This window comes from Glycine soja, chromosome 3, assembly GCF_004193775.1.
Source record: "Glycine soja cultivar W05 chromosome 3, ASM419377v2, whole genome shotgun sequence".
Taxonomy (NCBI): domain Eukaryota; kingdom Viridiplantae; phylum Streptophyta; class Magnoliopsida; order Fabales; family Fabaceae; genus Glycine; species Glycine soja.
This window is the reverse complement of record NC_041004.1, coordinates 31,698,015-31,760,810: the sequence shown is the minus strand read 5'-3', so window position 1 is coordinate 31,760,810 and position 62,796 is coordinate 31,698,015. Positions and strand designations below refer to the sequence as shown.

At 31.0% G+C, this 62,796-nt stretch overlaps 3 protein-coding genes and 1 pseudogene across 3 annotated transcripts; all 4 read left to right on the top strand.

The window, feature by feature from the left end:
- The first annotated feature begins 4,965 nt into the window (after window positions 1-4,965).
- Window positions 4,966-11,536, top strand: LOC114405136 (annotated as a pseudogene).
- Window positions 11,537-16,884: 5,348 nt separating this feature from the next.
- On the top strand, window positions 16,885-20,072 carry LOC114406454. Its single transcript, XM_028369160.1, has 2 exons — window positions 16,885-17,204; window positions 19,424-20,072. Exons 1-2 carry the CDS (start codon window positions 17,108-17,110, stop codon window positions 20,005-20,007), a joined length of 681 nt encoding a protein of 226 aa, XP_028224961.1. The 5' UTR covers window positions 16,885-17,107; the 3' UTR covers window positions 20,008-20,072.
- A 10,801-nt stretch (window positions 20,073-30,873) lies between these two features.
- On the top strand, window positions 30,874-43,188 carry LOC114406453 (vacuolar sorting protein 3-like). Its single transcript, XM_028369159.1, has 14 exons — window positions 30,874-32,222; window positions 34,235-34,510; window positions 36,105-36,301; window positions 36,624-36,765; window positions 37,468-37,740; window positions 37,842-37,914; window positions 38,178-38,226; window positions 38,720-39,005; window positions 39,188-39,243; window positions 40,076-40,144; window positions 40,245-40,356; window positions 41,374-41,463; window positions 41,927-42,097; window positions 42,616-43,188. Exons 1-14 carry the CDS (start codon window positions 31,107-31,109, stop codon window positions 42,706-42,708), a joined length of 3,003 nt encoding a protein of 1,000 aa, XP_028224960.1. The 5' UTR covers window positions 30,874-31,106; the 3' UTR covers window positions 42,709-43,188.
- Window positions 43,189-54,878: 11,690 nt separating this feature from the next.
- Window positions 54,879-56,451, top strand: LOC114406451 (E3 ubiquitin-protein ligase ATL4-like). The gene has a single exon (XM_028369158.1). The coding sequence runs from the start codon at window positions 55,105-55,107 to the stop codon at window positions 56,182-56,184; it is 1,080 nt and encodes a 359-aa protein (XP_028224959.1). The 5' UTR covers window positions 54,879-55,104; the 3' UTR covers window positions 56,185-56,451.
- The last annotated feature ends 6,345 nt before the right edge of the window (window positions 56,452-62,796 follow it).

Sequence of the window (62,796 nt, the reverse complement as noted above, 5' to 3'; positions counted from 1 at the left end):
AACTCATTTCATCATTAATAACTTCTTTCCAAAAAGGTGCATCAATAGACCTCATGGTCTCACCATAAGTTTTAGGATCATCTTCAAGTAGAAAAGAGAAAAATTCAAAACCAAAATCCTTAACCTTTTTTAGATCTTTTATTCCTCCTAGGTTAAAAAACAATGTCTTTATTAACATTACTACAAGATGATAAATTAGAACAAGGAGTATCACAAACAGATTTAGACAATTTATTTTTTAAAGGAAAAACATTTTCAAAGAAAGTGGCATCTCTAGATTCCATAATAGTATCATTAGAAATTTCGAACACTTCTGAATTAACAACCGAGAATTTATAAGTGGTACTATGCAAAGAATATCCAACAAAAACACAATCAACAGTTTTTGGTCCAATTTTCCTTTTCTTATTAATAGGGATGTTAACCTTTGCTTGACACTCCCACACTTTAAGATATTTCAGATTTGGTTCTCTTTTTCTCCATAGCTCATAAGGGGGGTTTTCAAAAATTTTATAAGGTACTCTATTAAGAATATGACATGCAAAATATAAAGTTTCACCCCACATATATTTTGGCAAATCAGAACTTACAACCATAACATTCACCATATCAAGCAAGGTACGATTCTTTCTTCCCGCAATACCATTAGATTAAGGAGCATACGGAGGTGTCACTTCATGAATAATACCAAGAATTTTACAAAAATTACTCATGTCTAAAGATGTGTATTCTCCACCTTTATCCGAACATAGAATTATAATTTTTCTTTCTAATTGATTTTCTACTTCTATTTTATATACTTTGAACTTATCAAACAACTCACTTTTGTGATTAACTAAATACACATAACAATATTTGGAGAAATCATCAATGAAAGTAATAAAGTATCTCTTACCACCACGTGTTAACACATCATTACTATCACATACATCACTATGAACCAATTCAAGCAAGTTAGTTTCTCTTTCAATACATGTAGTAAAACCCTTTATAGGTTGCTTTGCTTGAATACATGTTTCACATTTTTGTTTTAAATCAATGGAAGCTTTAGGAATAAGATTAAGAGACATCATTCTTTTGATAGAATTCAAATTCACATGTCCAAGCCTAGCATGTCACATATTAGAACATTCAACATTTGCAACAAAAGAATAAATGTTAGATATTTTATTAATAGAAAGAGGCATAAGACTTAACTTAAACAAATCATCACAAATGTAGTCTTTACCAATAAAAACATCATCTCTTAATAACAACTCTATTGAACTAAAAAACAACCTTGTACCCTTGTTGGACTAACAAAGAAGTACTTATTAATTTTTTTCCTAATATCAGAAATGTGATAGACTCCATCTAAAACAAGAAAATTCACCAAAGATAGCTCTAGCTTCACTTGACCTTCTCCTAGCACATGTGCCATACTCCTAAAACATATTTTAAATGATAGTAGAATTTTGTAAAAGAGATAGGTAAAATATCTATTGTTTGAGTTATCCTCATTTTATTGCTTTGTGGTTGTATTTTCACATGTTTATTTTTTTTAGCAAAGAGTTACATATATAGAGACAACTAGTTACTAACGTGTAGCATCAAACTACTTGTCACAATAACATTAAGAAACAGAAAATAAAAACCAAACAACAAACTTCCTAACGCTAAAGATTGTAACGTTCACAAAGGAAATTGACCAAGTAAAAGATATAGGAATGGAAGTAGTGAAATGCTTTTAGTTTTTCACGGAAACTAATTCTAAAAGCCTTTTATCTTTAAAAAAACATAATTGATAAAGAAAATGTATTTTAATTTTAAATTTTAAATTATAAGAAAATATTTTCTAACAACCTTCCACTAATTTAAAATTTAAAGAAATGAAATAATATAATAAAAATATTTTTAATGGAGTATAATACATTACATTTTCAACCGTAAATTTTGCAGGCTTACTAGAAAGGGACTTAATCATATCCATGATGGACATTTTGATAAAAACAAAATGCTATTAAATAAAGAAAATATTATGCAAGAGGAAAGTAGAATTTTCTCTCTAAGATGATTAGAAATTAAAATAAAATAAAAGAAATGAATGAGAAGAAGATGCAAAGCCTTAAACTAAATAACAAAACAGCAGTAGCAAAGTAACATCAGAATATGACAAAACATGAATCAGCAATGCAATATAACATACAATAAGCACAAAGGAAAATAATTCAAGGGGAAAATTTTTAATTAGCCTAGTTTGAAGCGCGCAAAAGCTATCCTTAGAGAGAAAACGCCCCTACTGCATTGGTAGAAAATTTTGATTGTGCTCCTCTACCAAGATATGACAACCCGTTGATTCTGATCTGTGCAACGAAAGGATCTATGAACCTTCTGAACATTAATACTCTTGCTCTCAAAAAGATAATAATTTTTTTATAAGAAAAGGAAGAGAAGAAATTTAGAAGAAAAAAAAACAAATTATTTTTTCTGCTTGTGTATTTTTTGGCAAAGGAAGAGAGAGATATATAAGCATAGACCCCCTTATGCAATAGCAAAAAAAACTCAAAGTAAAACTACATAAATGTTGGAAACCAACGTCATGCAGAACAAAAGTACACATAACAAACTACATTGACCCATTAAAAAATAAATCTTAAAAGATAAGAATTCTAGTTTTACTTAATAGATTCTAAAACAAATATTTTATTTTATAAAAATAGAATTAATATAAGTGATATATTTTTTAAAATTTTAAATTATAAAACAAATATTTTGTAACAATGTAATCACACGTAGCTAATTGTTAGTCTTGTTTGAATTATGTAGTTTATAACAAATGATAGATTCAAGAGTGTTGAACACATAGTGCTTGCAAATTATGTTGGTCCAAGAATATCTGCTGCATGCTTTTTCTACCCAAGGCATCCTTAAAGCTTCGTGGACCTATAAAAGAACTATTATTAGAAGACAATCCTCCCAAATACAAGGAAACTACATTTGCTGACTATGAAGATCCTCCCAAATACAAGGAAACTACATTTGCTGACTATGAAGCACATTTCATAGCAAAATGACAGGATGGTACTAGTGCTCTTACACATTTCAAGATTTGAACTAAGAAATGTTAAAAAAAGAAAACACACACAAAATAAAAAAGATTAGCATAAATAAATGTAATTGACTTACTATGATGGAAATGATGCATGAGTTTATGACAAGGCAGGGCATGAGGGTAAGTTGTGTTCACAAGTCCAGAACGTAGCCTATCATTGCAATGCAATGTAGTCCTTTTAAACTTAAAAAATTATGCAAGTTGTGTGTGCAAACGCAAATGGAAAAACTTAAATTTCTAAGACAGTTTTGATCATTTTCAATAGCTTTTATAGGAAGTTACTTGTTCCTTATACACAACTTTTATTTTCCTCTTATGTTATGAAATGATCCTCCTAATTATAGATCTCAATGAACTAATAATATACTTTCACGACCAAAATGAAAACAACTAGGTAACAAAAAATAAGAATTCAAAGAGTGGCTGATATTTTTATTTAAATTAGGAAAAATATTAAATAACCCAGAATATTAGGATGTATTTGGTTTTCATTTTCATTTTCAGTTTTCATTTTCAAAAGATTAGAATTCTGAAAACATGTTTGGTTTGACTTATTGTTTTCTGCTTTCAAGAAATAAAAACACTGAAAATGTGTTTTCAAAAGGAAATGTATTTTTAGATTTGCTTAAAATTACATTCCTTGTCTTTATGTCGTCTTGTATAGAAAAGAGATGCAATCATGCAAACCAACACAACAACTGTAGTGGTTGGGTGAAAATTGGAGGGCTTACATCTCAAATATATGTCTTAAATATGATTTTATATATGATGGTAATTATATTATTAGTATAAAATATTTACTAATTTTATTAATAATTAATTTTTGTTGTGGAATCTTATTGGATATTTTTAGTAAGATTCTCCTTCTAATTATATATATTTATTTATAATACTCAACTTTAAAATCTTACTTAAAAGAAATAAATTTAATTTATTCAGACAAACAACTTTTTGGTATTTTAAAATCTGATTATGAACTCAATTTGCAAATGGTGTGAATGTGTGAATGTGTGTAAAAGGCAACTACAACAAATCCGGGTTAATACCCATAAACTTCTATATTATTAATTAATCTGAAATAGTTATAGATATATTAAATAATGTATAGTGTAAAAGAGGTGGGAGAAGATTGAGAGTTTAGGACCATTATTGCTTCATCATCCTCCATCATTCACAAGCACATGTTTAAGTCTTAACTGCTACTTCATTCTTCTTCGGCTTTTTCACTCACTCTTCTAGCTCCAAGATTAGAACCAAAAGGAACATGGGAACAACACAAAGCATTTGATGAAACAAAAGCTGGTGTGAAAATATTTCCAACACAAAGCATTAATCACCAAATTAAAAACTTATCAATTAAGGATATGAAAATATTTCCAACTCAAAATAAGGTCATTCAAAACTCTAGATAATTAACCTATCAGAGTATTGTGTCTTGGCGTCCTCTAGCACGAGTTTCTTTAAAGTCATCGACCTAACTATTTTCTCCCAAGAACACAAGATTCAAGATCATCGTAGGATCCAAACATAAACAATACACAGGAGTGAGTTTATCACATCCCTAAATAGGTAGGTAGAGATAACGGAAAGCGCACACACACATATAATATAAGTATAACAAGTTCAACTTAGCACAATTCACGTAATTTTATCACTCATTGTGTAACATCACTTGTCTCAAGGATTTAATCACAAAATCACATTTCACACCTTCATACTAATCACATGTTCAGAACAATAAATCTCAAGTACAACACAACATCTCACACTCACACAATTCATTACCCACCATCACGTAACAAGTCACAGTGATCATTACACAGACGTTACACAACAGATACACTAAGATTCAATCCTATATGAAATGTGGTATCATGTCAATGAAAAACCTCATCAGCCGCCTCAGAGTACATGACAAGACATACTACACATTGGTAAGTTAGGTCACCCTTACTAGGTAAAATCATAGGGAGACTATTAGTCGTCATTTATGACTAACTTTTGTATAGAAAAGTTTTATAAAATGTTTGTCTTTTCCCCAATTTATGGTTATTTTTGTAGGATTGTACATATTTTTAGGTTTAGCTTAATTTTGTTCAATAGAAATGCCCAACATTATGAATTTAATGTGTTTCAACTTCAATTTCAGGTAAAAAGGATGAAATTTGTGAAGGCTAGCAACTGGTGTCTTGCTAAGCGAGGCTTGTGCGCTTAGCGAGAGTCATGCACTAAGTGAGGCACTCAGCTCGCTTAGCGAGTTGGGAGAATCTGAGAAGCATCTGCGTGCTCAACGCGTCATCAGCTCACTCAGTGAGGATTTTGTCTCTTCATGCGCTAAGCGCGCCCAACTCACTTCGCAGATAATCACTAACTTGTGCTAAGCGCGAAAATGGCGCTAAGTGCGCCTTCGAGGACAGAAAGCCCTTTTTAAGGCTGAAGTTGGAAAAATAAGAGAAAGAGCGTGAAAAGAAGAAGAAAGAGCGTAACAGAGGCGCAAAACATAGCAAGGAAGCCAAAAATCTCAGCTTTCAAGAGGATTGTAGGTTTAGGAGTAATTTCTAGATTCCTAGAGGTGGAGGAGACATCCCCACTACTGTGTAATCTGTTATTTTCTTCTTAAACCCTCATCTTGTAGCTTAAAGGTGCTGCCTTGTGATGGAAGACTAAGTATCTCTGTTGGGAAATTCTGTTGGAACTTGATGTAAATTCTTAACTATCTATTTAAATTTGTTTTATGTGTTCATTGCTTTTATCTGCACTTAATTATTTCATGGTTTTGGTCTGATCACCCATTGGTGTGTAAAGTTAGGATTTTTAGCATTAGAAAATGTATTAATCCTTAGAACTGGATAGAGCAGGGCTAGATAACTGCATTGCTAGACATAGAGTGCAGGGTTTTAGTTTTTGTTATGTTGTGATCATAATGTTGTTCAATTAGGCTAAGTTCGGCGAGACATTCGAGAACGAGGTTTAATTAGAATTAGTCCATTCACGCGAGAAATCGGTGATTGGTATTTTAGTCTTCAGTATAGAACACAGAAATAACATTAAATAGAGAAAAATATTTTAGTTACATCAAGCGCTCAGTAAAAGGACCCAACATTTTAATTATCTGTTTTCTCTCTCGTTTTGATAAGCGTATTTGTAGTTCTTTTAGATTTACAGCACATACATCTTTGATTTAATTTTGTTTACATGGCTTTATATCAATGTCTGCTAATTGAATGAGAGTTCACCAAATGAAACAAGTTCCCTGAGATCGATACTCGGTTCTTACCATTTTATTATTACTTGCACGACTCGGTACACTTGTCGGTTAGATTTACGCACCCATAATAACAAGCAACACCGAGGCATGAACAAAGTTTTGGTGTCGTTGCTGGGGAACTTCTTCCCATTTGGAGAACTATAGTTTAGTTTGTAGGCATCAATTCTTTATTCGTTGATTATTTGTTTGTATGAATATTTAGTTAGTTTAGAAATTTGTTTTTTTTCTCTTGAATTGGTTAACCACTCTTTTTGCTAGTGCTTTGTATGCGCCGTAGATCTTTTGCAGGTGATTTGGTTGATTTGGACTTGGAGATTGAAGCTACTTGCTGAAGAAACAACGCAAAAAGGCGGAGAAATTTTTTTGCAAGAAAGGGCAGTACCATTTCTAGAGGAACCTCGATCTTCTGAGTCGTCTTCTAGTTTTCCAGAAACAAGGGAATCCAAAACTGCAGTGTCTGAAGCCGACATAATGGCTGAAGAGAAACCAAGAAGAGTAACCCTTGAAGACTACTCAAGTTCTATTGTGTCGTAGTTTTTCATTAGCATTGCGCGGCCAGAGGTTCAGGCGTAAAACATTACCTATCCACATTCTTTTATTCAGCTGATACAGGACAATTTGTTTCATGGATTGTCAAATGAAGATCCTTACGCGCATCTAGCAACATACATTGAAATATGCAACACAGTGAGAATTGTTGGTGTGCTAGAAGATGCTATTAGGCTCCACTTATTTTCATTTTCACTATCTGGAGAAGCCAAGAGGTGGTTGCATTCATTCAAAGGCAATAGCTTAAGGACTTGGGATGAAGTTGTGGAAAAATTTCTGAAAAAGTATTTTCCTAAGTCAAAAATTGCAGAGGGAAAGGCTGTTATTTCATCATTTCATTAGTTTCCCGATGAGTCATTGAGTGAAGCCTTGGAACGATTTCGTAGCTTGCTACGGAAAACTCCAACTCACGGATTCTCCGAGCCTATCCAGCTTAATATCTTCATTGATGGGTTGAGGCCACAATCAAGTTACATCAAGCACTCAATAGAAGGACCCAACGTTAAAATTATCTGTTTTCGCTCTCGTTTTGATAAGCGTATTTGTAGTTCTTTTAGATTTACAACACATACATCTTTGATTTAATTCTATTTACATGACTTTATATCAATGTCTGCTAATTGAATGAGAGTTCACCAAATGAAACAAGTTCCTTGAGATTGATACTCGGTTCTTACCGTTTTATTATTACTTGCACGACTCGATACACTTGCTGGTTAGATTTACGCACCCATAATAACAAGCAACACCGGGGCGTGAACAGAGACCAGTCAGGGTCACCCTTTTTTGTAAGAATGTTCCAACCATGTGGGATCGATACAGTCTTAAAGGAGCACTCAGACCGGGTCTATTTACCCCTAAAGCCTAGACTCTGAAGAGTCCGTTAAGGCTTCTCCTTCTTGAATCAAGACCAACCTAGAAAACATTTTAACACGCAGACTCTATCTATGAACTATACAAAACACATGACTCCTCAATTAATCTCAAAATAATTTTAACTCATTGCGCCTCAAAGTGATTAAACTCGTTAGGTTCTCACAGTGGATCCTATCACAATACTCGTCGCCCTTAAAGGGTCTTACAATCGTGTGATTTTACGGTTCATAGTTCACAACTCAATGCATGCAATACTTCACTACACATGTATCTTACAATTCAACACATACTCAATTTATCATATAAAATCAACCTTAACCACAATGTTATAATCCCAAACAATACGTTATCACACCTCATGAATCATATACATATCACACAATATTAATATATACATGGCACAAACACAAACTTTACCTATGAACTATGCAATAAACACAACTACTCATTTGTTTTCAAAATCATTTTAACTTATCGTGTCTCAAAGTGATTTACCTCGTCGTGTTCCCACAATAGATCCAATCACAATAATAGTCACGCAAAAACTCGTTGCCCTTAGAGGGTCTTACAGTTGTGTGATTGTGCAGTTCATAACTCACAACTCAATGTCATCACTTTACACTTCACAATAACATGTATAATCATATTGAGGAACGTATTAATCCCACACTTGCTCACAACACATGTCCCATCACACTTCTCACTTACACATTATCACTTCTCATACATCATATATATATATATATATATATATATATATATATATATATATATATATATATATATATATATATATATATATATATATAATATCATACAATAACAATCTTTCAACATTTAAGGCAGATAATCATTCACTTATTAATTCGGTTAATAGCATAAAAAATGTGATCACATAATGGGGAACAAAACCCCTCAATCAATTTCAAGAAAACATGCAAGAATCAAGAATTCTCAAATTTCTATGTTTCTAACATTCAAAGTCAAACACTCAATTAAACCATCCAATTCCTATCAGGGCATCAATTAACCCGGCAAACATGAGAAATTTGTAGTTATCATTGTACAGGTAAAATTGAAGCGCATAAAAATACTCCAAAATTAACCTCAATTGCGATAAACTCATCCCTTACTTCTAAGCAGACTCACATGTGTAGTCTGGCAGCGATGGCGGTGTCTCTAGCGATTTCCTAACATTCCTCAAGCTTTTCCTTTGGTTGCTTTACTAGGGTTTCCCAACGTTAGAGAGAAAGAGAAGGGATTGAAGTCTTAATTTTACTGTCTCAGTGTGAAGGTCATTTCTCTCTCTACAAATATTATTTTGAAAATCTGAACGGTGGAAATGAAAGAAAGTCATTTCCAAAGGTTTTGTCCAAATTTCAGGATGATCCAACAGTTAACAAGTCCGATATCTTAATTTTATTGGGATAGATTTGAGTGTATGCGAAAAAAGAAAGGATTTTGAAAGAGTAAGAAAAGATAACGAATTTGGGAGGAAGAGTGTAGAGACTTATGGTAATTGTAAAAACTGACCTACTCTATCTATATTTAGGGTACTCTGAGGCTATTATTTACTCTATTTTTTCTTTATTTTATTATTTTATAAAAAAAATTCTATTTTACTTTTTCATTAAATAAATAACTAATTAAAACATCCATTTATTTTCTAAAACATCATCTTATTCTATTTATTTTCTAATACTATAAAATCCTTATTTTAATTAACAAAAAATATTTGCTCTAATTTTTTAATTTCTAAAAATTTTATTAATTTTTAAATAAAACTCATTTTATTTATTTTACAAAAAAAAAAAAACTAGATGTTACCGTTGATGCAGGTGTTAAGGATGTTCCTAGCTTCATCACCAACCTGAGAAGTTTGAGAAGGCTTCAAATATAGGCAACACAAGCCATATTATTCCAATCATAGACCTTGCAATTATTAACAAAGATCCAAGTAACCGCCTAGGGCTTGTTGATATTGTGAAGAAAACATCTGAAACATGGGGTTTCTTTCCGGTGGTCAATCATGACATCCCTTTGAGTGTTCTAGTGGAGATGAAAAATGGTGTCAAATGGTTTCATGAGATGGATACTGAAGCCAAGAAACAATTCTATTCAAGAGATAGATCCAAATCCTTTCTGTATAAAAGCAATTTTGATCTATATGGCTCACAGCCATCAATCAATTGGAGGGATTCTTTTTGGTATTTGTATTATCCTGATGCCCCCAAACCAGAAGAAATTCCTGTAGTTTGCAGGTATGTATGTGTATCAATTATGTGTTCCTTCAAATAGGTTTCTTTCAATATGTTGTAGCTTGATTAATTGATAACTATGCCCCTTATGGTAAGAGGTTTGATCTTCAAGTTTGTATGTATAGTAAGTATCTGCTAGATTGAGAAATTAGTACTATTCAATAGATCTTGGTACCTTGGGAAATTAGTATAAAATATGAGGAAAAAATTATGCACAGATAGTGTATGATAGTTTTACATTTTCATCCAATCATAATTCATCATGTATGGTAAATTTGTTGACTTTTAGAGTAGCCTTAAAAAGTAATACAATAATACCAATAGTGGTTTGTGATTGGATGACAATATAAAACAACTTCACACTATCAATGCATGGTCATTAAACTCCTAATAGTTCATCCTAAAAAAAGATAGGTTTCATTCAGGTTAAAGTACACAAATTTGGAGGCTTAAATTTATAAATTTGTTAATCAAAGGTTGTGTTAATCTGCGACTTGTGTTCATTTTAACATAATATAACATGTTAAAAGATGAAGTTTGAAAATTTTAACTACTATAGAAGCTAACTGACACAAATTGAAAAGGTCTAAAATTGAATTTCAACCCTTCTGATTGATTGCATACTCTTGCAGAGATATACTGCTGAAATACAGGAAGCACATAATGAAACTTGGGATTTTACTGCTTGAGTTGTTTTCAGAAGCTTTGGGTCTGAGTCCAAACTATCTGAAAGATATAGGATGTGCTGAGGGGCTATTTGCTCTTTGCCATTATTATCCTTCATGTCCTGAACCAGATTTGACTACGGGAACCACCATGCATTCAGACAATGATTTCTTCACAGTGCTTCTCCAGGATCATATTGATGGCCTCCAAGTAAGATATGAAGACAAGTGGATTGATATACCCCCTTGTACCTGGCACTTTCGTAATTAATATCGGTGATCTTTTGCAGGCAAGTTTTCAGTTATTTGGTTATTTCCTGCAACTTTTATTAATGTATGATGGATACTAGTTACATCTATGGCTTCATTTTCTAAGGGAAGTTGGGAAAAGATAAAAGTTAACTTAAACAATTGATCATGGCACGACACTTACGATGAAGTAATAAGAATTTGTCCTGTATAATGTATTATAAGCTAATGCTACTAAAATAGGACAATCACAAGAGTGCGACAGAACAAATGGGACTTACATGAATTTCAACCAATAATACAAAATATGCTGGGAGGAGTATATTAGATAGAGTGTGTTGGAAAGAATGTATTAGAGAGAATGTTGTTAGCATTTCTTGTAAGGACAAACCATGCCATTTGAAATTATATTGTGTATCCAATCTTCCATTTTGCTTCATTGCTAGAGATGCTATATTACTATGTATTTCTGTGCCTTATAAGTTTCCTTACTGTATGAGTAAATTGAGTACTTCTACATAACCTACATCCCTCAAACCCTCAATGATCTCACCCCTAAACAAACAATAGTATATGCATATATCCCCATTTTGTGGAGGGAATGTCAGCTACAAAATAGCTTTCATTTTGCCATTTTCTTGTTATAATTGAATGATAGAGTCAGAACCACTCATTTGATCCATGTTTTGTTCCCACCTAGTGAGACATGACTTATTGTTTTTATCTATTGTTATTTGAATGAGCGTTATTACTTATTAGATGTAACCATGTAGCCAATTTGTTTGTCTGTTCGAATTACAGTTTATAACAAACGATAGATTGAAGAGTGCTGAACACAGAGTGATTGTAAATCATGTTGGTCCCAGAATATCTGTCGCATGCTTTTTCAGTCCAAGTGCCAAGGCATCCTTAAAGTTTTGTGGACCTGTAAAGGAACTATTATCAGAAGAAAATCCTCCCAAATTCAGGAACACTGGTGACTATGAAGCCTACTATTTTGCAAAAGGACTGGATGGTACTAGTGCCCTTACACATTACAGGATTTGATCTAGGAAATGTACAAAAGGAAAAGCTCTGATGGACATGGTACATGACTTCTTCTTCTTTTTTTATCGGTGGAAATTGAACACCATACCAGGAGGATTTACAAGACTCACACACCCGTGTTTAACCAACTGAGTTAAACTCCCTTGTTAAATGTACATGAATTTATGAAAAGGCAGGATAATTAATTTGTGTATATATGTATGACATCATTGCAATATAGTCCTTTAAACTCCAAAAATTATGTACGTTTACCTGAAATAAATGAGAAATTTTCAAAATTAAATAGACCTCTCCCTCTTCTCTTGGGTTACTGTCAATTTTTGCTTGCTAGTTATATTTGTCCCAATTATTTCGAGACGAGTCAGTTATATCTCGGGGGACTTTGCATTACACTGGGTAAGTCCTTGATGGGGCAATGTGAATTCGCACATCTCAGACTAATTTTATTTGTGATTAATTGAGTTTTACGAGACAGAAAGCATCCTGTACATGTTTGTGATCATTTAAGTTCATGGGCTCAAGAGGGTCGTGGTTCTTGTACTATCTATACCAACAAATATTTATCTAAGAGTGATTTTATGGAAGCAAGAATTGGTTATCAATCAGCATGCTTTGCTTGGAAGAGATTGTTTGTTAAGAAAACTATCCCAAAGGAAACATGATAAAGCATTAGATAAGAAGTCAATTAGAATCTAGAAATCTTATTGTTTGCCACTCCAACTAGGATCTAGGGTGGGAGCTTATGTAGTCTCCCAATATGCAATCTGGTTTGTGTGCATCTAAAGAGAGACAAATAAATCATTTTATGAAATTTGGAATATTTCTATGCAATTCTGTTAGTGTTACTCATTTTTTAGCTCAATCATTTTTATTCTCAAACAATATTAGAAGGTTTTGTTGTTGTTAGACCACTCATCAATCAGATAGAATATGATGCCAAATAACCCCCTCACGTAATTAATAATAAACTAAAGTAATATATAAGGGTGGATAGGTTAACAAATCCCTATATTATATATAGAATGTAGGGGTGTAATTTAAATAATTATATTATTTTATAAATTAATATAGAATGTGATTTTTATTGATCAAACAATTGATTTATATCTATATATTATCAAGATTGTATTTGTCAAATTTTTAAAAAATTAAACTGTAATAAGAACATAATTAAATGATCCAATATAATTTAAAAAGTTTATATTATGTTAGTTTTAATATCTATGAATGAGATAACAATTTTTTAGACTAATATTAAATTTTGTATATATAATTTATGTATAAAAAAATTAATCAAACAATTTAAGAAAATATTATTCAATTAAAAGTTATTAAATAATATAATAATTTATCAAAGTTATACCAATTTAATTTGATCTCTCTTTTCTTTATATATATATAGGAGTGAGTAATATATAGGTGATTCTTTGATATGATGTGATAGAAATAGAAAAAAAATGAGAGTTTTCAAATATCATTATTCTTGTATATAATCAAATTAGCTTATCCAATTTTCTGCAATGTTTTTTTTATCAATAAGGGCAATCCCGAAATTTTTCTTATATATAATATAGATTATACTTTCTTAAGAAATACTTTCCGTTGTAACCAACAACGAACAACAAGATGAGTTGACGATTTTGTCAGCTCATGTGACATTATATATGCAAACCAATTATAAGATGACTCAACTATTTTGTCTAATTATGAACGTTTCACAATCCAAGAGAGATGGGGTGACCATTGGGACCGTTTCTGTTGCAGCTTGCTCTAACCATTCTCCATCACACATTAACTATTAGAGCAGTAGAATATCCAAAAGGATATCATAGACCAATCTAAACACTTGTCTTTTTCTCTATCTTCCTTGGATCTTCTACTCATACTTCTAGTTCCAAGACAACTACTAATAGAAGAAAAATGGAAGTGACAACTAAGCCAGAATATGAATTTATATTGAGTGAACGCAAAGCATTATATTTGATGAAACAAAAGCTGGTGTGAAAGGGCTTGTTGATGTAGGTGCTAAGAAGGTCCCTATCTTATTCCATCACCAACCTGACAAATTTGAGAAAAAAAGCCTCAAATTTAGGCAACACTTGCAATGTTAATTATTCCAGTTATAGACCTGGCAGATATATATGTATATATATATATATATATAGACAAACGCCACGGGCTTTCTGACATAGTCAAGGAAGCATCTGAAACATGGGGTTTCTTTCAGGTGGTCAATCATGAGATCCCTTTGAGTGTTCTTGAGAAGATGAAAAATGGGGTCAAAAGATTTCATGAGATGGCATGGATAATGATACCAAAAAGGAATTCTACACAAGAGATAAGTTAAAATTGTTTCAGTATATATAATAGCAATTTTGATCTGTACAGTTCACGGCCAGCACTGAAATGGAGGGATACTTTTAGGTGTTCATTGTATCCTAATACCCCCAAAGCAGAAGAAATTCATGTACTGTGCATGTATGTATGTGCATCAAGTATGTTACTTCAGATAGGTTATATTCATGTCAATGTACACAAATTAATTTGGAGCTACGCTTATATATTTGTTAATGAATGATTATGTTAACTCGTGACTTGTGGTCATTTCTGCATAAAATCTACAAAGGATATATGGCAAATGAGTAAATTGAATTTGTGCCTCCAATATTTATTTTTAGGGTTAACTACTCCTTTAGTCTAAGAGTTACAAAAGTTATCTCTTTCAATACTCATACTTAAAAACATTTCTTTTTAATCTTCACGTGTATCATTTTTAATTCCTTGTAATCCTCATTATAGAAATTTAAAGGAATTAAAATACGAAAAAAATATGTACTTATAATTTAAAAAGTTTTACATAATCATACAATCACAATTTATCATATAAGATATGTTTGCTGACTTTTAAAATAATTATCTTAAAATAATTCAAATAATAAGTTGTAGTTGAATAATAATATAAGTGTGTATATATTAAACTTTTAAAATAATATGTCTGAAGACTAAAAAAGATGAAAAATTATGCGTAGACTAAAAAGAGGTATTTTTAAGTTGAGGAACTTAAAGGACAAAAATTTGTAACTATAAATGAGTTACTAAATCTTTTTTTTTTATTTACTTTTATATTAAAAATAAAATAAAATTTATAAATTTTTTATTATCTTTACATGTGTTAAAATCAAAGTATGAAACATTAAACTATTAAAGTTAAAATAACTTTGTATGAATTGATTCATAATTTATCTCTTTGTACCAATTAAAATGAGAAACGTTAAATTCCCAATACACTTTTGATAAGTTTCAATAGCTTTTATAGGAAGTTCCTTATTCCTTTTACTCAATTCCTGTATCCATTGTTATATACAAACAAGCTATGAAATGGTCTTCCTAGTTATAGATCATATATTGACAGGATTTGGGTACATTGTAAAGTATTATCACCACCAAATCTGTAACCAAAAATGAGAATCCAACGATCATAATTGACTGTATTATTAAAAAGTAGTAAACATTATTTATATTTTTCTTAACAAGTATATTTAATATTTTAAGAATACATAAATAGTGATGTTATTCTTAGTCCATTTAAAATAAAAATTCACATTTTTATGTATTTTTATTAACATATAATAATTATATGTTATGATAAGTATGACGTAAAAGTAAAATTAAGAAATAATCAACTTATATAAATATAATTTATGCTTTTAAACAAGAATTTTTTTTATCATGCTTTCATTTTTCTAATGATCTGTGGTTTTATATTTATTTAATCTCATTTTATTTTATTTTAAAATTTCCAAATTATTTGAATCGATTTTTTATCTAAATTTTAATAACTTATATTATAGAAATATTTTTTTAATTATCCTTTTTAAACTATAAATTATTTACGATGTTTTATTTAAACTAAAAAAATTGTTTAATGTACAGAATAATTGTCTATTTTTTATTATAACTCACATTTTGTTCGATTAAATAAGTTAAACTCTCTTAATATGACAATATTTGTCAAAAAAATTCTCTATCAAACAACTCAATCTATGTTTATTTTATCTTCATGCATGATTTTTTTTAATTGTCTATCAGCCAACAATTGATCCACATTTAAATTTTTTTGTACAGATGAAGAAGAATCATTATTTCAAGATAATAATATTTATTAAAAGTTAATTTTATTAAAATATTTTTGTTAAAAAAATAATCTTCAACAGTCCATCTTTTACCTACATTGAATACGGTGTTAGTTAGTTTATAAATTATAACACTAACATATATTATTCAAACCAATTGAATCAATTGAGGTAGATGCTTTTGATATTTTTTAATCTACATGAATCTTAACCATTAATGCATAACTTACATAAAATATTAATTGAAAAATAAAACAGTCAAATAGAGAAGAATGTATGGTGACAGATTAAACTGCACCTCCTGCAGTTATTGCCCAGCTGCAGAGGATCCGTATGTCAATAAGAAAAATGGATGGATGGATTATTTTTTTTATAGTATTGATATAAAATATTTATTAATAATTAATTTTTATTGGAGAATTTGACTCACTAAGTTCAGAAAATTTTTTCTATTCTAATTATATTTTTTATGTATAACATTTAAATCTGATATCTTACTTAAAATAATTGAATCTAATATCATTCATACCAACAACTAATAATATTATTGGTAGAAGATGAATGGAACTAAGATGAAAAATCAAATTAAAATTTCACTAAAAATCAAATTAAAAATTCACTAAAAATCTTTGGCAACATAATCACAGTAATGTGGGAACCATATGGGACCCAGTGAATTACATTTGTTGAAAATGCGTAGCATTTTTAGGAAAATATTGAATGACAGAAGAGATAACGGCTACATGGGACCCCCTTTGAGTCCTTTTGTGTCCTCTTTGCACTGCAAACCCATATCCAGTAACACCTTTCTTCCCTATCTTCTCCATTTAAGCCGATTCATCAACTTTTTAGTCTTTCCTTCAACTTGAGATGCCCCTTTTCTCCACTCACTTTGTTTCACATTGCTGCTAAAGCAAAACTCTTTTTTTTTTTTTTGTTGGTTCACCATACAATCATACATAGCATAGCATATGATGATGAAGAACAACCTCAGTTGCTGTGTGTTGTTGCACTTCTTTTGTTGTTGTCTCCTTTTGCCAGCTCTTGTTCTCTCCCACCACATCCATGGTAAGTAAAGTTACATTCTTTTCTTTCTTTTATGTTTTTTCTTTTTGAACATTTTTAAGTGTCTATGAGCATTTTGACTGTTATTTGGTTACAAGGACAATGTAGGCATGACTGATAAGTAACAAGTGTTGCCCTTGATTATGTGTGTTTTTGTTCTCTATTTTTGGTGATTCTGCAAGGTTGTTCTGATCTGGGGTTAGTTACTTGTACTTTTGAGATGGTTGGTATAATGAGTATTCCAAAAGCTCTGCTTAATATAAGTTCAAACTTGTTTTTGTCATTAAGCTTTGAAAGTTTCCATCTTGTTCTGATATTTGTCTCTGGGTTTAGTTACTTGTACTTTTGACATGGCTGGTATAATGGGTATTCCAAAAGCTCCTTAATTTAAGTTCAAAATTGCTTTTGTCTTTAGGCTTTGAAAGTTTCCATCTTGTTCTGGATCTTTGATTCCTTATTGGTATACTCGTTTAATGAGAGATTTTAGTAAAGGCTTCTTGTTAGTCATATATTAACTTGCCATGTTTCAAATAGATCTGTCACTGCTTAAGTGCTTGTTTGTGTATGGTTTCCTCGTAAGGGTCCTTGCTTATTTATTAGTAGTCTGAAATTTTGCTGAGGATTCATGCAGCAGTTTTGAAATTAGTGGAAAAATACGGGGAATCAGTGTGATAGCTGATAGAAGTATGTAGAAGAGAGCTTCAGGATGGAAATCAAATACTTAACTTCTAAATATGTATTTGGAAATAGCAAGGTTTAATATTTGTATATTGAACTTACAACATTCAGCATTGGCCTATTTGTGCATGTTTCCATTATTGTTTTTAATGTTGTTTAACCATTTACATATCCAGATGTTCAATTTCAATCCCTTTGTTTATTTGTTTATAATTTTAAAGCATAACACTAGATAGATTGCATTGGGAAAGCTGTGGATCCAGGTAATTTTTTTGGACAGTTGCAAGTGGTCCAACATTAGATCTTCTATTTGCTTGATACCATCTTGAATTTGGATTGGACCTAACTCAATCCCAAAACTAGCTTATTAGATGTGGATTGCCCAAGTCTCTATTAGCTCTACTTTGGTTATATCTATAGTCGACATGGGATCTCAACAAGGTATGGTGGTATGTAGACTAGACTTGAACTTTATAAAGCCTAGCTTAGCCTAACTCACTTCCATCCTTAATGTGTGCCTAATCCTATCTATGTTTAGAAGCTAGATTGACGAGTTTTGACAGAAGGTTGAACTCTGAATACGATGCCTTTGAATTAATTACTGAATTTCAAGAGACTAAATCAGTCAATCCAAATTCTTTTTCAATTAATGTGATTTAATCTTTGGCTTCTCTGATTCAGAAGTTGAGGAACATTCCTGCTGCTACGTCTTGCATGACCAGATTGTTTAACTTGTAGAATGCTCAAATATGTTTGTTAAAATGTCACATTGGTTTCCTTGAGAAGCTAGATTGGTTTGGCATCTTTACGATTAAAACTAGAGTGTTAACCACACTACTTCTAAGGGTTTAAAAGTTAGTACAGTACTTAATGTGTTCTTACATCATCTAAAGAATTTATCTCTAATACCAAACATGAGCAACAAGATGATGTAGGAAATTGAAGTATTTGAGGTATAATGTGAATATGTATCTTCTTTTTTTTATAACCATTAGGCAATGATGTTGATTTTTTTAACAATCATTTTAGATGCCAAAGTATTTCGTTGTTATACTGACAATAGAGTCCCATTTAGGTTAGCAAATCTATTTTGTAAACCCAATAGGCCATGTATATATTTTTTTCTGTTAGACTGGTTAGAAATAATTTGCAGTGGAGGATGCACTTCTACTGAAAAGCACATATCCATCTATGGTTTTTGGTAGAACTATGGTGTTGGTATCTGCCCAGGAATACAAGTAGGTCAGTAGGTAGAACTAGAAGACAAATTCACTGGAAAGGTTTACTTCAATAAGGACATATGGTGGAGCTATGCATCAGTTTTTCAATGATTCATTTTATTTAAATAGTGTCAACAGAATCTGGTTCTGTAATGTATTCTTAATTTGGTGCAAATTTGAATCATACTTTCATCATATATGAGGAATCAATCTGAAGATCAAGGAAGTTGAATGGAAACAGTATAAACATAATCTTCATGCATATGTATGTGCATGCACATTTACTATATATCTCTGAAATCAGCTGGTTGTTTTCTCTCGCAGGAAACCCTGCCAGTGACATAGTTGACATTATAAACAAGAATCGAACGGATGAAAAGCTTCCTCGCTTGAATGACAGCCCTGGTCTAGGGTGCATGGCCTTACAATACGTCGAATTATGCAAAGGGAACTGCACTGAAAACAATGTTGTAAACTGCAGACCTCCTGAAGATGACTTCACTGAAGTATTTGCTCCCAACTGCGGTGTAGAGCTACCGACTTTTGGCACCATAACCGGACACATTGTGGGCTGTCAAAGAAAGTATATCGAGCCATTGCTAGTGTTTTCTGAAGTTCTCATTAAAGATAAGAAATCGTTGTCTCTTCTGAAAAACAAATCACATACTGAGGTGGGAGTTGGCCTGGTTGGACTCCACAAAGGGCCTTTCTTTTGGTGTGTTTTGTTTAGCAATGGACAGACAAACACTACATTTGTGCTTGAAAATCGCGGTGCAGGAATCCAGCAAAAAAAGGGGTGTTATAGTGGGAGCACTACTCCATGCAGTGGGGGGCAGAAAAGTAGTGTTGCATTTTTTAACATCTTTTTCATGTGTTATGTGTCCATTTTGCTGTTTAAACTTTTGTAATCAACTTACAATAATGCCAGATCTTCACGCGACAATTCTTGAATTGGTTTTCTTTGTTTTGGTCATTCTTTTAAATTGTTTACTATGTGTGCTGTGTTTCACTTGTGATTTTTATGCTTAAGGCAGCTTTTCACACAAGCTTTGTGAAGATAAAATAATAGAGGCTTGGCGCCTAACAAATTTTATAGATTAGTTACACTTTTTTGGTTTCTTTTTTTAATTAAAACTAGAGGAACTTGCAAATGTCACACCTATTTAACAATCTCAAAATAAGTCATCTCAAAATTACAGCATATGTTCGACAATAGATTTGCTGGTCAAGATATTCTTTAATTTGGGTCCCTTTAATATGAAAATGATATTGATGGAGTACTTAAATATTAGAACTGCTGAAAATTTAGAAGTAGAAAAGCAAGCCTTTCAATTGCTTTGTGGTTGTGGTTGAAGTTTTGTTACAATCTTTGACAATGTGAGAAATTGTGACTTGTGTGGTTACAATTGCGGTCGCAAACAGTAATTGAAAGCCATGGGAGGAAGTAAAATACTCAAGGCATAATTGACTTCTTTTATCTTGTGGAGCTAACTGTTTGGTGGGTGTTGCTAGGCGCACCAGCCATATTGCTTGTGTGCCCCCAGCAATAAACGGGTATTCCGAAAATATTCCTACCTGATTTCTTCTTTTTAAGTTTTTTTTTTTTACTGTAACACATTCATTCGTTCATTTTCTTGGTTTCTTCTAATTTTTTTATTTTTGTGAGAGGAGAGGTGCATTGTGATCGCTTGGATCGAGATGAAAGTGTTACGGAGGTATGTTGGCAAGTGGTGATTGTTAACGAAAGTACGTTATTTATTTATTTTTTATTTTATGCGTAATATACGGATTAAAGAATTCGTAAGTTATATCAAACTTACAGATTCATTAATCCGTATGTTTTATATAACTTACGGATTGTCAATCTGTATAACTCATACGGATTGGTTAATTCGTATAAGTTATACGGATTTATAATACTATTTTTAATTAAAAGAAATATTTATTGTTTTTAATTTTATTAAGTTATAAATATATTATTTTGATTGTTATAAAAATTAATGTGTAAATAAATTATTTGTTTATTTGAAATGTAATTAGTATTATTATTTTAAATATTTTTAAATAATTATAGTTTGATAATTAATTTGTAAGTATTTATTTTTATATTTTAGAAATTGTATTAATTGTAAAATATTTTACACTTATAATTTATGTATAATTTATTTGAGTTGTTGTGGTCTAAAATTGATTATTTTTTGTGATTATAATTTCATGAATTAGAATTAAGTTCAATAATATAATTTATTTTAGTACATATGGTTAGGTTATAATTTTTTATGTATTATATGGTTATCAATTTTAAGTAAAAAAAGTTGATGTTATTGGTTTTTAATATATAGGGTTATCAATTTTAATATTTTATATTATTATATGCAGTAAAAAATTACCTAGAGTTTTGCGTGATAGTATATGTATGGTGCGGTTAGGGATCGTTTGTTTGTGATTGAAATTTTTTAATATCTTGTTAAAATAGAAGAAGATCAATGGATACATGATAGTACAATGTCTGAAGAAGTTGATATGAATGAACAAAATGAAGACAAAGCTGGTGTGAAATCATAACATGTTGATTGTTATGATGCGTTCAATATTTCTCAGGTACTAATACGATTTTATGTTGTTAAAGTAAGTTATTGAATGCTTGTTGAAGAGTAAAGATGTTTGGATTGCATTGTAGGTGTTTGTTACCTGTGATGATGTTTTGAATTCGGCTCGAGCTGTTGCTTATGAAATTAGTTTTGTGACCGTCATTATGAGGTCATACACAAACACTAGTATGAGAGGGACTTCATTTGTCTTAATTGGTTGTGAAAGGAGTGGTCAATATAGGTCCAAGAAGAAAGATTTTGTAAGAAGAGATACATTAGTTGGACATCCATACGATGGTCGATTGACTAAGGATGAAAAGATAATTATTGTTAATATGACAAAGTCAATGGTGAAACCAAGAAATATTCTGCTAACACTGAAGGAGCACAATGCCCAATAGTTATACAACAATCAAACAAATATTCAATGCAAGAAATGCATATCGTTCTTCCATAAGAGGCAGCGATACTGAAATGCAACAACTAATGAAGCTTCTTGAACGAGATCGGTATATTCGTTGGCATATATTAAAGGATGAAGATGTTGTACGTGATATCTTCTGATGTCATCCTGATGCAGTGATGTTATGCAATGATGTAAGTTGATATTTTCGATAGATAATACCTACAAAACAAACAGGTACAGGCTCCTATTACTTGACTTTTTGGTGTGACACCAATGGGGATGACATTCTCTGTTGGTTTTGCCTATTTGGAAGGAGAATGCTTAAATAATGTGGTATGGGTTCTATAATGGTTTTGAGGTCTTTTTCTCAGACGTGATGCCCAACCTGGAGTTATTGTTATCGACAGAGATCTAGCATTGATGAATGCAGTGAAAATTGTATTCCCTGAGTGTATCAACTTGTTGTGTAGGTTTCACATTGACAAGAATGTCAAGGAAAAATGTAAATCTCTGGTTGGACAAAAAAATGCATGAGATTATATGATAGATGCCTAGGGGAGTTTGGTTGATTGTCTTTCCAAGGATCAGTTAGATGATTGCCTTAAAAAGTTTGAAATTGTTTGTTCACCAGGGCCAATGTTTGTTGACTATGGTAACCAAACATAGATAATTCCCCACAAAGAAAAATTTGTTAAAGCATGAAAGAATAAGGTGATGCACTTAGGAAACACAACAACAAATAGGTATGAAAATTGTCATTTTTTATTAGGGTTTAAGACTTAATGGATAAAAATACTTGTATATGTTTATTGTTTTTTGTGTATTTCATATGCAGGGTTGAATTTGGTTATTGGGCTTTAAAAAGACTATTACAGAATAGTCTTGGAGACCTATGTAGTGTTTGGGAAGCCATGAACAACATGATCATGCTGCAACACACTAAAATTAAGGCATCTTTTGAGACAAGTACACATGTGGTTGAACATGTTTTTAAAGTTACCTTATACAAGAGACTACTTGACATGGTATCAAGGTATGCTATAAATTAGATTGTTGCTGAGTTTGAGCGTGTACATTATGATGGCAAAAACCCTTCTCGTTGTGGATGTGTCATGAGAACTACTCACGGTCTTCCATGTGCATGTGAGCTATCTAGATATGTTGTTGATACCATACCACTCGAGACAATCCATATGTTTTGATAGAGGCTAAGTCTTTCAAACCAAGGGTTATCTGAGTCCGAGGTTAGCATAACAAAAGAGATGAAAACCATATCCAAGCGGTTTGAAGAACTTGATATTTGTGGCAAAGTTACTCTAAAGAGTAAACTCCGAGAAATTGCCAAGCCTGATCTAAACTCTATATGTCCTCCTCCAGAAAAGGTCAACACTAAAGGTGCTAAGAAGAAACCAATGACCAAACGTCAAAGATCAACAAAGCATGATCTGTCTTACTGGGAGTATGTTAATGCTTTACATTCTGTGCAAAATAGTAATTCTTCAGTCAAACGTAGTGCATCATCATCAGACCAAGCAATTCCAAGAAGGACTATGTCGATGTTGGATCAACTTCATCCATGCATTCATGATTCCATTGAAAACATTGTCGATGTCAAAGCTGACAGTAGTTGTGGATATCATGCAATTATTGCGTTATTAGGTATGGTGAAGATTCATGGTCTTTGGTGTGCAACCATTTGCTTAAAGAACTTGTCATATTTGAGGAACTAAAGTGATCCCTACTTGTTGATGGATTATCCATGGTATGTAATTTTTGTTATTTTTTTAGTTCAAATTTAGTTTAAATAAATGTAATCATAACTATAACATGCAAGTTACCATGGATAAATGGATGAATATAACCGATATGGGATGTGTTATCCTTATTTCTCTGTCTTTCCAACAAAACATGACGTTTTTTCCTCTTAGAAGTCAATCACCAACAAATTCTTTGTGCATCGCGTAATATGTATCAGTCATGTGTATGACAATTATTTTGTTTTTTAATTTATGAAATAAACTGTGTTATAATAATTTGGAATTGTTTGTGCATATGTAACATGTTTTTTTAAGAGATTGTTGTCCCTTACCGCCTCTAGCTTTATTATGGTCTAGACATTGTCATTCTCATGCAAAGCAGTGGTCAACTCCATATATTAGTAGAATGTAGCAGTACAAAAATTTGTTGATGTTGAAAACAGACTATGTTGATTTAAGTGAAGAGTGAAGATTTAGCTACTTATGTAATTGTCATGTACTACATTAATATATAATTATTTCGTTGGAAATTCATAAAATTATCTATTAAACTTTACTTTGAAACGGTTTAGGTATATTATAAAACCTAGGGTTTAGTGTTACGCGCGTTATTAGAGTTAACTACTACTTGAAAACCAGGGTTTAGTGTTAATTCAAAACTCATTAAAAATTTTGTTACGTGTGGAATATAGGGTTTATGGTTTAATTCATGACCTATAAAAAAGATGTCAAATAAAATTGGTAAAATAAAAATGTTGTCAAATAAAATAAAATGATAAACATTGTCTACACATTTCCTAAAAAATTTTAAATGTCTTCATACGTCTTCCATATGCTGCCTTCGTCACGACCGCACATATATATTGCGATCCGCAGTCACACCTTTAGCGATCCTTAGGTAGTCTTCCATGACATTGTATGCTTCTATGCCTTCAGTCATTATCCTTAGGTTGAACAACTGTTCCAACCTTTCAGCTATTGCTTGACAAGCCTTTTATGACATTCACAACAACAAATAAGGTTTATACATATTGCATGTTTAAATAAAATGAATATCAGAGTAATATGAATATATATATATATATATATATATATATATATATATATATATATATATATATATATATATATATATATATATATATATGTTACCACTACATGAGAAGGTGCATGTGCAGGTGCTTCTTTCATAGCTGTTGTCGCCACCGGGTACTGAGGAATATATGGTTCCACATATGTGTCATCTAACACGACAAGTGGATGTCTAACTGGATCCTTGGGTTGTGCCGGCCTCATGAAGGGATGAGAAATCATGTAGAACCAGTGGATGTAGTCTGGTGCACACTTTCTAGGCACAACACAAATCTCACCCACCGGTGCAAGGTACTTAGAGAAATGCATTCATCTGTCGTCAATATCTTCTAAGCATAATCTTAAACCCAGAGAGTGTGGAGGAATAGTCTGAATATACCCAAACTGCCACACAACCCTCTTTAGTTGGTGTATGACAACAACTAGACCCCATCGGATATGTTCGAAAAACAAAGAAATCAACTCGAACTCTCTAACTGCACAGTGGTCACCATAAGGCATCCAGCAAACGCCATGAGACGCCAATCGATCTAGACGCTTTCGATACGTCAACACTGGTAATGCCTTCCCAGAGGTCCAGCGGCAGACACATGATTTTCTTTAATGATAATCTTCAGCAGTAATTGCTTCAGCAACAGATGGAAAATGTTCATAAATCCAACACTACACATATTTTCAAAACAAAAAAATTAAATCAGTACAATAGTCAACATCAAAGAACAAAAAAAAAAATCAATTATAATTACCCGTAATAGTGTGATATATCTGGAAAGTTGTCTACTACTGCTTTTAGACACATCATTCAAATTGTTGTACATATGCTCTAGGACGACAACTCCCCATATGTAGCTTCCGCTCTGGGTGAGGTCTCGAAAGGCGTCCAAGAACACCACATGCACGTGTGTTACACTCTTGTTAGCAAAAAGAGTACAACCTAACAAATGCAACAGATAAGCTCGAGTTGCTACAGTCCAGTGCGTGACATCACATTTGTTACGATAAATGTCTCATAGCCATGATAGTCGAATATATGTCCCATGACACTGTATTGTCTCAGCTCTTGCTTCATCTGCACTCACTTCAAGTAATTTGACTAACAACAACACCGCTTCATCAACATGAAGAGTCTCGAAACTATGGAAGGCGCCTGTATGAGCAGATGAAGCAAAGAGGCTCCATCATCGAGGGTGATAGTCACCTTTCCTATAGGAAGATGGTAACTGCACATTTCCTTGTGTCACAACTCCGTAAAAGCCGATATAAGTCCCCGATCTCTAGTGTTCAAGGAGCATGCAATCAGATGATTTAATCCTGTGGCAGCAATTAATCCTTCAATCAGGTCTGCCGAATTTATGAACCTTCCTTCCATGGGAGGATAGATTCAATTCAGGACGATCCTAAAAAAATTAAATCATTTTAACAATAATAACAAATACTTATTAAAATATAATTTACTTAAAAATATAAATACCTCCTCATTCCAAATAATGACTACAACATGATTAACATAGACAGTCAGAACTGATGTGTCATGCGATCTGCCTGGAAAACCCTGGGCATCATTAACTTCATCATCAACAACTATTTCTTGAGGTTGTTTGTGGACCTCGTTAGTTGCGTCATCCACTTGATGAACATCCTCAGCAACAAGAGCAACTTCCCGTTGCCAACGTGTAGATACCGTGGGCCTTCGCCGCTAGGGAGTTTCATCTTAATCATGATTTACTTTTCTCCCATGGCTCTTCCTATAGTCCTGTCTAAAGCCCGACCAAAACCTCTAGTTCTAATACAAATTTAAACCATCATAACAATTTATGTCAAAATTTAAACAATAATTCAATCAATTACTATTTAATAATTCATAAATAAAAAATTAATTTATATATATATAATTAATTTTATGTAATCAAAATAAATTCTTTATTAAAAAGCAACTTAAAAAAACACTATAATTAATTAATTAGATAAAATAACAAAAAATATGTCTCCTTGCCTATTATTTTTACAAAAATCTAATATATAATAGTTCTATTAATATATTTATAATTTAAAAAAACAACAACTATTTAAAAAAATCATAATAATATATTTATAATTAAAAAAGAATAACTATTTAAAAACAAAATTCAAAATAATATATTTATAATTAAAAAACAATAACTATTTAAAAACAAAATTCATAATGATATATTTATAATTAAAAAAACCAATAAGTATTTAAAAAATAAAAATCATAATAATATATTTAGAATTAAAAAAACAACATGTATTTAAAAATAAAAATAAAATAATATATTTATAATTAAAAAACAACAACTATTTAAAAAAATCAAAATAATATATTTTTAATTAAAGAAAAAAAATAACTATTTAGAAAAAAATTCAAAATAATATATTTATAATTAAAAAATAGCTATTTAAAAACAAAAATTAAATTAATATATTTATAATTAAAAAATAAAATAACTATTTAAAAACATAATTCAAAATAATTTATTTTTATTTAAAAACAATAACTATTTTAAAAAAATAAAATAATATATTTATAATTAAAAAACAACAACTATTTCAAAGAAAAAATTATAATAAATATTTATAATTAAAAAAATAAAACCATTATCTATTTAAAAAGCAACTTAAAAAAAACTATAATTCCTTAATTAGTTAAATATAATAACCAAAAATATGTCCCCTTTGCCTATTTTTTTTAAAAACAATAACTATTTGAAAACAAAAATAAAATAATCTATTTATAATTAAAAAAAATATGAATTAGATAATCGTATGACTTATACGAATCTTTGGATGCACCTAACAACACCCCACCCCTATTTAGTTGGTGCTTAGTGCTTACAGAACTACTTATCCAAAACTTAAATTTGTCACTCAAGTAGTTGGCCCAGGATGGGAAATCATATATAAATGCTAGTTGGAGTGAAATTTCTGATGCTATAGCAAGTGCCTACTTATTCTTAATGTTAATGTTTGAAGCGTGAATGTTTACTTCATTGGGGCCTTGTGGATTCTTATTCCTTGCATGATGACTGATGATAACCAATTTTTTTTATGTACACTCTGCACCTCCAAGTTGCTTCCTGCATCCTTTCCAGAATTTTTTTACCTTTCCATTTGGTTATTCTGGAAGCCAAAAAAGGGATGCATTCCAAAATGTAATTTTACATTCGGGATTGACCTTTTCAGAAGCCACAAAGGAGGTGCATGAAACAACTTGGGAGGTGCACGAAGCAATAGCCGTCTGTGCTATATAGAAGGTGGCAGGTTTTCCACTGTTTAGAGAAATTTGTTCCTCGGTAATTACCTATGAATCACAGACTCTAATATGAACACTATCCTTGGACATGACTAATGCTCAAAGTGTAGGACACTAGTACACTGCATTTATGTACACAAAGAGAGGTTCACTATGGGTTCCCTTGACTTGAAGACACATTATTTCCCCTCCAAGGCTCCCGGCCACTTTGAGAAACAAAAGGGAGACTAGTTTTTCCTTATTTAGATTTATATGTTGCTTTGATCTACAATAGTTTTAGACTTATTAGCTCATTTACAAGATAAAATGAACAAAAAAATTGACTTTACTCCTTTTAATATAACCTTCGGTTCTTATAGGAAAAACAAAGGGAAAAAGGAATTTTTGTTTGTGCTATTAATTCATAGACTTAAACTTAGTATGAAGTAGAGTTAAATAAAATGAATTTTTACCTTGTTTTGTGCCATACATCAATTCGGTTTTCATAATAGGAAACAAAAAAATTAACTTTTTTGCTCCTTTTAATATAAGCTTCGGGTTTTATCGGGGAAAAAAAGGGAAAAAGGAATTTTTGTTTGTGTTATTAATCCATAGACTTAAACTTAGTAAGTAGTAGGGTTAAAGAAAATGAATTTTTACCTTGTTTTGTGCCATATATCAATTTGGTTTTCATAATGGGAAAAAAAAGACAAAGTTTTGTGTCTTTTAAACTCCAAAAGTTTAAAATAAAATTAGACTTAGGATTAAAAAGAAATTGAGTTTTTAATGATTATTTTTTTTCTTAATTAAAGATTATGTATGGGTGTCCTCTAATCTGTTGGATTTGATATTGATTTCCCTCACGATGTGTGATTGTCGTTAACCCAATTTTTTTTTGCATATATTAAATATATCATTTTCATTCATTTCACCACTGAGTCAACCTTTTGGGTTACTAAACATATCTATAGTTAAGCAACCAATATGTTTTATTTCAAATCTTCACTTAATAAAATAAAATGCAGCATTTAATGCTCCAATTGATACTTGCTCGAGATGCAAAAAGGATGTCATTTACTCACATTGATTGTTGAAGTCTATTGAAAGTGTTGAAATTACAAATTTTGTAATGAACTATCTTCTTTTGCCTTCATTCTCTTTGCATTTAATTTTTTTAAGTTGTAAAACTCTTCAAACATCTTATAAATCTTGAGAGAGAAAAAAAAAAGTTTATTTTGTAAATTTCTTTGTAAAACAGTAACTTTTTCTATATGCATTCAACCTCAAACAAATATTTTGATTTGTTCCAGAGCCCAGTAATGATTTATGGAAAACAATAATTAGGTTATAAGCTTGGAAAAACTTTTGTAAGAGTTATAAATTTATTGAATGTTAGTGTAAACTTGGTGGATTATTAGAATTAAACATAATCTTAATGGTAAAGATAAATTAATAAAATTTTTTACTTATTTTATTTATAAATATTTAATGGTTATATTATATTTTAATTTGAATTTTAAAAATTTTAATTTCAACATCTATTATTTTTAACCATGATCTAACGATTATTATTAGTTGTTTTTATATTCTCACTTAATTTTTTTCCTCAATAATATTATATATATATATATATATAGTTTGCACAAGATGTGCTAAAAAAAAATACAAAAGAAGACCATAATACATAAACATTATAGCCCAATCATCCGGTCTCCACCACCCCACTAACATAGCAAATGATCAGAATCTTAACCTATACAAGTGAAACATTCATATGAGAAGATTCAGCACTTACAAACCATAACCACAAGGCAGATAGACCGACGTTACATAAGCGCAAGTGCAGGGCTTATTTGCCACTGCAGAAAAGAAATACTAAAATTCTTTTGGTAAGCTTTCAACCAAGACCATAAACAAAACATGATCTTATGCCAAATTAGCTCTATGTCTAAGACCTTGCCATAAGAAATAATTCTGTTCCTATGCTGCCAAATATTACAGATAATTGAACTCCATGCTACACGAATGCTATACCAAACATTGAGATCCATATGCTCCAAAATTGATTTGCGTATGTACACGTGAACAACAAAAGTGATGAGGTTTCAACATGTACAGGACAAAGAGTGCATAATAAGTCACCTTTCTCTGCGTTATTGCTTCCTCCCTTTATCTGTTTAACTGGTGCTACGTTGTGATTTTGTCTCTTTAGAAAAAATTGTTTTCTAAAATCTATCGATCTACTAAGTCTTTCGTCTAACTTGGTTTTTGTGGAAAACTATTTTTCACATCTTTTATACATTAGACGATAGTTTTATTTGCGAAAAAGTTTTTGAAAAAATTTAAATCACAATTTAACTCTTTTTTTTTTTCTTTACACATGATTTTTGTTAAAATTAAAAATAGTAGAAGAAATAATTGGGTAAATAGATTTTAATTCAATTTGATTACATAATGATCCATGGAGAAGTTTTACTAAAATGACTAATTTTATGTACCCAAAAAAATGTTTTTAATTTCAATTTGTATTTTTTTTATCATGTTACTATTTTGTAATTAAGTGATAATATAAAAAAGTATTTATTCATTTACTTATTATTTACAATATATTTTTTAAAAAAAATTAATTAAAACCTAGACTTACAAAAAAGTGAAAAACATGAAACAAAACAAGTGTATGTTCTCTTCCTTCTTTCTTTCTTTCTCCCCAAAGTTGGGTGAAGCAGAGTCCAAGTGCAGGGAGGTGCAAGGCAAGTTTGCTTAATCCCACGCACCCGTTGAGGCTCCGCTTAGGTGAGCCATAAAAAAATCGCCCTTATCGTGCACCCTCAATTGGTTTTCATGAGAGTAAAGAACCTGCGAGAATGAGAAGGTAGAAACTTTCCGAGTCGCAGCGCGTCGATTCACAAAAATGGTTCAGGTTGAAAGCAACAGCAGCATGAGCCGCGTGGTGCTGGAGCCCCACGCGCAGTTCGACCTCACCGCCCACTCACGCGCCAGCTCCATTCGATCCCTCTCAATCTCCCACTCGAAACGACACCGTACGACTCTTCTCTACGTCGGAACTCACTCCGGAACCCTATTTTCCCTCTCCGCCGAGGACTCCAACGACAGCGACGACGCCGTTTTGCGCAAGCTCTCGTTCCTGAGAAGCGTTTCGGTCAGCGACGCCGCCGTCGAGTCCATCTCGGTAATCGAAGAGTTCCGGAAGCTTCTGTTGCTGTCCGATGGGACTCTGTTCTTGGTCGACTCCGAACTCTCGAATCGCGCCACGAAATTGAGTTTCCCGAAGGGGGTTTCGTTGGTCACTAGGAGAAGGCTCAGGAACAACGGTGGAGAATCCGAGGGTTTCGGTTCGGGTTTAGGTTCAGGTTCAGGTTCGGGTTCGGGTCTAGGATTGTTTCAGAAATTGAGAATGAACTCAATGAAGGAGGGTGAAGTGCAGAGTGAGACAGGTGGTGGTTGTGTTTTTGCAATTGTTGTTGGGAAGAGGCTGATTCTCGCGGAGCTTGTTTTGGGGAATAGGAATGGGAAAAGTGAGAGGGATGATGGTGGTGCGCTTGTGGTTTTGAAGGAGATTCAGTGTGTTGATGGGGTTGTTAGTGCCATGGTGTGGCTGAATGATTCTATTGTTGTTGGTACTGTGAATGGGTACAGTTTGATTTCATGTGTTACTGGGCAGAGTAGCGTGATCTTCTCATTGCCGGACGTGTCGTGGCCGCCGAGGTTGAAGCTCTTGCACAAGGAGTGGAGGGTGCTGTTGCTGGTGGACAATGTGGGGGTTATTGTTGATCCCCATGGGCAACCCGTGGGGGGGAGTCTGGTCTTCCGGCACGGGTTGGATTCCATGGGGGAGATTGATTCCTATGTGGTGGTTGTGAGTGATGGGAAGATTGGGTTGTATCATAAGAGGCATGGTTGTTGTGTTCAGGTGTTGCCCTTCGGCGGGGAAGGGGTTGGGCGATGCGTTGTTGCCAGCGAGGAAGATAAGGGTGGGAGGCTTGTTGCTGTTGCAACTGCTACCAAGGTATGTTCTAGTTTGAATCTGGTGATATTGTGATAATTTTTCAGAATATAGCTGTTGATTGATATATCATATACTTGTGAGGTGAGCTTGGATGGCTGGCCTTGTTAGGGTTCAACTCAATGGATAAATGCTTTATTAGGGTTGTGGATTATTGGATTGTTGAAGTAAACTGAATAGGGGCTAGTTCATCATAATGGCAGATTGTTCGTACATGGCCACACCCTGGCAAATAATGCTAAAGAAAAAGGAAAATTTAGGTTGTGTTTGAATAGGCATTTACACACCGTTTGTTGCACCTCAATATTTATATACTGAAGAAAAATGATGGGTTGGTGTTCAATATGGTTTGAAATGGAAATACGAACACCTTAAAACAGAATAGGTTTAGTTGGCTTTTGAGTGTTTCTGGCAATCTTCTCATGGCATCACTCGTGAAGTCCAATTATGGAAATGTATCAAATAACGTTTCTCTGATTTGGGAATTTGTTCTGAAACATAGCATGCTCAAAATTGTAAATAACTAGTGGAACTTATTTTAAGTTGTTTTAGAAAAGTCAAGAACGTATGGTATTCTTTCATTCTGGGTCCCTTTAATTTGAAAATGATATTGATGGAGTACTTAAATATCAGAACTGCTGAACAAAATTCAGAAGTAGGAAGCAAGGCTTTAGATTGTAGTCATGGTTGCAGTTGTGGTTTTGTTGTGATCCTTGACATTGCGGGAGATTGTGGGCAAATGCAGCTGATGTGGTTGCAATTGGTGTCACGGATTGTTTTTGAAAACCATGAGAGGAAGTAAAATACTAAAAGTATAATAGAATTTTTCAATCTTGTGGAGTTAAATGCGTAGTTCTTAGAGAACTATTTATTTGAAACCTAAATTTTTCACTCAAGTAGTTGGCCCAAGAGGGAAAATTCATATATATAATGCTAGTTGGAGAGAAATTTGTGATGCTATACATTCTGATGCTATAGTAACTTTTTGTAAAATATATATGTGTAGGATATGTACATAAAAATTCATAAAACATAATAAATATATAATTACAATTCTACAAATCCAAATTCAGAACAAAGTTCTTGGACATTACTAAAAACAAAATAAAAATTATAAATCATTGTTAGCATAAATCACTGCTTATTGCTTATTGCCTATGAACAAGAATAGTATCATCCATAAAGTGGACAGATTCCATTTTTGGTTAATCAAGAGCAGTGTTGTTAAATAGCCGCTATAGCACTATTGTATAGTGTACTTTCTTGGATCTGCAATTGCAATTCTGGCCGGTATTGCAGCCGTTATGAATCTTGTGGTTGCGGCATGCATCCGGCATCCTCTTGTCATCTATAGTGAGTCTCCAGCCCCAATTGAACTTTTGAGTTAATATTTTGCCAATTTTTATGTATTTTATTTTTATTTGCATATAACTTCATTTTTCATGCATATATAATTGATATATATCATATATGTCAACCGTAATTTGACTTCCATGCTATTCCAAAAAAAAATGAAAATTGTAAAACCTTATTTGTTGTGGTTTGGCTCAACTTTTGGTTCCTATTGTGAAAATTGAATCAAACCAAACTGATACACATTACTTTTGTTGGTTTTTCTTTTATATCCTATATATAATCCCATCATTCTAACATAAGTCAAGACTTCGTTTGATAATAATCATACGCGATTCCATGTGTTGGACATTTTTTAGTTGTGTTAAATTATGAGTTTATGACATTGACAACAATGTATGATTAATTGACTGTGAATGGTTTGTAATGTACTTTTTGAAAGAGGCTTGTAATGTAGTTATTCTTTTGTGTGGTTTTTTGTTGTTCTATTACTAATAGTTCTGTAAATGTCATTTTTAAATTGTAACTGTTGATCATGACTTAATTAATTATTAGATTTTACATCGTGTTAATTTATTTTGTTAGTTTAATTAAAAATAATTTTGATGATCATAGTCCTATCTCATTGAAGAATTTGTTATTATTTTTACATATTTTACTAGGTAGTGTGCTATCAGAAATTACCTTCTGTAGAACAAATAAAAGACCTTCTGAGGAAGAAGAACTATAAGGGAGCCATATCCTTGGTGGAGGAGCTAGAGTCAGAAGGTGAAATGTCAAAAGATTTGCTCTCGTTTGTTCATGCTCAAGTGGGATTCCTCTTGCTTTTTGACTTGCATTTTAAAGAAGCAGTGGACCACTTCTTGCTTTCTGAGACGATGCAACCTTCTGAAGTATTCCCATTTATAATGCGAGATCCAAATCGCTGGTCCTTACTGGTACATTGTGCATGTCTATCTTTTTATATTATTGCCTTGAGCTTTGTTTCAAAATTATGTTGCTGGTTTTTTTTAGTATATGGCCTTGGGGTAATCATAGTTGTCAATACCGGTGTAGCGGAGCAGAGCGGTCGACCCCAAAAGTGGGATAGCGGATAGCGGGATGACCGCTATTCTAATGTTTTTTTTATATATGTTAAATAATTAATAATATGTATATATATAAGTTCAAAAACAGAAAAATAACTGAAAACATAGTTACTTAAACAAAAGTTACAAAACATAAAGTAAAAAGTCAAGCAAATAAAGGGCTTAAAGCCTTAATCCCTCTTAAGCTAAATAATTAGGGACTTAAGAATATTTTTATTCTAATGAAAGAACTTAAGATTTTAATTTAATTTTAACAGGTCTTATTTTATCTCTCTAGCTGTGACTCCACACGCACCACAGAAGGATGAAATCTAGTTACTAGTAAATGACTTAACACCATATGCACATCTCATTAACTTATCACGTAATTATTACATATATTTAGATTTTTTTTCTAAATTATATTTTTAAATATTTCATCCATTAATCTGATGTCATTCATTATTTTAAATAGATACAAATTTTAAAATACTAAAAAAAATATACACATCAGGGGACGTGTACGGTAAGTCAATGAGTTGTGAATATTATTGTAACATCATAATTTAATATTAATAAAGTAAAAATAGGAACTAAAAAAAACTCTAAAGGACTAAAATCCTATTTCAGTGATATTCACTGTATAATGATTATGCGTTCCGTGGCCTCAAGGAACACAAACTCTCAACGACTCTCTCTCTGTTTTGTCCAATCCCCTGCCCTCACGCCTACCATTGCCATCTTCACTTCCCCAGTCCCTAAATCAGTTCAAGCAAGGAAACGGTGTCGCAGACTCGCTTGGGAAAGAAAGGTACGAACAGTGTCGCAGTCTCGCAGCACTCGTGGCGGCGCTCGCCGGTGTCACAGCGTTGCCGGGGTCGCAGCCTTGCAGGTGTGGAGAGCAGCAACGCGCTAGGGTTTTCAGAATTTCCACGGCTTCAGTGTAGCGGCGTGAAAATCCGGTCCAGATCCCGCGCTGCTCCGCCGCGATAGCGGCCGCTCCAACCGCGACGTTGAACCGCGCCGCTACGTCCATCCCCGTTGCGGATGGGGGCCGCGCTGCTCCACTCCGCCGCGATAGCGGCCGTGACGCCCACGATTGACAACATAGGGGGTAATCTGCCTGAAATAGAACTTTTGAAATGTGAAGAAATGGTCCATACTGGATGAGTATCAATTGATATATTTTTTGAGCCGTTCATCATGAGATGTAAATTTAGTAGAAGATTTATGTATTTATCTAGTTAGTATTTAATTTCTTGGTCGCATGCAATTTCTTCTCAATCAGATTTAGGCACAAATTCAACTAAAATAATAAATATACTATAGTAACAACTAATTTTTGTATTAGTTTTTGTGCTATATTGTGAAATGTGGTACTTGTCCTTAATACATATAAATTATTCAAATATTTAAAGGTTGTGCTGTATGAATGTGGTACAGATGTTCAAACTGGCTTTTGTAGGTTCCTAGGAATAGGTATTGGGGTTTGCATCCTCCACCGGCCCCTCTTGAAGATGTAATAGATGATGGCTTGATGACAATCCAAAGAGCTTCTTTCCTGAGGAAAGCAGGTGTAGAAACAATAGTAGATAATGATCTTTTTCTCAATCCAGCAAATAGAGCTGATTTGTTGGAGTCAGCAATCAAGAACATTAGCAGGTCTGAATTCAATTTTTGTTGTTATTCACGTATTTGTTTCTATTTTTGGATGGTGACTATATAATATATTCCTACTGACTTCTAATGTCATACAGATACTAATAAAAAGCTCCTATACCATGTACCAGGGACTATTGGGCTGATCATAAAGAAAAGTTTGTGTAGAGGAAGATAGGAATATACTTGAAATATTTTGGGTTTCAATACCATATCATAATAGCATTGTAAATTAATAATTTTCATGGAACCTTTCTTATATGTGTAGTTATTATGGCCTTTGACTTGTTTACTTAACCGCCTATGTTGATCAATATTGTTACAGGTATTTGGAGGCCTGTCGTGAAAAAGACCTAACGGAATCAGTCAGGGAGGGAGTTGACACACTACTAATGTATTTGTATAGAGCTCTAAATTCTGTTGAGGACATGGAGAAGCTGGCTTCTTCTATAAACTGGTGTGTTGTGGTATGTGCAGATTACTGTTATTGTGGTTTTGATATTGTAAATGAATAACTCAATAGATACGTGCAAATTAATATGTTTTTGTTTTACACAAGTCTCTGGATGTTATTGTTGAATTTATAGGGGAGAAATAGAGTTAGGATGGAATTGTTCAAGTGAAATTGATTGATTAAATGATTGTATTGTACGACTCTCAGATTATGCTGAACATTTGTATCTATAGGCTCCTAGTAGACTAAGTGGAGACTATTTTCCTAGGCAAATAGTGGATGCTAATTCCTATGAGAACTAAGCATTTAACATATTGTACATGAACTGCAAATTATTCTAACAGTTATGTATTTAGTTATTTGATTGAAGTAATTTCAATACATTTTTCATAATTAATACTGTAAAATAAATATGTCGTGAATTGAATTATACCCATTATTTCTATGTAGATTTGAGAAATTACTTTTTCCTTTTCCTGATATGATCATATTTGAAGCTCTGCAGAAAGAGAATAGCCTCAGCAGCAAAATAAACATGAAAAACCAAAACCTAACCTTCTTTGAATGTCAAGCACAAGCATATACAGGAAAATGAAAAAAATTCCCTTTTTTAAATCCATGCTGCTCCTTAAAGAAAACTTTGGTTGCATGACATAATGGTAATTACCTGGGGGTTGCCTGAAAAATGACCGTGTGAAATACATCTCTTTTTCAGGAGGAATTGGAGCAGATGTTAGAAGAGTCTGGGCACCTAAGGACACTTGCCTTCCTATGTGCAAGTAAAGGAATGAGCTCAAAAGCTGTGCATATTTGGCGCATCCTAGCTAGAAATTATTCATCCGGCCTCTGGAAAGACCCTTCTTTGGAGAATAATACACAGAATAGTGGGGGAAACCTTATTTCTGGCAGGGTAATTGCTGCAGCTGAAGCTTCAAAGATTCTTGAGGAATCATCTGACCAAGAATTGATTCTACAACATCTAGGATGGGTACGAGTGTTTAGAAGTTTGTTGTTAATGGAAGTAGAATGTTTCAACTTCATAATTTGATTAAATGATCATTATTCTTGTTTTGAATCTTTTCATTTCAGATTGCAGATATCAACCAAGTTCTTGCAGTCAATGTTTTAACTTCAGACAAACGAGAGATCGAGCTTTCTCCTGGTTGGCCTTGATTCTTTAAGCATTGTGTACTCATTATTTGGATAATTACTACTCTTCGGTACTTTTTATTGTGAAATGTAAATTTTGAATGTATTGCTAAATTTTGACTAGTTTGGACTACTTGGTTTAATGGATATTATCATACAATGCTAATGTACTCTGCCAAAGGGTTCTCAAATATCATAGGCATTGCTATGGTTTTTTTTTTGCTAAGATTATTTTATTATGAAACAATTCATGATGTTATTCATTTCGTACTGCAGATGAAGTTGTTACAACTATTGATCCGCAGAAGGCAGAAATTTTACAGAGGTATGTTGTGTTATCTATTGGCAGTATACTCCTTTCTCTCAAATCGATAATGTCTTAAGAATTTTATTAGGATATTTATGGTTATTGATTTGAAGGATTTGATTAAGATATTATTTCTTTATTTCATTTTCATTCCTTTTATGTTTTTGCTGACCATATAATAAATATAGCTGCTGATTTGTGTTACATTAGTTATACGACATTTATACTTACTGGAATATTACTATAGATAGTGCACTATTAAGTTATTAATGCATCACATCTCATGATTCTCATCATTGCATTATCATGGTAAAAATCATTCTGAGCCTGTTTGAATCCTTTCTCTCTCTAGAGTTTTAAAATCTGTTTTCTAAAACAATTTTAGACTACTCAAATCAATTTCTCATCCAAAATTTAAAGTACTTGGTTGTTGTTCCCATTGTAATATAAATTTATATTTTATTTTTTAATATTTTGACTTTTTAGTTTTCAATGGCTTCCTTGTTTTTAGGTATCTCCAGTGGTTGATTGAAGACCAGGACTGTAATGATACACAGTTGCATACTTTGTACGCCCTCTCACTTGCCAAATCAGCAATTGAAGCCTTTGAATCTGAAAATATTTCTGAGAATCTTGATAGTGGAAATATAGAGACAAGAAGTTTGGCTATGTTGAAGAACTCAATCTTTCAGATTCCTGTCAGGGAAAGATTACAGATATTTTTGCAATCCTCAGACTTGTATGATCCAGAAGAAGTTCTTGACTTGATTGAAGGATCAGAATTATGGTTAGAAAAGGTAACTTTAAGACTTTTGACCGTGCTATCTTAAGCTCTGTTTATCCAACATTGGCATATGTGTTACTAATGGCTCTTTGTGATCATAGACTTTTGGGAGGTGTGGTGATAAACTCCCATATGTTCAAAAGGATGTTTAGCATTCCTTACTTTTCCTTATATTAATTTGGCTTTACTCAACAGGCTATTCTGTATAGAAGACTGGGGCAGGAGACTTTGGTCCTCCAAATTTTGGCTTTGTAAGTGTCTAATTAGCTTCAAAGTTACACTAGCTTTCATAAAATTCACTCAAAACTATGCTAATACAAGTTAAACTCATGCATCAATGAGCAAATCATAAAGTCAAATCATTATGCTAAAACTTTAAACAATTCCAATAACTTCAAATTTCAATCTTGCATCTTTCAAACATAAATTAGCTTACTCATCATGCAAGCAGACTCTTAGAGAAGATAATACAGAAACTGTTGATCTAAATTGCACTGCTAACAATAGTCTCCTCAGTTTTAGATTGACAAAATGTTCAGGTATACACATTATGTTCATCGTAGAGTATCATAGTTGCACTATAAAGAAATGTTCATTAAAATTTACCTTACTATAATTTGATTTATTGAAAAACTTGTTTTTAATAGAGGTGAAAGATGTTTAATCCATATATTTGACTGTCCTCTTTAAGTGGGATAAGGTTTGGTTGTTGTAGACAAAAACAGAAAAGATGAACATGCATTACTTTTTTAGCAAATATTTATCCTTCTAGGTTGTAATAGCTTTCAGTTTCCAATAATTTGGGAAGAAAAATCCTTTAAAGTATTGGTAAGATATAAGCCTACCGTATTTTTTGCAGACTAATGTGATTGTCTCAAGATGGGATGTTTGCAATCAGCATGATTCCATTGGATATGTATTTTAGCAGACAATTGGATTTCCCATAGTTTTAGGATAGTGAAGTTTAATGTGAATAAAACATAAACCACATGCAGAAGAACCAATTGGCCTACAACGTGTTAAATCACATGCAAGGAGTTTTTTCTTTATTATTATTATTATTATTATTATGTTGGCTCCCAGGAAACTGGAAGACAGTGAAGCTGCTGAGCAATATTGTGCTGAGATAGGAAGAGCTGATGCATATATGCAGTTTGTCTCCTATTTACCCTTTCAATATTTTATTTATTTATGCTGAGGTGTTTTAAAAAGTTTGTTTTAAATGCTTTTACTTTTTGCTTATTGTCTTCAGGTTGCTTGAAATGTATTTGGATCCACAAGATGATAAGGATCCCATGTTTACTGCTGCTGTTCGCCTTCTGCATAATCATGGAGAATCATTAGATCCATTGCAAGTTTTAGAGGTATTTAACTCACTCTATATTACCATAATTTCTGAAGCAAATTGTTCACAACATCTATATTCAACTGCAAAAAGTACATATTTTGCAGTGTAGAGTGAAAGAAGGGATCTGTCGGCATGAAAATACGTATACAGATCCATCTGTCATATCAGCAAGTTTTATGTTGGCAAAATGATATGCACTTAAAGTGAAGATTATTAATACAAATAAATATTGCCCCTTATAAGACCATCAGGTCATAAACTTGTTCAGCCCCTTGGTAAGGATTGAAGGGTTGTATTTCCCCTCTCTCTTCGCTAAAGTTCTTGTCAAGGACAAACTATCCCAAAAACTTAACCTATTGTGTGAAGGCATATAAATGGTTTTGTATTAAATGTTCCTCCTCATGCAAGCCCTTTGGGTTTGATGTTTGAAGATTGAACAATGTACAAGTCCAACTCACATCATTTTGAAATTCAACATTATTTTAGAAAAGTAAGGGTTGCAACAATCAAACTCCTGAGCATTTGACATGGGGTCTTTAATACTAATGTCAATGACCTACTATCTAAACCTCAAATTTTTAGGAGATGGCTCATGAATAGTTCTATTTATTTTATATCAAACAATTATATTATAAGTTAGTCAATGGAGCTGCTGCATAAGCAAGCCACTCAGTAGGCATATTGAAAATACCAAGTTTTATAAACAAGAACGTAATTTATGGTGTGAATTTCTTTGATGTGATGTATATGATAAATGAATCAACTTCCTCGCGTTTCTTATCATCAAAAGATTAATATCACAAGTTAACCACTGCAAGAGAAAATTTGAAATGCTTGAGTATGCTAATTCATCAATATCAAACCCGAGTATAACTGTCAATGTTGGATGTAGATGTATGTTTTTGCAATTACAGGACTCTAACGACTTGCATATAGTTGCATCTCTCTCTCTCAACTATAGAGTTTATTCCACATAAATGTGGTTCTTAATTTTGGAATGTTACTCCCTAAAAGTTTTGACTTTATAATGCAGAAACTGTCTCCAGATATGCCACTTCAACTTGCTTCTGACACTTTACTAAGAATGTTCAGGGCCAGAGTTCATCATCATCGTCAAGGACAGGTACTTCCATGTTTTTTCCCTTGGATAGATTGTCCTAATCTCAGATCTTTTCTTTCCACGTGATAGAGAAAAAAGAATAAAACTTCACTCGGTGTAGTGGCTGCTGCGATCAAGAATAATCTTTAATCCTCAGTTATGAAAGTTCTCTCGAAGTGAGGTTGAGAGAATTCAGCAAGGTTTTGGCAACTACAACAATTTTTTAAATACTTCTGGAACAATGTATATGGCTTATTTTAATACGATCCTTTGGGTATAGTCCTTACAGTATTTCCAGTTTATATGGATGTTTGACCACCAAATTCATGGTTACTTCTGAAATCAAACTAATTTTTTTCAATAATTCCCATATTCAATCTTCCCAAGATTATTTTTTCTCTGTAGTCTGAAATTTTGAGGTTGATTGCTACTTTTTGTTGTCAACCAAGTATTATGGGCTTGTAATCTTAGCAACAAATTCTTTCAGATTGTGCATAATTTATCTCGTGCCGTAGACATTGATGCAAGATTGTCAAGATTGGAGGAGAGGTCAAGGAATGTACAAATTAATGATGAGAGCCTCTGTGACTCCTGTGATGCACGTCTTGGTACGAAGCTATTTGCAATGTATCCTGATGACACTGTTGTATGTTACAAGGTTAGTTGCTTGAGCTCTTTTTCTCAATTTGATGCCTCAAATAAAGCTTTTATCCCAACTTTCTACATGTAGTTGCTAAACTTATTTCTCCATTTCTTTATAGAACTTGTTTCTTAGCTTATCAATTTAATTCTTGATGTAATTTTATCAGTTCCATGTTTTCGGTCATTAATCTGTTTATGATGACAATCTAACAAGAAAATAATTTTTTAAATTCATTGTTTACTGTTTATGTATTGAAAGAAGAAAATCTTCCTTATCAATGCCTGTTTACATATTGTTTTCATTCAGTAACTCCCATCTATCAGTCTGTGTGATTGTGCACGTGTGCATGCATGCTAGGTTTTCACAAAATGGAATTGATTATTCTCTCCAATTATAGTGAATGAATCTAGGGACAATTCATTTTCCATTTTTTGTAACTATATTGATCAATATTTCTCGTTGAGTAAACACTTCTTTTTTTAGCACTACTTTGTGAATTGGATTTTCTCACCTATTCTTTTAATCCTTTGTAGTGTTACCGCCGTCAAGGTGAGTCAGTGTCTGTCTCAGGTCGCAATTTTAAGGAAGACATCCTAATTAAACCGGGTTGGCTCGTGAGTCGTTGATCTCGAACCTACGATGTTGTTACGTAGATATTGCTTGGTTGAATCCCAGAAGTTGCCATTCCCTGTACCAAATCCGAATTCATTCAAAATTGGGAAAAGGAAATGCGTCAATGATCACTCGGTTTACATAGTTAACTTAAAGGTTTTAAGTCAACGTCAGGTTTGACACAATGGAGAAGCAACTAGGCAGTTGCTTTGGCATTTTTGTCTTGAAATGTGTTTTTTTTCGTTCAACGTGGTCTAAACACTTTGCCAAACACAGCCTAAGTATCAGCTTCTAACCCCCACACTGAAAGAGTAAATAATTATTGCCCGTTGAGTGTACTCTACTGTAAATGTCTGCTGAGTTCTCCATACCCCCCCCCCCCCCCCCCCACCCTTTCGCAATTTGCTTTGTATATTTGATAATGTACAATGTAAATTTTTGCACATAATAACGAGCTCATTCTTCCGTTGTAGTTCAGTAAATTTTCTGCTATATTTGATAATGTACTGCCATTTGGCCGTTAAAATATTGGAACTCGTTTGCAGCATCCAATATTTAGGAGAGTGATAGCTGAAGTATTTTAAAAGTAATGACTGCAGATACTATCTACTTTTTCTGTGGTCAACTGCAGTTTACGTAGATAGATTGCACTTGGAAGTGCGTTAAAAAAACTGCTTAAAAACTGTTCTTTAAGTAAATAAATGTTTTTATTCAACATTCTGACTAGGGGATAATGGTATACGTAACTTTCCATTCCATCTCTATTGAATATTGATGTAGATGTAGACTCATATGCTAAAAGCTGGATTATTAGCACATTATTAAAAACTGGGTTATTAACAACTTAACACATTTAAGAGGTTATAAATGCAGTATTGTAATTTAAGATAATCGTTTGTTTATCATTACGATGTCTTCCTTAATTTAAGACCTGTTCTGCACTTATTTATTAATTTTTATCATTTAAGATAATAGCTTAAAAAATGTAGAAGTCTATTTTTTTTTTAAAAAAAAGTGTTGAGACTGTTTCATGGTTGAACTGACTTGATAAAGCAAATGAAATGTTGATATTTTAATAGATGAGGATTGAATAAATAGAGTGAATTAAATGTAACAATGTGTTTTACCTAATTATGTGACTAAGTGTTTTAATTGAAATGTTAGAGGAATTAAATTTAATTTATCCTATGAATAATGATTTAATAAAATGTAAAAAGTTAATGTATTTTTAGATGAGTTTATAAGTTCTTGGTGGTTGGGCTTCATGCTTGGGCCTTAAGGTAGAGAATAGGCGCGGGAGTGTGTTTTGTGGAGCCACAGTGAGAGAAAAACCTTGAAAACCCCTAAAACTATTCTTTCTCTAAACCTCACAAATAAGAAAGTTAGGTCTTCTCTAGCCAACTTCTCTCATCCTCAAGGTGGAGAGGTAGAGTTCCACATTCTCTTGCGTACTTTCCATACACTCTAGACCTCTTGGGAGAGAATTCTTGTAGTGGTAAGTTCTCTATTTTCTTCCCTTTCTATATTTCTCCTATTCTCGAGTTAAATCATGATGCGATTTTATGAGAAAAATAATAATTATGGTTGTTCTTAATTGGTGTTTGTTTTTAGATTATAGTGTGACAAAATTTTGGTTCGTTGGACGAATTTTCTTGGAATTTGAATACTTCGATGTTCAAACATTAATGAATATTATATTCATATTTTTTTTAATGCTACAAGAATATAAGTAACATTTTTTAATGATACACTATTATCAACTAACTACATTTTTTAAATGTTACTAAAAAAATAATGACTTAAATATTTATGTTCTCCTTGTAATTCAGTATTTTTTGTTTTGGTCCTTGCAAAAAAAAATTATTTTAGTCCTTACAAAATGTGTTTGTTTTATTTTTTATCTTAAGTTCTTTAGATAACACTTAAAAAAATAAAAATAATATTTAAAGCACTTTAAAGACAAAAAATAAAATAAACATAATTTGTAGGAACTAAAGTGAAAAAAAAAGTTAAATTATAGGGATAAAATATATTTGAACCAAAAATAATTTAATAATATTTTTAAATGTTATTAAAATCATCAACGCTTTTTAAGTGTTATTAATGATATAATAGGAAAGGTTTCCAAACCCATTTAACCATGTGTACTTTATACCGCATTTGCAAAAATGTTGTTAATGCATATGGTAGAATTTTTTTTCTTGTTTTAACCCATTTTTTTGAATATTATTAAAAATCAATAATCTTATAATATGTGTTGTGCACGTGCAATAGGTTTAACAAAAATGTTAGCAGCATGCTCTCTAACATATTGTTACTTCCTTTGTTTCTTTAATTAAAGTTCAAGATATAATTAATTATTATTTTATCAATTATATCCTAATTTTCTATCTAATCTTTAATTAATTTAAATATTTTTTATAGATTAATTAATTAATTTACACATATGCATTTTATTAAGATTAAAAAAATTTATTACATTTATTAGTTTCTACGCAAAAACCTTAAAAACAGATAAAAAGAAACACATGGAATATTTAGTAGAATTTACTGAAAATTATAAAATTTTGCAAATATTCCTTCTTATTTAACTAGTTTCACCCATAATTTTGTAATTTTTAATTAATAATAGATAATGTGTTAGAGTATACTTTCATTGTTCCAAAACTATCGAGGTTTCAATATTTTCCTTTTATTCCAAAACTATTAATATTTTACAATTTTGTGACATTAATTTTTTTTTCACATCCCTATTTGAAATAAATAAGTTTCATCATTATCAAGAATACTACGGTTACAACCTATTTAAAAAAAATCAATAAATAACTAATCGTATTTAAATTTTATATTAAAAAACCTAAAGGATAGATGTAATAATATAAGATTTCGTTGTATTCACATGAGTAAAAATGATCTATTTAACAAGAAAACTCGTATTTAATTCTCACCGTTTATAAAAACAAACGGGATTAGTCTCTGACCAGTGGGTTGGGAGACACTCATGATCTATGGTCTAGGACAAAATAATATTATATTAAAAATATATTTTAAACTTAATACATTAATATTTTACACTCATTTAATTTTCTTTAATCTATATATACTAAATTCACAATCAATACTATAAATACTCATTTTGACCCTTCAAAGTGTATAACACTAATAGATTGGCCCATGAAAGATAAAATAAATTGAATTTAATACTTGAATGTGTAAAAAGTATGACATATTGATCTTGTCGTTAACCTAACTCTTTAATGTTAAGGTTCATGCCTATGTGTCACCTTTGGTGATAACGTTACAGCTCACAGTTGTCACTTGTCATTCACGTGTCTAAAAGTTGACTTTTTGATTTGGCCTCTGAGTTTAACAATTTATTTTCATTTTGGTTCTTAAACCTAATAATTTATTCACACTTTGATCCTGAACTTAACCATGTAGTGAAATTTTGGTCCATGAATGTACATTATTAGCATAAACATTATTATATTCTCTCACTTTTATTTTTTATCAGTCATATTTTTCACCTTTCTCTTACCAATTTCTCCATTTAAATTATACTAAAAATATGAAAATAATTTATGAGCGATTACATAATAGTAGTTAACAACTAAATGCAGGACATTGCTAACAAGGTATTATAAGGTTTCAAGTTAGATCTTCTACCAAAATCAAGTTATCTTATATGATATTATATGTGTAAAATGCTAGATTAATTATTTAATTAATCTATTTCATGGAATAACATTAATCACAAAAAGATAGTTAAAAAAATTTAGAATCACAAAAGGAAGAAATATGGAAGTGTTAAAACCATTTGCTTATATACCCTTTCAATGAGACAAGTGTAATGCATTTTGTTGTTTTTTTTTTTAGTTTTTGCACTTTTCACATTGTTGTTCAAGGGTAGATATTAGAAGACTTTAGTGGATATAACTTATGCGAAACATACATCATTTTTCATTCTTTTAATCACATTTGGAGTATAAAGAGTGAAACATTTAAGGAGGTGAAAGTCACATATGATCTATGCGATCATTAGGCACATGATTGATGATCAATGTAAAAAGATCAAGCAAATAAAAAAAAAATATAAACAAAGAAAGTTGTTGATTTCATGAACTACTACCATAAGGTATATATAGATATCAAAGAATTTTAAATGTAATTAGTGGTTACTTGAGAGTGTTGAAGAACCTATTTAAAGATTTTTAATTGAATAAAATGTAACCTCTTAAAGAAGAAGATAGACAATGTTTATTATGAAAAAAATAGTTTTTAAAGATGTTTTTATGTTTTTTTTCTATTAAAATTTTGATGTTTCAATTGAATAAATGGTGAACTTTGCATGCGGATAATAGATGTGAAAGTCAAGATGAACTACAAAGTGCATGTAAAAGAGAAAGGTGAAAAATATGAGAGATATGAAATGGAAGAGAATATGATTATGACTATGTTAATAATTTACATGCATCATGAAATTTAATTCAAAATTCAAAACTACTCTCAAGGACCAAAATGACAGTATGTGATTAAGTTTATGAACCATAATGTTGGCCAATTGATTAGGTTTAGTGACCAAAATGACATCAACTTGTTAAGTTTGAATACTAAATTAAAAAGTTAACTTTCAGACATATGAATAACATGTAACAATCACATGAATGACACGTGACAATCGTCTCTAACTACAACATCGGTAGAGGTATCACGTAGACAGATACATTAAAGTTAATAGATATGAATCAACATATGTCATACTTTTTATATTTAGAGACTAAATTAATTTAAATTTTTTATCTTTTAAGAAACAACATATGTTAGCACCACATACTTTTAACTACTAAAATAATTATAAAAAAAAACAACTAAAATAAATATTTACCCAATTACCCCATCTATAATTTTGAAACTGATGGAGTATTACCAGCAATCCTCGCATGCATGCTCAACTCTTACGTAAAATATGTCTCTTAAGCGGTCATAACATGCACGTTATATTTCCTGCGGGCAGAATGTACTGTGCTCCAAACTAGCTTACTCTATTAATTAGGAGACTCACATAACTCAACGAGTAAATAATTCTTTATAACTTTAAGATTTAATAATTATTTTGTCTTTGAAATTTTTTTAGAATTTTTAATTAGATCTTTAAATTAAAATATAATTGAGTTCTTAATTTTTTTTATTGAATTCTTGAAATTAGTTTATGAATTCTTGAAACCATTAAAAAAATAATTTGTGGCAATTTTACTAATTCTAGATACTCAATTACAAAAATTGCGGAATATCATAAACTCAATTATAATTTTTTTAATTTGAAGACATAATTAAAAAATTTCAAATAATTTAAGTACCCACTGATTTATTAAACCTAACTTAATCTACAACATTTGTTGCTTAGTTACGAAGGGAAACCTGGCTTAGTTGGGAAAATGGAGGAATAGAAATAAGTTCCACATTGGTTGCAAAAGAAAAAGGAATCTATGATGCTTGGAGTGCAAGGTCGAGGAGCCCTATAATTAGGCCTGTTCGTAATTTTAACAGTTTGGCATAACATAACTCCGAAGCATAGAATAATATATGTATATATATACCCATACTATGCTGCAACTGAATGATTATGTATCAGATGTTTTCATGCACTAACAAGAGAACTGATTAAGGAAAAAGTGTACTCATATACTAAGGTTGTCAAGGAAAGAATATAATAGGAGAAATTCAACTCAAAGGGATCTGAAAAAGAAAAAAAACAGAACAAATTAAACGGATAATGAAAAAAAAGGTAAAATATTATTTAACTTGGATAAAATTGGTCTTACTTCATATTCTTTAAAAATGATGATTTTAGTCATTATATTTCTTATAATTGGTGAGTTTCATCTATTTTTTATGAAACTTTGGAGTGCCTACTAAGATGAAAGACAAAATTAACCATTTATTAAAAAAAAATATGATAACCAAAATCATCATTTTTAAAGTATGATTAAGGATTCAGAACTATTTTGGCTAAAAATTAATAGATATACATTTTACTCTAAAAAATTACTCCCTTTTACTTGAATCTTATCGGTTTTGGATTTTTATTTTTTTCAATATTGAACCGAATTGGCTAAATTGGATTGCTTATAACATCATTATACTTTTCTTGATGCTTTAAAACTCAAATAACCATCTCTTATAGTTTTTGAAAGTAACTATAATTAAGAATCAATGCTATTGTACTCCTACTAAGAATGTTTTAAACTTTCAAATTATTCAAATTTAGTAGTTAAACTCGATCAAATTTTTGTAATTAATTACTTTTGCATATTTAATTAAGTGTACAGAGGGGAAAAGTAATTATTAAAATAACTAGTTAATTACTATTTTTTTTTTGGCGCATAAAGTAACTGCCTAGTACTTTGAAGAAAAATAAACAAAATATAACTAAAGGTAGAAGAAAAGAAAAAAATAGGTTAAATTATAAGATGTTGGAAAGTGTTAATGTTTTTTTTAGGAAAAGTGTTAATGTGTTAACATAGTACTTTACATAGCATTAATAAAATAAAATACGATTAAATTTGACATTTTATTCAATTCAATTTAAACTGAGCGGGACTTAAATTTTTTATTCCAACCGAATGACTATTTCGTTAAAAAATGAATCTAAACTGCAAATCCCTTCTTCACCAAAGAATGGAGGTTTGATGGATAAAGACACATAGGTCAAGAGAAGAATGGAGAAAATGAAAACAAGAGAAACGGACAAGGTATGAAACATTGTCTTTTATTATATATATAAACAAAAATTAAAATATAAGTAGCCAAATTGTATTATGACATCAATCAAGTTTAGCCACGCCCCCGTTGCACTGTTTGGGTGGATATATAACCCAAAGTCAACTATATATCAATCTATTGGCCAACCTAACCCATGATTTGTGTATCCGTTACGATTGGGTTTGACTTGGTTAATATTGTTGTGTCAACATAACCTAATGAAACGTCTTTCTATATGTTTTGGATCTCTCTCAAGAAGATTTTGATCCACAAATAAGAATGAAACTAATATATTTCTCTAACACTATTTTTTTTTTATATAGAAAAATTCTCTAACACTGTTAAGCTAATTACAACATTAAGAACTTTTAGTGTTACATATCCAATCCAACACAGCCTTAAAATACGGTATTGACATCGTTAATTTAAAAAGGTGTACACATATACGCATGCAGTAGTCAATAAATTAAGAATCATCATATTGTAAAAGTGAATCAACTTATTATTATACATATCAATTTATGATTAGATAATAATATAAAAAAAATAAACTATTTTCTCTTTAAATTAATTATATTAAAATCAGTTTTATCAAATTTTACCAATAAAAAAATCTATCGAATTTTAAATCAAATAAATCCTTAATTTCTCAATTTATTCTGGCCAAATGGTAAAAAGAATCTTTAGTCACTGTTCTTCGGTTGATTATTTGATATAATTCGTTAAAATTGCTCTCTAAAATAAAACATTAACTAGAGATTTTTTCTTACCTGAACTCCATGCCTTCGCATTTTATTTCTTGAGTTTTTGTCTTTAAATTCATTTTCTTCCCATGCTTCTGGTGAAATCAAGAGTACTCTAGTGATGCTACAACTTACTTATTTTTTTATTAGTTAGTTTAATTGATAATAATAAATTTATTTTAAATTTATATTTTTTAAAATTATTTTTATCATTAATACTTCTCTCTCTTCTAATTGTTTATAAATACTTCTTTTAATAAAAAGTAATGCAATAAATATTACTAGTATATTTTCCTCCTTGTTACTTATTACTAGTATATTTTTCTCCTTGTTACTACAACATGCATGTAACAGTAGTGCCACGTTGTAACCATGGATTGATGCCCCCAAAACTGCAGCTAATGTGGTTAGCAATCACATCTTGATGCAGCCACCGATGATCGATCAGAATCAAGAAGCGATTGCATTAAATGATGGCTATGCAAAATTAAAATCTTGGAAGCATGTTAGTGTGACTGCAGGAACAAAATTGTTCTTTGAAAGAGAATTAATAATCTATTAGTTTAGTGACTGCAGGAACAAAATTGTTCTTTGAAAGAGAATTAATAATATATTAGTTTATAGAGCATGCCGAGATTGTAGGGAAAGCCAAACGATTTGCGGATGTTAATGAAAGAATGCAGCACGCGCTCATGATGTAGAGCATAAGAGAACATGAATTAGTATATTCCTAAAAAATAACAAATGAGTGTGATTCAGTTCACAGCATATGTTGAATTCGGTAAATAAAAAAAAAATTGAATTCACTTCATTCATAGAACATATTTTTGGATAAAGGACGACAAAAATCTTAAATATAATTAAGTCTCGTATCAAAAATTAATTTTGTAACTAACAAATGATTATGCTTACAAAAATACTTAAACTTTTTCTAAGAGAAAAACAAAACTAATTACAATGGTTACAAAAAATATATATAATTTTCTTTTTTATGAGGGAATATATAATTTTCTTTTGATGTCTATATAAAATATTCCGATAAACATTTTAAAATCCAAGCATCCTCGTATTAAAATATGAACGACTAGAGATAATGAGAAGTTATGGTTACATTATATAAGCAATATGGAATGTATTAGTTGCCTTGTTTCTTGGGTTTGCACGTTTCCAAACACCTGTACCATTCTCTTTAATCATATAATACTTTATAAGATGGCTAGCACATTAATTTATGTGGGTTGATCAAGGATACTTCATGCACCAAGTTATGAAGATATATATATATATATATATATATATATATATATATATATATATATATATATATATATATATATATATATATATATTTAAGCACTTATCTGTTATAGGAAAACATGTATAATGATTGAGATCATCTTGTAGTTATTCCACTCTAAGCGATGATGCTAACTTAAACTTTTCCCAATCCTATTTGACTTTCCATTCTACAAAAGAAAATTCCTCCCTTGTTGATTGATTAAGGGTACTCGCAAAAGTTATTTTCGTTTTCTTTATTACCTTTGAATCTAAATGTTGTCCGAATGCAACCATTTGGTGCACATCACAAGATTAGATAAGTGAAAGTTTATATATATAAAGTGTCACATTACACTTGTTACTTATAATAAGAATTGGATGCAGTATAATAAATAGATGTGCCATTGTCACCAATTCATCCATGTGTTTATATTTTTTTTCCAACAACAATGATACAATATAATTTTGGAAAAAGATATCGGGAAAAAGCAACATTATAAATCATTATAGAGAAACATTATTTTTTACAACAACTTTTATAATTAAAAGAGATATAAAAAGGTATTCCCACTAAGAAAAGAGATGTAAAAAGAAAAAAAAAATAGATAAACAAGTTTAAAATTAAATAAGATAAATAATTAATGTAATACATATGTAACAGTAATAATAAATGTAGAGTGTTAATTTTAAATATCTCAAACTCTTTAATAAGTTTTATTAGGAGACCAATAAATATTATTGTTAATTTATTAGTGCTAAAGTATTTTATCATATTTTAACTTGTATATTTTATGACATGAGTTATGAAATGTTTTGTTCAACATAACTTAAAAAAGAATAATATAGGAATTTAAAAAACAAATACTACTAACGGGAATTGGTTCTAACATAAGAGATTAGTATTTCACAAGTGATAAACAAAGATTCTAGTCTTTGCTAGAAGAAGTGTTGAATTTACTATTTGACCATGTGTCAAAGAGTCTTGCCTCTAAATTGGAGAAAACCTTTTGGGGTAGTTAATTTGTTTCAAGGGTAGATTGTTTTAGTCTCAGGAATATAAAAGAGGAAAAAATAATCTTGCATTTATTACAAAGTAATAAATTAATAAATCACGCGTATGTTTTTTTATTTATTTAGGTAAGCAATAATCTCAAATTCAACTAATATTTAATTCCGGTAAAGGGATACAGAATACTTATTCCCATGAGATACAAATCTCCTTTGTGAGAAAAAATACATATATATATATATATATATATATATATATATATATATATATATTTTCTTCCTACCGGCTGTCACATTTCCCTATTAAGGATTCATTCATTTACTTCATTAATTTTTGTCATTCTCAAAATTTTGGTTCATGTGTCAATTGTTATTAATCTCATAAATTTTAAAGTAGTGAGAGAAATTTTGTCATATGAATAACATTTTGAGTATAATTTATTTGTCATTTGTTAATCTTATAATAAATTTATTTGTTTTATGAAAAAAATAGCATCTTTAATATAATAATAAAGATATTTTAGTAATTATAATATATATTTGGAGGGAAAAATAATTTAACCAAATATATGTCTTAATTATTCTCGAGAATACTAAAATCATTTCCAACTAAAACACATTTTTTTTATTAAATACCTAAAATAATATTCTCATGTTTTATTCCCAGACATAATATTTTCAGAACTAAAAAATTATCTGGAAAACAAACACTCCTTTTGAGAAATTAACAAAAAGAAAACATATACTCCCTATATTATCCTCTTTTAGAAATAATCATAATTAAGATATAAATATAGGGAGTAATAAAGAGCAACGATTGTGTGTGAGGATAAGAAAATAGAGATTCAACCAAAAATATCTACATTAATCAACATCAACAATAATATACGCATACTGATATAGTTACATACACATACTATTTGATAGTATTTTTTTTTTATATTTTGGAGATTGTATTCAATTAAGGATTTTAAAAGATTTTTTTTATATGAAAAAAGTTAAGATATTTAATCAAGATTTTTAAATAATAAAAATAAGTATTTTGATATTTAATCAAAATTATTAGGATTTTTTTTAAAATTTAATAAAATTCGTTTTTATTTAATTAAGATTTTTTACAACTTAAAAAAAATCTTATGATATTTAAAAGTTTATAAATTTTGATGAATTTTTTCTTAGGATGAATTTTATCAAGTATTTTAGTAAAAGTACAAATTAAATAATCTCATTCAAATATTTGAGATTTCATGAGGCTTTTTTTTCTTGCCAATTAATATGTTCTTTTTTTCTCATTACACATACTTCCTTATCTTTTTGTTGAAAGTGATAGACATTCATGATTTGTTTTACTCTTTCAACCAATGATCAGCATGCTCTGAAACGTATGATATGAGAAAATTTTTCAATTTTTTAAATTTGGGATATCTTGATTACATATTTATACATATAAATAAACATGAATATATATGAACATGTGAAAAGTATAGTTTTAATGAACATCAAAAGCTGACTAATGTATAAATGAATAAATAAGGTTTGAAATAATTGTTGTTCATGTTTTTTGTTTGGTAGGATTGTTATTGTGAGAAGGATTACAAGTATTCATGTTATTGGCATACATTGTTATATATAATTTTTATATAATATACAATTAACATAATTAATGATTGAAGGATAATGAAACTATTATGTTTGTAAATATATTAGAGAAAATTGATTTGTTATGTAACAAGTTTAGAGTTTTTTTTATATAAGATGAATTTTATTTAAAGTGTTAGGTGGACATGAATCTTTATCAATAATTTTGAATTCATATTTTGTAAAATATTTATCATAAAGATCTTTAAAATCATTATATTCTTATAAAGTCTTTTAAAATTTACAAAAAAAAATTGTTAAAATAATCTTTTAAAATCTTAACTCAATATACTCCTTTATTTTTATATAATATCTTTTATTATATTTGTATTATTATCGAATCTTAATACAAAATTATTTTAATTAGTAGTTTCAAATTCAAATCTTAAATTAATATGTAATTATATAAAATATTCTGAAAAAGTTTATTTTTTACCTATAATAAATTTATATAATTCTAACAGGAATTACCTCTTACTACCCCTTATATGTGAAAGAGATACGGTGTATACTACATGTGTTCTCTGCCTAAAAATCTTTCATATTTTTACTCTTAATTTTATCTTTCTTGTTTCAACCACTATAAGTTTCTCGTGAAATAACGAAATACTTTTACAAATGATTTTATAAAATTATATCCTTTTAATTGATTATAAGACTAATTTTGAGTCCAAATCTTGATCACACTTTCTTTAAATAAATGCCGCATGATTGTCCATACATGAGTATTCAGTGAAGAAGGTTGGCCATAAGTAACCACCGAAACCAGTGTCTGTGAGAGCGCATTTACTTCTCTTCATTCAATCAAATAAATTCCATTTCCCCAACCCCATCCATTTCCATTCACATTCACATGGATTCAATTCATTAACTTAACACCCCGTCCCACGTGACCCTCACGTGACCCCTTCATGCACTCACACACTATATCATCTGATTTTCCCTCTCAAGTCTTAAAGTCTTGACACTAAATCAAACCCAATGGCTTCTCCGCCACCCTTATCGCTAAACGTCGTCGGATCAGACACGGACCCAAACACTAACACCTTCCCAACCGTTACAAGTTCGTTAACGCCGCCGTCACCGCGTCGTTCATCTCCGTTACAAAACCTCAGCCCCAGCATTCTGATCATCGTGACCGTCCTCGCCGTCACCGTCATCGTCTCCCTCGCGCTCTGCTTCCTCCTCCGCCACCTCAACCGCCGCTGCCTCCGCCGCTTCTCCTCCTCCGCCCCTCCCTCCGCTGCTGCGACGCCGATTTTCGCCTCCAGCCGCCGCATCTCGCCGGAGATACTCCACTCCTCGGCTTCCGCTTCCGCCTCCGTCATCGACACGCTCCCTGTCTTCACGTTCTCCTCCGTCACGCGCCGCTCCTCCTCGGTCGCCGGCGACTGCGCCGTGTGCCTCTCAAAGTTCCACCACCACGACCTCCTCCGCCTCCTCCCTCTCTGCTGCCACGCCTTCCACGCCGAGTGCATCGACACGTGGCTCCAGTCGAACCTCTCGTGCCCGCTCTGCCGCTCCGCCATCGTCGCGGACGATTCCGACCTCGCGAAGATCCTCCGGCCGCCGTCCTCCGGCGGTAGCAGCGACAGCTTCCGCCTCGAGTTAGGAAACATCAGCCGCCGCGGAACCGACGGCGCCGCCGAAGGCGGCTCCGTCGCGCGTGGCGGTTCGCGCTCCTATTCCATTGGATCGTTCGAGTATTTAGTGGACGACGAATCAGAGGTTCCGTTCAGCCACGCTAGTCGGAGGAGCGTCGACGATGCGAAGGAATTTCCGGCGCCGGCGGAGGCTCCGGTGAGACACAACGAGGCAAATCTCGCTGGAGAAGTTGGCGGCGTTAGAAGCTGGCTTAAGGACTACGTGGATAGGGTTTCGGCTTCTATTTCGTCGCGAACGGCGTCGTTTCGAGGCTCCGGAAGGTTCTTCAGCGGTGGCGGCGGGAGCAGTGGTCGCCGAAGCGACGTCGTTCCGGTCGCTGCTGCGGAATACGACGTCGAAGGGAACCGAATTGGCGAAGAGATCAGCGAAATGTTTCGTTGGCTTTCAGGGGTATGATTGGTAAATAAAGATGAACAGTTAATTAGGATATATTTTTAATTTTGATTAATTTTTTTAAAATCATTCCAAATATTCCTTGCTCATTTGGCTTCCACATGAATATTTCCCTCTTTAATTTGTTTTGGGGTACTTACAATAAAGTTAATGTAACTTGAATCCGTGTAGATAGTATATGAGGGGCATAAGAATTTCGAATTCGGATCATAGAATTGTTTTAGAAATATATACTATGACGGTCATATTATGAGAGAAAATGTTACGAATGATTTTTAAAATTATATGATATGTTTATATAAAGGGCTTCAATTATGCATCAACGTAGCTTATTTGTATTTTTTCCATTCATGATATGGTTTTCTTTTGGGTAGACAAGTATATATTTACTATGATGATCATATTATGTGATGAAAAGATACATATGATTCGAAATTGTATGATATGTTTATGTTTATATAAGGCCACCAATTATGCATCAAAGTTGTCAATTTGTATTTTTTTTTCCGTTCATTATATGGTTTTCACTTGGTTAGATGTATTAATATTATGCTTAAGTGCAATAAATTGTTATAAATTATTCTTTAATATATTTCTAAGAGATTTTTCTCATCCTCAAGAAATATATATATATATATATATATATATATATATATATATATATTTCTAATTATTCAAAGCAGCATTTACAACAAATAAAAGTCAAAGAGATTTATTATTTTAATAATTTAATTTAACTAAAGTGATTATTGGAGGAATTAAATTGTTTTTGCCAATTTGATTCTTGGTAACATGTGAAAAGAGCAGTGTAAATATAAAATTATACTACTAGTTCTCTGTATTTTGTTGAAATTTAATTTGAGTTATTTAAAATAAAAAAATTCTCATACAGTGTCGAGATAATATAGCTAGTTAGTCAGTTGAACTTATACCAGACAATGAAGGGTAGATTACTTGTAAAGAAGGTTTATCAATACTTGCATTCGAAGAGATTTTTCTCATCCTCAAGAAAAGTGTAGTTATACTAAAGAAAGTAAAAAAAGAAGTATAGTATATTTATTTATTTTACATAATATAACTGATTTATAATATGGAAAATAAATAACTACATCTAGATTAGTATATTTTCGCACAAGAAAAATTATTTACATAAATACATTTGGTTTTCTTTAGTATCACTATCCTTCTGTCAGAAAGAGAATCAAAACTTGATATTCAAGTTTTCTTTCTTCGGCTAAAGTGCTATTTCTGTAAAACATTGTGATGGTTTGAGTAAAATTGAACCTGATTTTCTTACATACTATGGAAAATTAATAACTACATCTAGATTAATAGATTTTTTTTCATTTTGGAAAATGAATAACAACATAAATACATTTTGGCTTTCTATAGTATGACTATCCTTATGTCAAAAAGATAATCAAAACCTGATATTCAAGTTTCAATTCCTTTCTTTAGCTAGAGTGCTATTTCTGTAAAAGAGCACTATTTTTTGGATTTTGCTAGGAATGTGCCTTATATATGTCAAATTTGTGACAATTTTGTGGAGTGAGAATACAAGTCTTTATTACTATTACCTAATTGTAGTGATGTCAATAAAAAAAATCGTTGGCTTTGAAAAAGGACATGCTTTGTTCGGTGATTTAAGCGGCTTTTCGAGGACATAAATAAGAGTAAAGCTTTGATATGATGTGGGTGAGTAATGAACGCATGGAATTGATGGTAGCTCATTTATTGTAGATTACCAACCATTTTAATGGAAAAAGGTCCTACTTCTGCCCCAATTTTAAAGCCTTGAACTACGAATATTAATGTTTATAAATAAAAGGGAAACAAGGTATTAATGATCACATATAGCATGATGCTGATAATACTCCTACCTTTACCATAACAAAGATTCCTCAGCTGTTTTTTTTTTTTAAAAAAAATATTTTCTGAAGAAAATATAATACTCACCCACATCAAACTAATATATTGATTGTGTTGTGTGCTTTTATTGGAAATGTTAGTGGTTAGTTTGTTAGATTCTATTAGTAGGATTTTTTTTCTTCAACCACCAACAATTGATACAATATGTTAGTTTGAGTAGAATTTAACTTCAATTTTTTAAATAAAATATGAAATAGATGGAAAAAATATGATTGATTGGAGAAATTTTAATAAAAATAATCTATTTTCTTTGACAAATTAAGATTGATCTTTACAACTAGATACTCCTAAGTCCTAACTATAAAATGATGGAAAAAAAGTTATTGGTTTGTTTTCATGTGCATGCTTTATTGTTCTGTTCGCTAGTTAATTAACTGAAAATTATTATTTTTTAATTTAATTTTGTTTTGTTATCTATCTAAAGGTTCGTTAAAGTTATATTTAAATTTTTTTTGTGTGTGTGTTAAAAAATAAAGCAATGTTGTGTGGTTGTTTATCATATGGAATTTCATAATTGCTAGCTTAAGAGTACTAATTTAAAGAACATTATTTATTAGCAATTCTTATTTTTCTTTTCATTTCTCAATGGATATCAAAGATTAGTATTTTTTTTCTCTCTTTCTATATATGATTAGATTTGATGTTTCAAGCAGGTTTGTGAAACCCACAATTGCTTCTTTTTGGATTGTCTAGGAATCCGCGATTGCTTGAAGAAACGGCAAACGTAGTAGCTAAAAATGAAGTGTAAAAGAAATGGACTCTGAATCTGATCCATGAAAGTAGTACGAACAGATTTGCTTTCCCTTACTCGCCAATTCTCTTTTTCATTGAAATTAAATTAATACTCGTAAAAGCTAAGATCCAAAATGACCAACATGTATTAGATTAATGCAGCAAAGTCTCAATAAATAATGTTTAATTCATGTAATCGGAATAAAAACAGATTAAGTTGGTATCTCTTTGATGAATCCCACAAGTAATATGAGATCTACCTTTGTTTTTTTTTTTTTCTTTCTTTCTTATTTTTGCGTACGTCCACGTTATCTGAACATTTGAACCATATATAACATTACTTATTTGTATTTACATATAGATATATTTCTTTATACAATTTTCTATTTGTAATAACTTGTTTTATCTAAACTTTTATACATTTATATTTTAATTCTACTTCTCCAATATATAAAAATATGCACTTTTAGACCAAAAGTCTTTGGCTATATATTGTCAAACCAAAAATGAAGAGTAATCATATACGTAGCATGAAAAACGTAATATATGGTTGACTAGGAACGTAAACGAGAATCCAATTAACACCATCTTCTCTGTTATGTATCGTCTATATATTCTTATCTTTGATTGCGGTGAACAAGCAAACTAAAAAGTTACATCATACTTAATATTTTTTTACACCTGTTTTGGATCGATTTGACTAGGTTAAGTGCTTTGATCACCTAACTGATTCTCTTTGAACTTTTCTTTTTGTCAAATATTTTATTATTTGTCTTTATATGCCGGATCTTGGTCATTTTTTGGCAATGAAAATCATGTTAAACCTAAATAAAACTGCATCAAAGATAGGAGTGGCAGCATGAATTAACGACTTACAAGAACTATCAATGGTTAATTATGTTAACGTTTTTATTTTTCAAAATACATTAATTTTGAATGCAGAAAAAGGATATGTATTGGGGAGGTTTGCTACTTTGCTTGCACCAGGCTGGGATGGGGTACATCTTTGTAATTTTAATCCCTTTAAAGGTAATGATATATATTATCAATTCTACAGTTTAATAGTGTCATATCATTTTAATAATTAATGTTTATATAGTAATTTCTAATTAATTTTTATATTATTTAAATATGATATTAAATATCAATATTTTTATAAACAAAGAAACAAATATTGAGGAGACCCCAATATGATAAAATATCAATAAACTTTGTGTAAAATTTTGTAAACTTGATTTATCTTATAAAAACATTCGAGTTATGAAATTAGTAAAATTGAATATCAATGAAAGAATACTTAAGGTTAAAATTATCCTTGTTTTTTAGAATTTGGAATTATAGATTTTTATTTGATGAGAAACAATCGTACTCCGCTATATATATGTATATAACCATTATCGGTTACAAAACTTTTTTTTATTATGTTAGAATAAGTGAATAATCCTGTACCAGCAAATGTGCTAAGTGATATTTGTGGATGACAATAAATGTATTGGTAAATGCATATATAAAATTAATTTAATATATCAGGTAATAATAAAGAGTCACCACTACAGGAAAGATATCTTGATCTTTTTCCATCCATCTTACGCCATGTAGCAAATAATTGGATATATTACGCCAGAATTTGTTTTCAATTCCACCCTGAATAAAATCATTTTTTATTGGTAAAAATCAAATATAATATAAAAAAAAAATTACAACATTCATAGAGTATGTTCAACCAACTGAATTCTACTCCTTTGGTTGAATAACATCAGTATATTATTATGTTGTTGGTACTTGGTAACGTCTTCTTCCTCCCATTGTCTCCAATTTTCCTCAACCACATGTACTACATCAGGTGTCACTATCAAAACCCCAACCAATTTGGTGATCGTTGCACCACCAAACTCATGGAACATGATCCCTAGCTAGGCACAATTGATCTATAGAGAACCCTTGCAGCTCAAATCCTTTGAGCCTTTGTCCTCAACAACGTGTTTCTTAATAAGTCATTTTAAGTTTGATCTTAGCTCTGGAATACGGTCCACGATTAATTCTTTTTTTTTTTCTCATGATTATAATCATTACTCCTTTTTTTTAGTTATTCTATATGATTATAATTAAGCATTAGGTATTGTTTTGGGCCCTAAACATAATATTAATAAGAAAAGTCCAATCTAAGCCCAAATGACAAGCACCCCATACGTAGCAAATCATGATAAGCGATGTATGTTGTTTGTAACGATTAAAAAAAATTTGAGGTTAAATTACTTTTTTGGTCTCTTAATATATTTAGTAGGTTTAACTTGATCTTTATATTTTTATAAAGTTCAATTAAGTTCTTGATTTTTTAAAGTAATTTTTATTTGGCCTTTTATTTTAAAAATGTTTAATTAGGTATCTTATTTTTAAAATTAATTTAATTTAGTTTTATTTTCCTTCTGTTAACTTTGAATATTTTTTTCTAAGAAAATGAGTTCAAATTTGGTTTAAAATGGAATCAAGTTGAATTTTTTTTTTATTATTATAAAAAATGACCTAATTGAAACTTTTAAAAGTAAAGAGACCAAATTGAATATATTTTTAAAATAAGGGCCTGATTGAAAATATTAAAAAAATCAAATTGAACCTAATATATAAATAAACAAATAATGCATTAATCATGTATAATAATTTTACATGTTATCCAATCACAATCAATCATGTATAATAAATTTATTAATTTTTTATAATAAATACTTAAAAAGTTGTAAAAATGATTATTTGTGATTGAAAGATAATATAAAACTAATTTATTTTGTTAGTGTATGACAAAAAAAATTGAAAATAAAAAAATTTAATATATTAAGAAAACAAAAAATAAAATTAACCTAAATGTTATTGGACTGATTGAATTGGATGGTGATAGTGGAGATAATGGAAAATACATGGAAATATATTATCTTGAATTGAACTCGACAAGTGCACTGATAAACATGTAATATGATAATGAGTATTTTCTATACTAAGACTTAATTGAACATAACATTCTAATGACTAGCTTGTTCGGAGTGGAGTTTGATTTTGTTTTTTTATTTATCAAATATATGATTTTAGTTTGGTTTAATTTAAATTTAATATCACATTTGAGTCAAGTCAAACTAATTTTTGGATTGTTTGATTTGGATCAGTTTTTGTGATTTTAATTATAATATTATTTCGTTAAAATTTAAATACTTTCTTCTCATTTTTTAAATCAAGATATGTAAAAGAAATTGATAATAACAATCTAAAAATCTTGTTATATAAGCTAAATATTTTATCATAATTATTTGTCAAACTTTCATTTATTTTAAATCAAACATATTCTAAAAAAGTCACTTAAAAAAACAAGTAATATATATTATATAAATTCTGTATACATAATAATATAAAATACTATAAAATTTAAATGATATACACCTAAAATATATAATGTATAAAGTACTATAAATGTTGGGGTTTGATTCATTTTGAATTAGTTTTAGAAACACAAACCGTTTAATACAAAATTATCCAAACAAATCCAAAAATCATCGGTGTTGTTCGGTTTTTATTTTTCTTGAGTGCTTTTCGGGGTTTTTTTTTTAAAAAAATAAATTAGTTTAGATTTTAACACCCTGTTAATTACTAGTATCAGCCAAGTGAATTGAATCTAAGGTTGCATGGTTAGTGGTTAGTGAAATCTAATTAAAAAAGACAATTAGAATTTGCTAATTAATTTACTCAGAAGTGAAATACTTAAAGACTCAAGGGTGAAAATTGTAACTCGTGATTCTCTATCCCTAACTCCTAGATTTACTCTATCAAAATCTTATTTTAACACATCGATTCAATCCTTGATGCACTCAAGTAACTAGTCTACAGAATTCCTTGCCAGCTAATGCTGTGATTAAACAAGAACCATAATTCCCTAAAAACTCTCACTTAGCACTCATGCATTAGGTTAGT

Bases quoted from the DNA above. Each gene is read 5' to 3' on its own strand.
- LOC114406454 (XM_028369160.1), top strand. From the start codon at position 17,108: ATGATGATGAAGAACAACCTCAGTTGCTGTGTGTTGTTGCACTTCTTT. The intron at 17,205-19,423 runs GTAAGTAAAGTT...TTTCTCTCGCAG, and splicing joins TCTCTCCCACCACATCCATG to GAAACCCTGCCAGTGACATA.
- LOC114406453 (XM_028369159.1), top strand. From the start codon at position 31,107: ATGGTTCAGGTTGAAAGCAACAGCAGCATGAGCCGCGTGGTGCTGGAG. The intron at 36,302-36,623 runs GTCTGAATTCAA...ATATTGTTACAG, and splicing joins GCAATCAAGAACATTAGCAG to GTATTTGGAGGCCTGTCGTG. The intron at 36,766-37,467 runs GTATGTGCAGAT...TCTCTTTTTCAG, and splicing joins CTATAAACTGGTGTGTTGTG to GAGGAATTGGAGCAGATGTT.
- LOC114406451 (XM_028369158.1), top strand. From the start codon at position 55,105: ATGGCTTCTCCGCCACCCTTATCGCTAAACGTCGTCGGATCAGACACG.